Raw genomic sequence first — 54,071 nt, 5'->3', positions numbered from 1 at the left:
TAACAGTGCCATCAAGCTTAGAAAGCCTTCTGCCCCGTGACTTTGGACTAGAACTTGGTTTTGAATCTAGTAAATCAGCTCTTTCAAGAACACCCAGAGCATACTCCTTCTGAGTGAGAAACAATTCATTTGAGCTGCTTCTGTTAGTTCTATGCCTAAGAAGAAGTGAAGATGACCAAGTTCCTTCATAACTTAGAGTCTCGACCAACATCGTCATTTGTGAGACACTATCATTTGTGAGGATGACATCATCCACATAGAGCATCAAAATGAGCATGGAAGAATTTGTTTGTTGAACAAACATGGAATGGTCGTGACTCTCATGAGCACTCCTTTTCAAATTCAAAGTTTGAAGAAAAGAGCCAAATCTCTAAAACTAGGTCCTTGGAGCTTTCTCTAAACCATAGAGACTCTTATGTAAATTGCAGACATAAGAGGGACACGATGGATCAATTAAACCTTGGAGTTGAGTCATATACACATTCTCTCGTAAAACTCCATGAAGGAATGCATTGGACACATCTGGCTGTTGAATAGCCCATCCTTTTGAAACAACAACACTAAGAATAGTCCTTATAGTAGTAGCCTTGACTACAGGACTGAAGGTTTCTGAATAATCCAACCCGTCCGTTGGTGATATCCTTTTGCAACCAACCTTGCTTTATACCTCTCGATAGACCCATCTGATCTATGCTTAACTTTAAACACCCATGTGCATCCTAATAAGTTCATTGAACAGTGAAATTTTAACAAGGAGCCATGTACCATTCTTATTTAAAGCTTGAAATTCTTCCTCCATTGCTGTAATCCACTTTGGGTCAGTAGAAGCCTCTTTGAAAGTAGAAGGCTCTTTGTGATGGAAAAGATTTAGAAGAGACTGAGCTAAAGGGTGACTAATGGTGAAATGAGAGATATAATCTGGAATATACTTTGGTTTAGAAATGCCAGTTTTTAATCTTGTAGTCATTCTATGACTAGATTGGGGAGCAGGGACTAAGGTGTCTGATGAGCTAATTTGAGGTGATATCAAATTTGAAGAAGTCTCATCAGTAGCATTACGAAAATTGCAAGCAGTACCAGCCCTGATTTTTGGGGGCTCTAGGCAAACGTATCAACGTACCAGCCCTACATTAAAAGTTGAAAAGATGATTTAACAATCAACACTTCACTTGGGCTATTAGTCTTTTGTTTTTGTTTAACGAATTGATCAATATCTCTCGCTTGTGATTTAATCTCGATCTAATTTCTTCTTTTTTTTCTCGGAGCCGCGTAAATTGGAGCCGTAACAGTCTAATGCGGTAATAACACAAGTATATACTAAACAACGTAAATATTTCAATTTACTAGAACTAACAAGAATAATTTATAACATAAACAAAATACAAAAAAAACAAAGAAAAATTAAAGGAAGAAGAAGCTCACCTCTACGTAATTGTGTAATAAACACTTGTAGAGGATTAAATAGAAATGAGAGATTGAAGTTTGGAGAGAAATTAGAAAAAAAATATAAGAATATGTAATTAATTTAATTTTTGTTATTCTTTTGTTTAGGTGTATTTTAGGCTTTCACGAGTAGTTAATTAAGTTTAATCCCTTCAACAAAAAAAAAGGTTAATTAAGTTTAAAATGTTATGATTTTGTTTTTGTTTTTTAAATTTGGGTTAATTCCGTTTTGTCCCCCAATTGTTGACCAACAACTCACCGTTTTGGCCCCTAATTGTGTCCGACAATTCGTTTTTGCCCCAAAATTCACTTTTCGGGCGATGCTGACATCATCAAGTCAAATTCAATACTTTTTATACCTGAATTACCCTCTGACCAAATCAAAATTAAATCCCAAGTTGTCAAATCAACAACCCTAATTATTACTCATATTCCTTCTCCCAATGCACTTTCTTCTCCATTTCAAGATTTTTGTCTCCTTCATTCATCTCTATGCAATTTTTTTTTGTTAAAGAGATTCATGATCTCATTCCAAAATTACATTACCTTATTACCATTCTCATCTCCAATTCAAATTTCATATTAGTTTACCTTTAGGCAATATATCATTCTCTTACTTCCCTTTTTAATGAATATCCATCTCTTACTTCCCTTTTTTAATAAAGGAATACCCAACTCATCTCAATCCAAAATTACATTACCTGATTACCATCCATCTTTAGGCAAAATCTTCTTGTTTATGAAAAAAAATCAATTAATTGGATACATTTGGGATTTACTTGGGAAGAAATAAAAAACCCCCAATTTCAAGCTTATCAAATATGGAGTATTACAAAAGTCATATTCTCTCTCATTATCTTTCTCTCTCTAAGTTCTTCTCTTCCTCTTTCTTACTCCAACTAGAAATCTAACATAGAAAGTACATGATTTCTTCCATAGAAATGATGTGCACAAAGCTTCTTAAGATTATCCTTAGTTTCTTTCATAGTTTGAAAACTTTGCAGTAGTGAAGTTTACAACTTTTGGTTTGGATTTTCTATTGAGCTATGACTCTTCTCCTATCAAAGTAGGTTTTTTCGATTAAATTTTTAAGATGAAAACTGGATTTCGTTTTTCGGGTTTAGTCGTATTTGATTTGTGGGTAGTTAAAGGATTTAGAGAGAAAAACAAGAGAAGAGATGGTAGATTGGTAAAAGCAATAAAATACTTATTAATAGATTTGAAATTCCAAGATGACATCTTGGAGCAACATCAATCTGGATGAATTTTCAGATTTTAGGTTGTAAATCTAGCATTTTTCTTATAAAAAAGAGAGAAAATGTGAGGGTATTTGCGAAGGAAAGAGGAGGCACCATGATTGAGATGAAACCTCTGACTGAGTTTAGATAGAAATTCAAGAGAAATTGATGAGTTGGTTGGATCTGCAAGGATGAGATCTTGGATAGAAACAACTTTTAGGTAGTTTTTGTAGTTCTTCATTAGCTTTTCAAATGTGGGATCTCTGAGTCTGGATGAAATGGCTTGAGCTGAAGTTGTTCATAGAGATGAATGAAGGAGACAAAAATCTTGAAATGGAGAAGAAAGTGCATTGGGAGAAGGAATATGATAATAAATAGGGTTGTTGATTTGACAACTTGGGATTTAATTTTGATTTGGTCAGAGGAGTAATTCAGGTATAAAAAAGTATTGAATTTGACTTAATGATGTCAGCACTGCCCGAAAAGTGGATTTTGGGGGCAAAACGAACTGCCGGACACAATTTGGGGCCAAAACGGTGAGTTGGTCAACAATTGGGGGTCAAAACGGAATTAACCCTTTAAACTTCAATTGGAATTTGTTATTTGATGTCTTCATTTGTTCTTTTAGGGCCCCTTTTAAAAGAAAAATTATTAAAAAATAATGTAACTCACGCGAGTCGAACCGTAGACCTTAGGCTCTTGAATAAACTTCTTTACCAACTCTTTTGCCTAAACAAACTTTTTTTTTTTTGTTGAAATAGATTCATTAATTAAACCACATAGTTATTACAATATTTATTTACTAACATATAATGAACATTTTTCCACTTTCTACTTGCATTCTTCTTCCTCGACCATTTTGCCAGTTTGTCTGCACTTGAGTTTAGAGATCTCTGAATGTAGTTGAATTTCACCTCCTCAAATTCTTTGTTTTTTGCTTGGATTTTCTGCATGTGTATAAGAGATTGCCAGTGTAATGTATGACATTTATTATGAAGATGATTAATAAGATTAATGTTGTCATTTTCCACTATTATTTTCTTGTGGTGATTCTCTTTTGCCCATTCGAGTCCGAATAAAATTCCCATTGCCTCTCCTTCTTCGCTATTTTAGGCTCTTGTAGTTTTAGCCTGCGCTTCAATGAATTTTGATTATGCATTGTGAACAATAAAGCTTATACCAACATTAGAGGTTAAATTAGTATAAGATGCATCAACATTCACCTTAATAAAATTATGAGGCGGAGGTTGCCATTTTTCCGTGGAATTTTGTTTGCTTTTCTTCTGATTTTTGTTGATTTTAGGGAAGTTTTCAATCATTCTGATGATTTTGTTGAGATAATTGATTTCGTGTTGGAAACAGTGATCACATGTCACTTTCCATAGGATCCACAAAAATGGTTGAAAAGTGAATATTATCATTAGTATAACTCAGATTTGCCTTGTCTTCCCATGAGAATATCCAATCAGAGATGGACGTGATGTTATCAGAGATGATATTATAGTAAAACCAGATGTTTTTCGCCAAAACACAGTGTAGGAGAGCATGTTCAACAGATTCAGACATATTGCAATTAGGGCAGGTAGTAATATTGTTGATATACTTACCGATCTTTTCTCGAACCGGGAGAGCTTTGGAACATATTTTCCAGATGAACATCTTGATTCGTGGAACCGCCGATAGAGACCATATAAAATTCCAATTTTGACTGCTAGTGTTATGATTGCTATTATTAACACTGAGATGTTGATACATCGAAGCTACCGTGAAATTACCCGATTTGGTGAGTTTCCATTTTGGGTGGTCTTTACCTTCACTGTTAACTGGGATTGTTCTAATGAGGCTTTGGGTGTTAACATCAAAATTGGCCATAAGAGTTTCATTATTCCAGTTATTATTCTTGATAAGTTGTGCTACTTTGGTGAGGGTAGATTGATTGTTGTTTTGGATTGTACCATTGATTTCAGGGATCCAGTTGTCAGTCCATATGTTGATGTCTTTTCCCGATTGCACTTCCCAAGTAGTAAGATCTTCAATGAGGCGTAAGTGCTTTCAGATATTCTTCCAAATCCATGAGTGATGTGCTTTCGCTGGACCGGGGATGTCAGAATGCGGGTAATACTTAGCTTTCAGTACTTTCACCCATATGGCTTCTGGGTCTAATTTGAGTCGCCAAGCCATCTTGGAAAGCAGAGCAGTATTATCTATATCTGGTAAATGGAGACCTAAACCTCCAAATTTCCTAGGGGTGCATATTGATGACCAGGCTTTAGTGCATATACCTTTTGACTTACCCCACCAGAAATTCCGTTGGACGGCCTTGATGGTTTTGCAAATTCCTTTAGGAATCGCAAAGCATTGCATCTGGTATCGGGGTACGGCCGCTGCTATGGCTGAAATAACCACCGTGCGACCCGCTTGTGAAAGAAATGAGTGATTCCATTTGTTGAGCTTTTTCTGTATGTATTCGAGTAAATCTTTGAAGACCTTGGTTTTTTTTAGCTCCTATGAACAGTTGAGCTCCCAAGTATTTCTCTGAAGCAGAAGCATATTTCACTTTGAAAGCACGCATAATGAGCCGCTTGAACTTGGGGTATGAATTCTTGGAGTAGAATATGTTGGATTTCGCATAATTAATCATCTGGCCCGAGGTATCACAGAAGTCTTGCAGAATCTTTTTGAGAATGTGGATATTCTCAAAAGTGTTCTTACCAAAGATGATGCAATCGTCAGCGAAGAGGAGATGTGAGATCTCAAAGTTTGCATGATTCGTCCTAAAACTCGAAAAACTTTTAGGACTACTATTCATCATCAGCTTACGGTTGAGTCATTCCATAGCTAGAGTGAAGAGAAACGGGGACAGTGGATCTCCTTGTCTAATTCCCCTAGAAGGATAAAAACCGTACCTGGGCGACCATTAATAAGAACTGACATTAAGGAGGTGGATATACAAGCATTTATCATCTGGATCCAATGTTCGTCATATGCTAACTTCCTCATGATATCCAAAAGGAATTTCCATTCTATTCTATCGAAAGCTTTGGACATATCAAGTTTGAGACCAAAGTAACCGGTAGGTCCTTTCATCTTTTTGAAGGAGTGAATAATTTCGTCCCATAATAATATTATCTGTTATCTGTCTCCCGGGAACATAGGATGCTTGAAAAGGTGCAATAATATCGTTTAAAGTATGTTTGAATCTTTCAGCAAGCAGTTTGATAATGACTTTATAAGTGGTATTCGATAAGCTGATGGGTCGGAAGTCTGCTGGGGTTTGGGGAATAGGGGTTTTGGGGATGAGGCAGATATGTGTATGGTTTATATCTGGTGGCAGGTAGGTTGATTTGAAGAAGTTCTGAACCAATTCATAAATATCCTCACTGATAGTCTCCCAATTAGATTGGAAAAAATAAGGGGGATATCCGTCTGGACCTGGGGCCGCTTCTTTTTTAAGACTTTGAATCGCCCAGTTTATTTCTTCTTTATTAGGAATTTTGGTCAATTCTCTATTCTGGTTTTGATTTATAGTATGAGAAAACAAATTGAGAGTATCCATGTCTTCCCTAGGATTGATCGTAGTATTGATATCAAGGAGATGAGAAGTGAAAGTATCTTGAATATCTTTAATGTCTTCTTTCCATTCTCCATTTTATCTTTAATCGCGCTGATCGATTTTGTTCTGCTGCGTTGAATAGCTTAGGAATGAAAGTATTTGGTGTTTTTGTCTCCCAGGGTGATGAAATTGTTCCTCGATTTTTCTTTCCATATACTCTCTTGATTTTGATATAACTCCTCCAAAGCCATATTGAGTTTATGATTTTCCTCTTTAGAGTTGGCATTTTGCAGCTTTTTGATGATCTGATTAATATTATTGTCTATGTTGTCGAACACCTTCTTGATCCAAATAGTAAGTCTGTTGCTAAGCTTCTTTAAGTTATATTGTATATTATCCTATACCAGATTATTCTTAATCTTGTTCCAATTGTCCGCTATGAAATCAAAGCATTCCGGGTGTGTCATCCAAGTTCTGATGAATTTAAAAGGCTTGGGGTTACTTTGGTTTCTGTCTTTATTATCAAGTAGAATAGGCATGTGGTCTGACCCAACAGCTTCTAGATGGATGACTCCATATGATTTGAAATGGTGAAGCCAATTGAGATTAGCTAGGACTCTATCTAATCTCTCTTGGATCAGATTTTCTCCAAACTGCTTATTACTCCAAGTGTAAGGATTACCTTGGTAACCTACGTCCAAAAGACCTAGATCGCTGATAATCTCAGTGATTCTAGAATTGATGGAGTTGGATCCAATGGTCCCGCCTTGTTTCTCTGTTGGGTCAAGAATGCAGTTCAGGTCGCCTATCATAATCCAAGGAATATCTTTATCTTGGTTAATCTGTCTGAGAATCTTCCATGGGTGAAGCTTGTTCTTGTTATACGGAGACCCATAAAAACTCGTGATATTAATAGGATTATGATTAAGGTTAGTGTGCATCACTACTTGAATAATGTTATTATCCGAGTAAGTGATCTTTAAGTCTAGATGGTGCTTCTAGTAAAATGCAAAAACCTCCCGCTTTGTTATTGGGCTCCACAAAATGACTAGCGTAGATCTTGTTAATAGGAATAGTTTTCTTCATTTTGCTAGATCTGTTTTTGGTTTCCTATAAGAAGATGACATCTGGCTGATGTTTGCGGATCAGATTACACAAATGCTTCTTGGTGATAAAAGAAGACGCGCCCCTAACGTTCCAGCTTAAAATGGTAGGACTCTCCATAAAAAGATCTAAAGGCACCTCTGAAACTAAAGCTATAGGAAACTATATGGGCACTCCTCTAATATCTCCGAGAACAATAAAACTAAAGTAAGACTGAGCTAAAACTAAAAAGTAAGAAGTAAGATAGACCAATGTAAAACAAAAATTAAGATAGCACAGCAAACCAACCCTATCAGATAAAGTAGCCAAACCGAATAAGATGAGCTAATAAAACACGAAATATAAACTCAAAGATGCTTAAAATACTAAATAGCTTCTAACAAACAGATTAACAAAGTTCAACAAAAGCTAACAGGTTAATAAGACTATAACAGACTATCAACCAAGGTAGAGTACAATCAGATGAAGTAACTTGACTATCTTATATTAGTCAAGTTAACTACTATTACCGTTCAACAAAAGATCACTACCTGGTAACAACCAAAAGACTATTCAGACTGAAGATACTTAACTAAAACATAAAAACACCATTAACATAAACACACCATTAACATAAACAAAGACTGAATTAACTATAAAAGAGCTAGATTAAATCTGAGGATTGGACTGATCATCTCCACCTTCTTCCCTTGCTGTTTGATCATGGCCTGGAGACACCAAAAGAGAATCGGCAAACAAATGTCTCCTCCTCTCCTCCTGACTGTCTAAGGACTCAGTAGGAGGACAATACCATCTTGATGGAATGATCGAAGAAAGACTAATCAAATCAGAAGAGTTACTTGAAGTCCTATTAGATTTGCTGAAAGCACCAGAAGGACCAACACCTGAAGAGCTACCACCCTTAAACCATTCTCTCTGTTGTTTCTTGGCAAAGTTTTTATATTCCCCTTCTTCAATTTTCACGTCTATTAGAGCTTGACCTTCCTTTCTCTTGCCTCTGTATTGAAACAACTCATGTGGAGGAATAGGGGAATTAGATATAGCATGAGAATGAGCCACAGAGAGGGCCCAATTAGGAGGAGAATGAGGCTGGGGTTGAGAAGTATCCATTGGAGAGAACCTCTGTTGAGAGTTAGCTCGAATGCAAGGAGTAGGAGGATGTTCAATGATACGACACACATGACAAATCGCTTTAGGAAATCTAGCATAACTAAAGTTCACAGGCTTACCTTCATCTGTAAAGATAGAATTCAAAGTGGCTAGAAGAGGAGTGCGAACATCATACATAAATTGAATTCTTATGTATGAGTTCGTCCATGGTGAAGTTCTTGGGCTGCACTTGCATGATATATCCCATACACGAAAAGAAAATATCTAAATCATTTTGATTTTGTATAGAGGAAGGGAGACCTAAGAAGCTGCACCACATTGGTTCTTGCATGAGCTCGGGCAACTCACCAGAGAGGGGAAAGTCAACTTCCTGCATGACCACCAAAAGACCTCTAATGATCCAGGGACGTCCTTGATTTATCTCATTCATCACTATACTGCTTCTGGGTTGGATAGTAAAATAGTTGTGACCCATGTTGAGAGGATCTATCTTGCATTCCCTGTAAAGCTTTGATTGATAGGATAAATTGCGTCTGATAAATCTTATTCCATAATTGTAATGGCAGCAAAGTCTAGCCACAAACCCTTTAGAAATCTCCTGAAGCTCCTTATTCTCCGCTGGCTTAGGGTATGTTATGGTAAGGTTACCATAATCCGATAGATTGAGTTGTAGACCCATGCTAGTCGTGAGGTTGTCTATGTTGAACTCTGAAGAATGGGACGACATGAATACTGAGAGGGAGAAGATGAAAGGCTTATGCTTATAATGGTGGGAATTAAATTGGTTTATCTGAGTGGTTGAAGTATTCAAGGGAATATAAGGGTTGGATTCGAGATTACAGCCAAAAGGATACCTAGGGAACTCAAACAAGAGGAGAAATATACTCCAAAATATAATCATACCACTCGTCCTTCTCGGGAATCAGAGAGAGAAATTAAAATTGTTAGGTTCGGGAAGTTCAACTGATGAGAAGCAGCCAGGAGGATTAAGGCCCAAGGTACGTTGCATGCAAGGGTAGTTGAAGGTGAAGCAGTCCAATCCCCTCAGATTAATGTTGACACATGTTAATAGAGAGTAAATGCTAAATGAAAATTAGTAAAGGCAAACCTGATTTTGGATCCTGTTTTGATTACTCTTCCTCTTTCTAGCTGCTCCTTCCCTAGGCAGATCGATGCTTCTCCTTGCTTTACCCGTACACTTGTTGTGTTATCCTCCTAGTAAGATAAAGTCTAGGTGATGATCTGAGTTGTTACCTTCTAGATTCAATTAATGTAGCTCTGTTTATAGGTTATCATGATTTACTGTAGTTATATTTTCTGTTGGCTTTAGATATTGTTAGGTTGTAATGGTAAACCAGAAGATGAACTTAGGGTTTCGAATTAGGGAAAAGAAGAAAGAACGAAATCCCCCTGCTTACGTCATACGACTCCTTCTCTCTCCTCAAAAACCCCTTTTGCCTAAACAAACTTGATATAAATTTGAATAAACAAATATATATATAATAATACTATTCATATGTAAAGGTTAGATAAATTATGAGCCCCTTAAATTTGGGGCTCTAGGCGGTTGTCTGGGTCACCTAGGCCCAGGCCTGACCCTGATTGCAAGGAAGTGGCGAGTTTAGAACAATAGGTGTAGACTCATCAGTTGATGAAGAAGAACTCGATTCAACAAAAGGAAAAGTAGTTTCTTCAAACACAACATTTCTAGAGACATACACTTTGTTGGATATTAAATTTAAACACTTATAGCCCTTATGACAAGAACTATAGCCAATGACCACATTTTTATGATTTAGGACTAAGTTTGTCTTGTCTCACAGCTCCTAAATGAGGATAACACAAGCATCCAAAAGTTTAAAAGAGAATAATCAGGAGGTTTGTGAAAAAGTACCTCATAGGGAGATTTGCTCTGAAGTAGCCTGGTTGGAAGTGGATAAATTGTAAACACTGCTGCTGAGAAAGCTTCAAACTAGTAACATTTAGGAGAACTTAATTGAGATAACAAGGAGTTACCCATTTCAATGATTTGTCTGTTTCTTCTCTCAACTCTTCCATTCTGCTGTGGAGTATAAGGACATGAACTCCTAAAAAGAATGCCACATTGATCAAGGTAATTTTTGAACTCTCCTTTTGCTAACTCAAGAGCTCCACCACTTTGAAAATACTTAATAGTGGTGGAGAAAAGATTCTCATGAGAAGATTTGAAAACCTTAAAATACTTGAAGCTATCTGACTTAAATTTCAAAGGATAAATCCACAAAACCTGTTGAAGTCATCGAAGAACAAGATAAAGTACTTTTTTCCCGAAGAGCTCAGTTCAGGAGAAGGACCCCATATGTCACAATGAATCAAATATAGAGGTGACTCAGTGTAGCTTGCAGAGATAGGAAATGCCAAAATTTTACTTTTGGCCAAGGAATAGAAATCGCAAAGATTTTGCTTGGTTTATCTTGAATAAAGATAAGTTTAACTCTGGCTAATGGGTGTAAGATTGTGTATGATGTGTGACACAACCTTGTGTGCCAGAGTGAAAAAGGTGCAACGAATGAGACAGTATAACTTTGATGAGAATCATTATCCTCTATAACAAAGGTAATAAGATATAAATGATTAGCTACTGAACCTTCATTCAAAATGTCATCAGACCAAAGATCTCTGGTTTGATAACCTCATGGTGTAATTGTAACTAAGCATTGATTGTCATTTGTAAACTTTAATATGGATAACAAATTTTTCTCTTTAGTTTAGGAAGAAAAGAACATTGAACAAATCAAAGCTATAGGATGAGGTATTAAGTTTTGCGTTAGCTGTGCCAACAATTGGAAAAGATAGCCCATTGGCAACCATTACAGAATCTGAGCCTCTATATTCTTGTTGATTCAAAATGGTTGATGTATAATTGGTCATGTGACTGGTAGCTCTAGTATCAGCCAACCAAACTTTCTCAATTTTTATGTGATGAACCTCAGTAGTTGCAGCAGATACTTCAGTATCATAGGAACGAAGAACTACAACCATCTTTGCTTCTTCAAAAGCAAACTCTTCTGAATTATAGTCAAATTTTCTCTCGTAGAGATCTTCATCTGTAGGATAAATGTTCTTAATTTATCTTCTTTATTGTCATATGTACTTTCATAAAGATGTATTCCAGCAAAATTACGCTTATTTGATGTATATTGTTGATTATATCTTCTTGTTTGATTGTTATTTTATTTCTACTTTGTTGATTTATATTATTATCATTAGGAGCATATCTAAAACGACATTTAGAGGCAAAATGACCCTTCTACAAATTCCACAAGGAACAGTTGAAAAATCAAAGTCAATAGCTTTATCACCTGGTTGTGTTGACTTTTTCTTATTTGAAGAACTTCCTCTTTGATATTGATTATTTGATCGATATTGATCAGAAGGATAATAGTTTCTTTGTGGCTGATATGATTGAGCTTGTTTGTATATCATATTAGATTGATTTGAAGGTTTAGATTCACATAATAGGTTGTATTTTCATCTTCTTGAATTTGTGTATTCATCCATTGTTCATGATGACTCATTCTTGTTCTTAATTCAGCAAAAGAGATTGATGATTCCCTACTGTCAATAGCAATAACAAAAGGCCTATATTCTTTACCTAAACCTTTGAGAACAGTTGTACTCAATTCCTTATCAGATAATTTCTCATTAACAACAACTAAAGAATCAATAATACCTTAATTTTGCAAAGATACCGAGTAGTAGGAAAATCACCTCTTTTAACATTCTGGATCTGCTCAAGAAGAGAAGTTATCTTAGCTTTATATTCTTCAACATAGTTCATCTCAAGAAATCTCCAGATCTCTCTTGAAGTAGTGAGATCTAACACATCTGAAGAGATAGAACGATTGAATGTTGCCTTCATACATAATTTGACGAAATTATTTTTTTCGCCATTGAAGATATAGAGGATTAGGAACTTCAATGCTATCAACTATTATAGTTTTGATTGCTACAGATTCAGATCCATCCACGAAACAGAAGAGATCAGTACTGATTAGTATTGTCTCGAACTGATCTTTCAAATTAAGTAATTCGCACCATCAAGTTTTCAGATACGAAGCTCGCGATATTAGAAATTGAAGTATTTGTAGAGGAGAAATTAGAAGAAGAAACAGATTGGGAAGATTGCGACGCAATTAGAGATCAACGAAGATGAATGAAGATGAAGATAATGATTTCTAGAGAGAGAAAATGAGATATCGATGAAGAAATTTCAGAAGAAAAAATTCACCCACGGTCTGATACCATTTGATAAAACAAGGTCTGTGAGAAATCCAATTTATTTCATTAATCTCAACAACAAAATTTAGTTCTCAAATTACAATTGATTTAGCTTTTACAGCTTTTACATTCAGTTAGAGAGAGAGAGAAAAGACATTTGTTCTTTTGTAACTAACTTGTAACTAATAATTCTGTTACAAGTTAGTTACGCGTTACTGTTGGGTTATAGTGTCTCCTAGTGTTGGTAGCGGATTCTCAGACATCTAATGTCTAACACTTATCCCCAAGATCTTATGCATAATCTAAAATTAAACTAAGAAGTTAGAGATTACTTTAATCGCTATTTTTCCCTCGAACCTTTCCAATCGCTTTTGAGAAGACTAAGAGCTCCAATTGTAGCTCCTTTATTTAGGACACCGAGCAATCACCTTGATCTTCCACTTTGTTAGCTATAACTCCAATGGTGGTTAGATTAAAGAACACTTCTTCTTTGATTAGATAGATAGTTGGGAAATATCTCTTTTTCTTTCTCCACTTGATGTTGTAGAGCTAGAAAGCTTCTTGAGAATTTTATAAACCTTATTCAAGTCTCAAGAGGTATTATATAGAAGAGAAATGCTAGGTTTACAACTAAAAATCTTGAAAAAGTAATCCAAATCTAGTTGTCATCCTAAGTGTACTCTTTTACAAATTACTCCTATAATTTTTTTTTTTTTTTAAATCAACGAAGGAAACTAATTATAGAAGAATGCTATTAATGGTGTTTGACTTTTTGTCTTCTTAAGTTAATCAATAAGGAGTAGTTAATGAATCTATTTATGTTAACCTTAATGTCTACATTCACATTATCTTTTCATTGTAACAGTTTTATTGAATTGTTATTTCATAATACAGTATTACTTTTTCATGATCAATTTGATTAAATTATTCTCTTATAATCATTTTGAAGCATTAAGTTTAGTTGTGAACCTAGCATTTCTCATAATTTAATTGCTCATGCTTCTGATGTACGTGCACCGTTGCCAGGGGCGGAGGTGTTAGTGGGCTCACCCGGGCTGCAGCCCGGGTGTGACCCTAACATTTTCCACATAAACCCTAGTATTTAGTAACCCAACCCAACACTCCCTATAACCCAGCCCGGCTCTTAAAAAACATAATTCTCTTTAGCCTCCTTTACACTCTTTCTTCCTGGTTCCCTTACTCTTTTCATTGCTACTAGAAATCTTCTTTGTTCTTGGCTTGGGAGACTTGGAGTGTTGTTCAATCTAGAATAGGGAGCTACAAATGAAGTTATTATCCTTCTTCTATTCTCTTAGACCATCACTCAACAAGTAAGTCCATAATTTTTATAATCTTTTCAAATCCTATTTTGAAATTATAAAATTATGAAAGAGTGAAAGTGGAACTAGTTGATTAATGACTATAAACTTCTTCACTTCTTCTTTATAGTTCATAGAAGAAAAAACACACTACTTAGATGTGAAATTGTGGATTCCAAAATCCCTAATAGAGTACAAAACTAATACCTAAAATTGATTGGAAATGGTTGGAATAATGGTGTGTTGATTGTCTTATAAGTTATAAAGTATAACATTGAAACTAAAACCTAAATTGTTGGAATAATGGTGTTTGGATTCCAAAATCCCTAATTGAGTACTATAAAAACTAATACCCAAACTTCTTCACTTCTTCTTTATATTTAATAGAAGAAAAAACAGAGATGTGAAATTGTGGATTCCAAAATCCCTAATTGAGTACAAAACTAATACCTAAAATTGATTGGAACAATGGTGTGTTGATGGTCTTATAAGTTACAAATTATAACATTGAAACTAAAACCTAAGTTGTTGGAATAGTGGTGTGTGGATTCCAAAATCCCTAATTGAGCACTATAAAAACTAATACCTAAACTTCTTCACTTCTTCTTTAGAGTTCGTACTTCGTAGAATAAAACTAATACCTAAAATAGATGATTTTAACCGCTTAAAGAACCGAAGGCTACAACTTAGAATAGTTTTATACTGCTTTTTGGTATATATTGAAGTCGTGGTGTAGACGACTTTTTTTATTTTTATTTTTTTTATTTTTTGCTTTTTGGGTGTACGTATCTATCATATATGGATAGATATATGGTACTTATTTTGCCGATATACATATATATATATATATATATATATATATATATATATAATATAGTTATTCTAATATTATATAGATCATATTTTCGTTTGCGACCTTATTCAGTTAATTATAAACTCGAAAATTTAAATTTGAATGGCTATATGTACTTCAGATTTCAGCCCGTCCCTCAACCAATTCCTGGCTCCGCCTCTGACCGTTGCAAGTGATACATGCCCCATTACAAGGGTTTGATTAGATTATACATTTCAATAACAAAAGTTTAAGGGCTTTTATGCTTATTATAGACCTACTGTGTTAATGAATGCCCCTTTTACTGTTGTTACTTGTGAAGATTCAAAAACTAAATTAATGGAGGTTTCATGTGCAACTGATGAAAGAAGAAAAAAAGTCTTTGTCAGTGGTGGTAGTGGTGGAGGTGGGAGCAGAAAAGGGAAGAAGAGGAAAAAAAGACTTTTTTTTGTTTTCGGTAATGGATCGTCAACAAGTGTCTTCCGACTTGGAGAGAAAAAACATAAATAAGGGCAAAATACTTGAAAGAAAGGGTAAATAGGAAAGAATAAGTCGGATACTAAAGTTGGTTTAACAGAGCATAGGCAACATTTTTAGCCGGTGCCTTGTGTGTTGGAGCTCATTATTTGACAACCCTAGCTGGAGATAAAGCCTAACCAATACTTCTTTGTCTCTTTGTTTTCCTTATAGGTATATTTCCATTTCAAGATTTTTTTTCTTTTTATTAATAATTTCAAGAACTTTTTAGCTAATATTTGTTCTTTTTTTACAGCTACCACCGGATCATTTTCACCGTTTTCTCCGAGGATCAAGGCTCGATACGATTACGGAGTGTTGATATTTATATTGACTTTTAGTTTGGTTTCTGCTAATAATCTAAGACCACTTCTAAAACAATGACACAACCCAATGGTATAGAAACCATCCCTCTAGGGCAATTAAAACAATGACACAACCCAATGGTATAGTTGTAGATGAACAACTCAAAGATGCTGCTAATAATCTAAGACCACTTCTAAAAACAGCTACATTAACGGAGAATGTGAACATTTTAGACGTTGTACCAGCAGCTACTGTCACTTCTCTACTAGTGGAGATCGTCGGGTGCATAGAAATCATTGCGGAGTCGGTTAACGAGCTCGCGCGCTTAGCCAAGTTTGAAGTTGCAGATATCACCAAAACAATGGACGGGTTGAAACCCCAGCAACTACTTCATCGTGGAAGCGTAAGACCACTTCCAACGGAGAGTAATACTGTGGAAGGAGCCCACGTCGTTATCGTGGAATGTGGGTAGTGTACAATGCTCTAACATAATCTCCTCACATTCAATTTGCAGACAGTGAAACTGGCCAGCAGTTAAATGGGTAAGGGCATGTACCCCATCAGCGGAGTAAACGTAAATTGGTTATCGGCGGATCTGGTCTTACACAGTCCCACATCTCGTAACGGACGAAATGAAATGAGTTGTAAACCATGAAACTAGAATGAGCTATATAGTCAGACTGCACACACAAAGCTATGACACTAATTTTGTAACACAGTAAGTTGTACACGGATAGTTTGTATTATTAAATATAACCGAGTAACTGAATGGAAATTGTGGTGTTTTCCCTTCTTCACATTGAGCATAAGCGAAAATTAGTAGTATAACAATTGTTCATTACATATATTTATAATGGCATTTAAGGAACAGGGCCAAAACTTTCCTTTTCTTTTTACACCAAGACAGAGAGAGAGAGAGAGAGAGAGAGAGCTTATCATCAGATTTGTTTTCCTGTTCACTTGTTCATACTTCATCTAGGGTTTAACAATCATCAACTTGTACATGTGGGTAGAGATATAAAATTTTCGACGATTATATAGATATGAAAAGTAGTTAATATGATACTAATAATAAACAAACCACAACAGTAGTTCTTATAGCCTTTTGAATTCACCTCTACATATCTCGCTTCCTCAACACAACCTTCGAATAAATTTTCTTGCAATACGGACTTGTTTTCAAGGTCGTAATATGTTGTCGAATCGCTCCAACCAGTGCATTAAGAGTAAGTCCCTAGAATATGAAATGAATGATCAGTAAAAGAAATTATATCACAACAAAAAGACAATGTAAGAGCAAAGAAAGATTTACAAGTCGGGAAAACGTAGAATTAACTCGAGAAATGCGAAGTAATCTTGTCCGTGAACAAACCTTGCAAAATTTAAGACCAGATTGAATAACGTAATTTGCATATTGATCTTGCACAAATTGTTCGAACCGAGGATATGATAGTAATTCATGTACTATCTCTGATTGTTCATCTTCATTGAAATATCTGAGACAGTTCTCAACAACATGACTACTGCATTTCTGCAAAGAGAGACTTGTGTAGTTCCCCGTAAATAGAGAATGCAAGGTTGTGTTCGTAGGTGGACTTTGTTGTTCGATGACATATTGAATCACATAGTTTCTGAAACACAGGATCAAATGCTTAAGATCCAAAAAAGAAGTCAAACATGAAACAAATATCAAATTTGCTAGAACTAAAACAATTAGCCGAAGGCTTAGAATTTTGTGCAGTCCCGATATTTTAACGTTTTTGACAGAAAATAGATTAGAAGATGAGAAAAGAAAACAAGGGGGAAAATATGCCGTTAAAAGCTGTAGATGTGAAGATGGTCCAAGAATAGAAAAGGATTTATCAGGAAATTACCCGTATGCATCTTGTGCAAGAAATAGCCCATGAGTAGAAATTTCTGCCAATAATTTTTCTCGGCGGGCACCTGTTGAATGACCAATGCACTTTTGCAGGACACAGCATCCATGTTGATTAGTTGCTATATCGACACAGAATCTTGCAGCAGCGTCGAAAATAAACTGCCAAATGCAAAAAATGAGAAGGGGAAAAAGCAATGGGGCGTGGAAGCCTAGGAAGCTGTAGTTTCATGCAAGTAAAGCTTTCTGCGCACTTGCCCGAATCGTGTTAGGTCCATAACACACTACTCTAGTTAAGGTAATATCTGCATAATTTAACAATTATTGGCGAAAAAGTAAAACAAATTATATAAGAATGTAGAAACTTATACCTAGTCCAAGAAAATATAGAAGATAATCACTCTGAAATAGTATATAAATTAAACTTTAATTTCTACGTCATGCCTAATAGGTTTGCTACAAATTAATGAGTTATTGACAATCCGGCAAGAGTTTTACCGAGAAGCTATTTCGATTCTATTGAAGTATGGATCTTACGATATCCATATTATGCTCGGAGATTGTTCTCCATGCCGTACTTACTACCTTATAAACTCTAGAGGGTATCCTGAAGTCAAAAAGACTGAAAAGGGGGAAGGTTTCTCTACAAGGATAAGTAAGGAGTTGAGATTTTGTACTTGAAATTTCATTTGATGGTCGCTCCAATTGGGATTTATGTGTAGTGTGGCATTGGCTTGTATATATTATATACCAAAACAAAGAAAAGGAGTTCATGGAAGATTTCATAGTACGGTTCAAACACAAATTAGATTTGATTTTCGGTTTTGCATTGGCAGACTTTGAAACATGAACAAGGACTCCCGAGGCAATTTATTTACGTAATCAAGGACATGTATGAATACCAATTGACATCATGATTCAGCCTCTATCAAACTTAAATACCTTTCCACATTTGTTATGTATAGGCATCTTTTTCCAAATCGACCATTGTTTGTAATATGGAGATTGTTCTAATATATAGAGTTCAACTTTCCGATTGACATCGAACAACAGGTACAAAACAAATGTAACAAATAAGAACCTAACAAGTATTGATATTTTCAAAACCCAACAAAGTCCAACGGGACTAGGAAAATTCATTACCTTATTATCTTCATTACTAAGACACTGCAAACATCTTTGGAGAACATGATTCCCATTTGCATCTTTTATTAGATTAAAGAACCCAGGTTCAAGGGCCGAAACAACAAGTGAAATCTGCTCCCGGGTTTTGAGAGTACCAATTAATTTTTGCACCACACGTGTCCTGACCAGATAGAGTCCATTAAGAAATATAAATAGCAGAAAATAAAGCTACAAACAATGTGCAGTAAATTCAAGCTTACCCATGAACGTTTAAAGAGATCTTAACAAGCTGGTTTCGTGGACTCGTTATCATAATCAGAATTTGCATTCTCTGTTCTTCATTACAAAGGTCTAGTAACTTCTGTATAAGGTAATTCCCGGATGGGTTTGTCATAAGCTCAACTACATGATCAATGATCTCATGAAAAATCATTTGTATTTCTTGTGGGGTTCCCTTATCTAACTTCCGTTGTAAGAATCGACAACCATGTTGATCTTTCGCTAGAGAGTATATATTTCCTCCTAATCCTCTTAACAAATTGTAGTTGGATGGCATAATTAAACAACAGCACATCTTAGGAGTGTTATTACTCTTACCATACATAGGACATGTTTTCAAGTGAGAAAGACCATTAGACCCCTTCTCCTTCGCGTCATTCAAACCATTTCCATGGACGATCCAATTACCCATAAAGTCAAAAGCTTCAACACCTCTTGTACTTGTCACCGACGAAATAGATTGAGGAGTCCAATTGTTAGGGGTAGTTCCTATAGTTGGCGAGTTTCTCGAGTAAGGAGAAATCGGTATACTCGATACACCTCCAAAATAATCGTTACTAACGAAAGACTGCCTGGTAGGCGATAAATTTGTAGGAACATGAATAGTATCTATGGGATCAGAGTCTCCAATAAAAAGAGCATCATCTTGGAATTGAGAATTCATTAGGGTTTCACCAATTCTCAAATGCTCCAATCTTTGCTGCCATGGAGTACCAAATGAGCTACCCAAATAAGGAAACATATCGTTTGTGTAACGAGGGAAGACATAAGATGATCCTGAGAGATCAGAAATTTGACTTTTCTCTTGAAATCCTCCTAACAATGTTGGCTCATTAACATCATCCAATGTCATCAAACTTGCAGGAAAGAGATCACTAAACCCTTCCCTATCAGAAGGGTATCTAACATTACTCTCAAACAGACAATTATTATTATCACCATAACCATTGTTAATCCTTACCATCATAGAATCACTAAACTGAAAATTCCCAATGTTATCTGGGTCATCTTTAACACTCAACTTATATAGATGTTCAGACAAATCAGCAGGCAATTTTGATTCAGGCCTAAATTTTTTCAAGTAATGGGTATTTCTAACAGGGGTTTGGGGTTTGATTTCTTCTAACCCATGAAGGGAACTTGAAGAAGATGAACCTCTTGACTGTAAAGAAAGACCACTAACAGGGGAACCATTAAAATTTCCATTACTATCATCAACAATTTCATATTGTTGTTGAAGATGAAGATGTAGGGGATTTTCAAGATTTACAGAAGTTGCATGAGGAATCTCATTCAACAACAAATCAAACTCTTTGTTCTTCATATTATCTTTTCTGATTCCTTCAACAATAACCAATCCAAGCAAAAAAAAAAAACCAATCCAAGCAAAAAAAAAACAAAAACCCAGATCAGAAATCGGTTAAAAATGACTAAAAGATCAAAACCCAAGAGAGATTACCGATTGTTCTTGTGTTGAAATGAAGATTGAAATTGAATTCCATTACTTGTAAAGAAAAAGACGGTTTAGATTTTGATAGAGTTGGTAAAACATGCAAAGATTAAGAAAATGAGTTTTCATTTATAGCATATAAAACGTATTTATACGACTTTGGAAGAAGAAAAATGTAGAGAGAGAGAGAGAGAGAGAGCAGTCCACGCCATTAAAAACTTATAGAGAACATAGAGGGTCGTTTTGTACACTGTACTGAAGAGTAGAGAGAGAGAGAGAGAGAGAGAGAGAGAGAGAGAAAGTAAAGTAAAACATACTACTTCTCTGATTCTCCTATGTTGGGTGTTAATTCTGTACTTTCAGGATCATCATTGTATTTTACTACTGTCTTTTTCTATCGTCTAAAATGGATACGTTGACAAAAGTAAAGGGCTTATTGATTTACTTTTGAGAGCTGAAGGTTGAAAAGCATCCGAGTGTAGGGTACTAATAGTACCTCTGGAGTACTAGATTAAATTATTGTAAAGATGTTATTTCCCAAAACGAGCTTTTATATGGGGTAGTAAAACGTATATATAGGAGGATATTGAGAGACAAAATATCTTTTAGACTTCTCAAGATATTTCAAGAATTTCATTGCATTAAGTTAAAGCTGAGAATTCAGTCCGGTAGACCGGAACGCATCCTCCAACGCCGGCGTCTGATGGGTAAAAAGTTTGCATGTAGCACAACATGGGTATTGCTCGCCCGTCCCGCCTTTAGATAATGGGGTGGGCTAGGCTCGGTGTCCAAGAAACCCTCACAAGAACTTAAATCTGCATCCAACGACCGTCTGACCATTATGTAAGTTTTATAAGCCCTGCACACAATATTCCTGTGGAGCACCCGTGCGCGTGTCCTGTGTGAAAATCACGCGTGTGAAGACAACAATCATAAACCCGTAGACGTTGCGGTCAAAATTGAACCCATTTTAGTATGACCGTTTTATCTTAGGGTGTTTTGCCTATAGATTAGAAGCTTTACCCTCAATAATTTTTTGCCGGGCATATGTGCTGCTTCGTTCTACCAACTTCTTTTATCCCTCCGTAATCCTACGACAACCTTAGATCTTTACTATTCTAGCCTAACCTTCATCTTCTACTTTCCATTTTTTTCTTGAGAGGTACGTCTTTATCCCAATGCAAGTTATATTTGGAGTCTAATCTTCGACAAAAAACTCGATTTTGTGAGGTTTAAGTGTGTAACCTCTAATAGAGCTTACTTTGTTCGAATGATGGAATCATAGATCTCTCTTTCTAAATAAGCTTTCTTAGATATCCGTCCTACTTTTTTTTTTAATCTCTTTCAAGGTGTTCAAATATCAATTCCTATCAACAGTCCACCAAAGGGGGTGGTTTGATCCTAAAATGTCTTGATGATGGGTGATTAGAGTGCTCGTTCAATTCATGTTGTATTCCATATTGTATTCACGATGATGTATATGTCATGTAAATGTAACGACTCTCGGAGTTCAATGAGTAAAGAAAACTGAATCAGGTCTTAGAAGGTAAGGAAATCATAGCTGTTCCGAAATCATAATTGATATGAAAATCGATCTTAAAACATTACGTAAGATCTGAAAACTAAACGATCCCTCACTTTTCAATGAAATCATAACAAATCTGGGAAGTTGAACGGAAAATTGATTTTAAAACGATAAGAAAATCAATGACAAAAAAAATCCATATTATGCTGTTACTTCAAACTAGACATCACCATCACTGATTTCGTAAGAAGATGCCGACAGTTACTTCAAACTACACGGATCTGTCATTGAATGACCTTTAAAGTATTTGAAAAATGAAGAGAAAATGGAGAACAAAATAAAATGGAAGGGAGAAAGAATGACAGAATGAGCAGGAAGATAATGAGTTGGTGAAAGGAAAATGCTGTAGTTTTCTCTGTAGATCCTTCCCAAGTGCAAACATGGTCTTAGTATGATAAATAAATCCTAATATTATAGATTAATCTTAATCGTAGATCAGTTTAATTACATTTCATTTTCTATATGCTTTACAAGACGAAACGACGAAATTTAGAAATACAAATTTATAGGGGTTTAAGACATATGAATAAGAAGGTTTGTTCGGAAATGAAACACGGAGAGATCAGTATTTTTTACCTTCTTAAAATTTGGGGCCGAAAATGACTACTATCTTTCAGCTAGGGTTAAACCTTTGGGCTGTTATATGGGTTTAGTAGCAGAAAGCATGATAAAGGGTCCGTTCCTCACGCACGTAAAGTCCACAAGGCCACAAGCTTCACAAAGATCTTGCAATTCACGTTCTGATAAATAAATGTGGCTACTTGTAGCTTCCCCGATATACTGTATAAAGATAGACAATTGTTTAGTTAACCATCAAACAATGTTGTCCTTCATTTATTCCCTAGGCCGAAAGCAATCTGCTACAAGATATTGTTTTTGTTGTGAGCTCTCAAATACACACTAAAGGGGCCTTGGCCAGAGCAAGATTCAAGCCCGTTCTTATAGGTCAGGAGTCTGAACTCTGAATGGTTTCTAAGCCATCCTTCGTATTCACACAAGATGATGAGCGATGGCTTCAGCTTGACCTTCCGGAATGGTCGACAGAGTGCCCTCTTATAATATCTCTATTTTACTACTCCCACATCATCTTTAGAGATCTTAATTGAGTTTTGCATTGGAGAAAGTTTTAGGGAAAAATGCTAAAAAACTTATGTGGCACTCAGAATTTCTAGATTGTGTGTTGCATTGGAGATGCTCTTAGAATCAGGCTAGATAGAGTTTGTAATGTTCTTATGTGATAGCATTTTCAGGCGTATATCGGTTATGTTAAAGGATCTTCTACTCTTATTGAATTGACGTACCTGACGCAATATCCTCAAAATCGGAATTGCAGGATAAACTCCATCGAGAATGTATGTTGTAGCAACAAACACACCTCCAGGTTTTAGAACTCGACTTATTTCCGAGACCTACAAAACCATGAATATGCAATTTTTAGTGAAAATCTGTCTACAGCAATGACAAGCGAAAGGTTTGATCTCCGACATATCTGCAACTTGGTGAACGAATAAGATTCCCTATAGCAGTCCCGAGTATCTTACAACCTATATATATATATATATATAGAAAGAGAGAGAGAAAGAGGGAGCACATACAGCAGCAGAGGGTGAAGGCCAACAGTGCAATGCAGCACCAGCATGGACAGCATCGATTGAACTTGAAATAAAAGGAAGTCTAGATATGTCCGCTCTGACCAAGATTAAGTTCCTGTACGACAATTTCGTTATGTCATATGAGATATAAAACCAAGAACTTCAAAAAAGAATCAAAATATATAATTTCGTTACTCTTTAGGAAAGCTTTGGTCCTCCTTAATGAATTCATAGCACTGACGAAGCATGTTCTCTGAGAAATCAAGAGCGATAACACGAGAAAACAGTCCACTCTTAGCAAAAAGCCTCGAAAATAATCCACTTCCACAACTAGCATCAATGATGTTTCCACCTATAGTTGCCTTTAGGTACTCTTTCACCATTTCAAACTACGGGCGGCATAAACATATAGGATATCAAAAATCTAGATCGATTGAGAAGTACATATGCAAAAAAAATCAAACAAACTCCTGATTTTGGAAACATGTGAAGACTACAGGCCCTATAAGCCTTAAATTATACGGCATTACAAGCCATATATATATATTAACATTAGATTACCTCTTTCTCGGGTCCGGGAAAACCGCCCCAGATAAAACTTTGCCGCCATCCCCTCTCGTAGAGAAATGATACCAATGGAGTTCTGTTCAACCAAAAAAATAAGTGCCTTTAAAACATATACAGTCTAAAACTAATTTCCTTTGAATTCCAGGTTGTTGATTATGTTTCCGCTATTTGAAGAATTTCAGCAGAGAAGTGTACATATATGTATATGTATATGGACAGTACCCACTAGTTGGCGCCCCAGAAAAGGAACTCCAGGTTTGTCTAATGGATGGATGTAATTAAGGCGAAAATTAAACCTATTAGGCCGGTGTTACCCTGAGTTGTAGCCCGTATTAGCCTTATCATAGGCCCGCCGTGGATTCAGAGGCCAGATAGTTACTTTATCATCTAAACATGTATGTTCACTAGACAATTGAAACCCACCTAAATAGTTCGGTAGAAGCCGGCTTAAATTCAGTGTACTCAGTTGCACTACTAGCTACTGTCAACCCAAGATACGTCTCGTTGCTGAAGTAAGACTTCTTGCAAGTTTCACATTGAAAGCTGGACCCTTTTGTAATTTCTCTGCAACAAATTCAACCAGTAAATATCGAAAAAAATTAAGCACTTTCTATAGTGAAACACAAGATTAAGAACAAAACGATCTCATTGACATGAAAAAATCATTATATCTATGAGAAAGAAAATCATGGCGCATTAACATTCTTATAATCAAAGACTATGAAGATAAAAAAGCGTTGCTCGAATCAGTTTTCAATTGCAAGACCGGGGAAAAATGAACCTGCAAATTATGCTTAGCAAGAACCTAACTTACCCTGTAAATCCTGAAGCAGTGTTGCTTTTCAGTGAGTTATAACATATTGGACAAGCTAATATATCTTTGTTGTTGTTGCTCTCCACCTTCTCAGATGAAGTACTACCCTAGATATAAAAGTCATGTCAAGTTAAGTAAACACAAATGGAAAAGTACCCAAGTCAGATAATAGAAGGGATCGATAGAAAAATTAAATGAAAATTAAAATAGAAAGAGTAGAAGGGGGAAGATGTTACAGGTTCTTCTATTTCAATGGAGATTGTTGAAGATTGAGCTCGAATTTTATACTGAGAAAGATGTCTCACTGTTGACTTTAATGGTTTGGAAAAGCAAAATCGTCTGGAAATTTTACCAATTGAAGATGCTTGACTAACGAAGATTGGTGTGAAACTGATTACCATCGCCATGGAGATCTCTCTCTCTCTCCCGCTGCTGGCTTTTTGTAGGTTGTTGGGAAGAGAGAGTTGTTGGTTCTATTGGTTTAGAGACGTTGCAAGTCTACCAGTCACCAATTCGTGGAGTTCAATGTATGGCACTTTTTGGGGCTATGTTTTGAAAGGAATGAAAGTATATGAATGGGGAACTTCATCCCCACATTTAGGATCTTTTATTTTGGTCGGTGTTTTTTTTAGGGGCAATAAGTTTTGGGTGGTGAAGATGCATAAATTGTCTAGCCGTTGACTAACGTCAAGAAGTTAAGAACATACCTGAAGTGCAACGGGTCAACCTGGCTTAAGGTAACAGAACGGCTGAACCCTCAGTACTCCGCTACCTACACTCCTAACTGGGAGGTCAGTTAGAGGTATCAGTCTTGTTTCGCCTCCGGCACAAACAAGTCAGCTCTGGGGTTTTCAAAGAAATGAGGGGATCCGCGTAAGTTAGGCCGATGTCTCACACCCTAAATTGGGGAGGCAGAAGCGCGTCAACAACTTACCAACTCAATCCCGAAATCTCCTTAAAGATCTCTGTCGGCTACAGATCTTAAGTGTTTAAGCAAGCTTGGGGTTCAAGAGTCCCAAAGGAGGATGATAAGAACCTAAGTCCTTCTCTAGGCCATCCAAAGATAAACGTAATACTAATAGAAAACTTTATTATTAACTTCGATATTCATATTCATGTTCATTTCTACTATGAACTCAACCATATATATAGGCTACAACCAGACAAATTAAGCTCTAACTAGGATTCCTAATTAGACTTCAACTAGGACTCAATATTTAGAAATATAGAAACTCCTAAATTACTTAGAAACTCTAAAATATAGAAACTCCTAAATTACTTAGAAACTCTTAAATTACTTAGAAACGCTAAAATATAGGACCTCCTAATATTAAATAACTATAGAATATCTTCCAAAATATAGAAACTCCTAATATTAAATATAGAGAATATCTTTCTCTATCAGAGGAAACATCTCCCAAAAGATCTACCACCTCGGCAGGATAACTACAAAGGATCCTTGAACTTAAGAACTTCTATTTATCCTAGATACGAGATAACTATAAGGGAAACCCTAACTACGAACAATAGGAAACTTCCCTTAATGGTGGGTCACAACCGTCTCATTTAGACCGTCCAAACAAAGTCGGTCTACCTCAGCCTATAAAAGACCCCCCCCCCCCCCCCCCCCCCCCCCCCCCCCCCGTCGTCTTCTACAACAGACGATGGACTTTTCATACCTAAGACACGTTTTACACACGATCTCTTGATCAGAAAAATTCTCCACTTATACAGAGTTCCCATAACTCGCTCCCAGAAGGATCAATCAATATTCATTCTTTTATTGCAAAGAGCAACCTGATTGTCTTGAGCGTCGAAGCGGTTTTCGAACCCTTTGCAGGTTCCCCCCAAGAATCGAGGAGCAGGAGCGTGGAACCAGAGATGGAGCGAGGAGCAGGAACAGGAAGGAGGAATCATAATCAACTTACTAGAATATTCGATCATAACAGACGCTGTCATGCATCAAGTCCATGTTGCATGCTGATATAACGGAAGACCATTTTCTGACATCAGCATTTGGCGTTAGAAGGAGGGGCATCTCTCTAGCAATATCATCGATTCGGAAACCGAAAATCAAATGGTGTATTTATTTTGGTGAGAAAGAGAGACTTTAGACTTTCTTAATTTTATTTTTTGGATTAAAGTTTTGACCCTAAATTAGAGGGCTTTTAAATTGTAACCGAAAATCAAATGAAGCCTCGGGTTCGGACACTCAAGGGAAGAGTGGCCCGGGTCGTCTACAAAGGTCGTCGCCCGTCTTGAACGGGAGGTAACTTTTCTGACCACCCACGAATCCCCTGTAAGTGGGTACTTGTATGTTTTTGTGTGGCTGGTTGATTTGACGAACTATTTAGTTTAATCGTCTTTAGTAAGGGCACAAACCCCATTACAAGATAGGAGTCGGATTTCATCACCGATCTCTTGCCCATTTAGGAAACAACGTTGTGAATCCCAAACCTCACTTAAATTAAAATCTGGTTTAGACATTAGCCTCTAACGTATCGAGCTTATAGGATCTTTTGAAACAATTTAAGGACTTAATTTTTATTTGGGCATTCCTCAAAAGAAAAAGTCACTCAATTCTTTAAAAGGTCACCTCGAGAAGAGGAAACGTTACCGAAGGTAGGACGGCTATCACAACGTTCATCGTTGGTCGTCTCCAAGAATTGTTTGACCATAGTACTTTGACGGAGTAACCCTCATAACAATTATAGTTCAGGCTTTGTTACAATATAGGAGCTGTCTAGACTTTTAAGTGAAATTGACCAACCTGTCAGTCGTCTAGATTTTATTTAGGTTGCTTGGTTGGCTCAGCTTGATTGTGGTTGTTTTCCTTCTAGGATCTTCGTACTACTTCCTCGGTTTTCGTGTTAAAAAAAAAATTGATGAGGGATGGATAGATCGTGGTCCCAACATAATGGCAGAAGGGACGAGAGTTCTTCAAATCTACCATGGTGGTGTTTAGCAAATGGTCAGAATAGTGTTAGTCATCCTAGATACAATGTGCATAATGATGGTCATAGGGATTATTATCAACCTTAAGAAGGTTATGAACCACATTATAGATATCCTGATAGATCATCTTACATGCATTATAGTAGAGAGTCTTATGCTCCAAATGTGTCCCAACCTCAATGGGATAATATTGAAACTAATGACTGTTACATGCATTATAACGAAGAGTTTTATGCCTCACACGTGTCTTAACCTCAATGGGATAACGGTGAAACTGTTGATCCTTCATCTTTAGCATCACCTTCATTAGTCCAAGCTGTCAGTGATCTTCAAAAATACTTTCGAAGCTATTAGTGCGCAAAGGAGGAGTAAAGGAGAGTCCTATGCTCCACACGGGCTCAACCTCAATGGGATAACAGTGAAAAGGTTGACTCTCCATCTTTAGGATCATCTTCGTTGGCTTCAACTATGAGTATGTTAAGGAAGATTAATGAAGAGTCTTATGCTTTAAATGTGTCTCAACATCAATGGGATAATGTTGAAACTATTGACTCTCCATCTTTATCATCATCTTCATTGACCCAAATTGTTAGTGATCTTCAAAAGAGTACTTTCGAGTTTTGTGAGACTTTAGAAGAAAAGACTGACAATATCTGTAGAACTCTACAAGAAATAACAACTAGTATTATAGAAGAAGATCACCATGAGAATGTAAAGTACGGTCCACAGTGTCCTGTGTACTATGATGACGATGCTACAATTTTAGAGGAGTACAGTTCTCCCGATAACATCGTTATTGAGACTAAAGTCTCAGAAATGATGGAGTTCAATATTGAGATATCCTCTCATTGTACCGAACTTGAAATCCATTCAGACCATAATGAAGAGTTCACTAGAGTTGAGGATGATTTGCTAAATGAGAGCTTTGACTCGCCTGACTTAGGCGAAAATTTAGAAATCTTTAGGGACACCGATGATAACATGATAAAAGAAGTTATAGAAGGACTATCTAACTCGACTTCTAGGGACTCCCCCGTCTGATAGCAGGGTTTCTCCATTGAAGGAACCCGAAGTACCTGTTTTAGAGAACCCTAGTTTAAGTCCGGGTGTCATTGATAGTGTAACACCCTCACTTTATAGGGGTGCTATTAGCAAAAACGAGGGTGCCAATAGCAACACCCCTATAAAGCTTGAAAGCCCTTAACCCTTCCCGACCCTTTAATTTCTTTCCCTTTTTTTTTTATTTCTTTTCTTCTCAATAGCTGGGAATTGAAAGAAGTAATACAACCTAGAGGGAGAAAGTGATTTCTAGAGAGAAGAAGTGTGGGAAAGTGAGGGAGCTTCAAAGGGTTACTAAAGGATTTGGTTTCTTCTTCTTGGTGCTACAAAAATCAAGTAGGTTTCTTTTTCCCTAGGGTTTATATAGCCCTCTTTAATTTTAAACCTAGATTTGAATGGTTAGAACAATAACAACTTTAAACCATGAATTTGTGTTAGGTTATCATCAAATTAGTACTAATTAGTGATACCATAGATATATATTATGATTAGAAACTAATTACAACAACAACATAGTAACCCTAGATCATTATAGTTATATTAATGGAGTATACATATACCCGGACAGCAACCTAGGTTATTTAGGTTATATAAATATAGTATACATATACACCCGGACAGCAGCCTGGATACTAAGAATTGTTTGTGTTTATGTTATTTATGTTGATAATTGATTGTATGAGATGATGTGTATGATATTGGAGCATAAGTGCTACCAATAGTTGTGTGTGATATATTGCTTTAGGTTGTTAACCTAGAAAGCATAGGCTAGTTGGAACCAAGACTGGTTGGCTCGACATGTGAGTCGATTGCAAACACTAGTTATTTATATGATATTAGATAACTTGGTGGACCATGATCTTGAGTTCCGTTAATGGAATGAACTAAGACTGGTTGGCTCGACATGTGGATCGATTGCAAACACGGGTTTGTCAATGTGATATTGGACAACCTAGTGGACCAGGGGTTTGAGTTCAAATATGGATTGACGATTGTAATCCATAAGTAATCGGTGGTTGGCTCGCTTCCTGCTCATATGTGCTCGTGTTGCACGGATCCCCTTTTTGGGAGGTATCCATAGTGTATGAAGAGGTCTAAGTCGATGCAAACACAAGATCATTCTTGTGGACCACATACTTCTAGTTTGAGAAGTAATTACCAACTAGAGGTTGGCTCGCCTCCTGCTCATATGTAAAGTGCTCGTGTTGCACTGTGCTCGTGTTGCACGGATCCCCTCCTTGGGTGGTATCCTTTGTTTATTGAGGGGTTTAAGTCGATGCAAACACGAATGGTAAGTGACGCTATTTCGTGGACCTCAAAATTGGTTATGCCCCTCCAAAAGGGAAGTTGTATTGTATGAATCTCTTCAACCGTGTAACAGGTTGACTTCAATTGTGTTAGCACGAAAGGTGTAACATAATGGACTGTTATTATTGTTCTATTGTTCGATACTTGGTTTTGTGTTGAATTGGTCTATTTAGACCTTAGGTAATTAGAAATCTACTAGCTGGGTTCTGACCCAGCCTACTATTTTTCAGGTGATAGAGATCGGGGAGCGCCACCAGCTTGATTCCAGTTCGTCAGTTCAGAGCTTCTTTCTTAGTTTTCGCTTTCGAGATTAGGTAGTTATTTGGAGTTTCACTTTCTAGATAGTTATTTGTTTCATTCGTTATTGTCCGACCTACGTGTCGATGATTCAGAACCATTATTTGAGTTAAGACAGTTTAATGGATTTCTTTTAGATGATTTATTGATTCTTATGAGCTTCACATTTGATATTATTTGTCTCTTTTGATGGATATATCGACTATGTTTACTGTTCTGCGGAGAAATGCTTTGAATTTAGGTTTTCATGGCGGCCGACGTGGAAATCTAGATTTGGGGTGTTACAAAGTGGTATCAGAGCTCTAGGTTCATAAATCCTAGGATCAGTGTGCAGGGTTCAACCCCTCTAGGCGCATAGTACGTAGTAATTTTTGTACGGAACTCTTGACTGTCTAAGTTTTGACTTGGTTTCTCTTTTGGATTTGATTAGAGTTATGGTTAGCGAAGGGGCTACTGGTCGTGGCAGAGGTCGTCGCAGTGCTCGCACCCGAGGGGGTGGTAGAGGTCGAGGTCGAGGTGTCCTACCTGAGGAAAGGGGTTCTACAGCACCAGAGGGTACACATGGACAGTCAGGGGGTCATGAGACTACAAATCCTAATCTGAACGGAGGAGAGACAGTGACAATTGATGCAGCCGCATTGCAAAATTTGATTAACATCGCAGCAGAGGCTCAAACAAGGGAACAAGCTCGGACGCAGAATCCGACACTAGAGACGGGAGGTCCTGTTGTGAATGTGAGGCCACCGACTGAGATGACCTGGTTGAAGTACTACCATGAGTTTATGAAAATGAAACCGCCAACATTTGATGGGACTGGAGGACCGGTAGAGGCATATGAATGGTGTAAGGAGATAGAGAGGATGTTCGTGGCGTTTGATTGCTCTGAGGAATATAAGCAGCGGATGGCAGTGTTCCAGTTGAAGAAGAATGCAGCTACTTGGTGGGACACTCAGTCTAGGCTAGTGGATCCGTTGAGGTTCACCTGGGAAGAATTTAAGAAGGTCTTCATGGAAAACTTTATTCCTTTCTCGGCACAACAAACACTTAAGAGGGAATTTCAGGAGTTGAAGCAAGGGGAGAATCAATCAGTTTTGGAGTATGAGAATGAGTTTCACAGACTCTCCCTCTTCGCTACTCAACTAATTCCCACAGAGGAGGAAAAGATTGAGAGGTTTGTCAATGGGTTGCGTGACAACATTGCTAGGTACATTGCAGGGCAACCTAGTTTCGACACCTATCAGAAGGTGGTTTCTTGTGCTAAGGTTCACGATGCTCGGATACAGGAGGCAAAGAAGCAGAGAGGAATCAAAGTGCAAAGCAAGGGTGAACAAAAGGGGAACAGTAGCAGTTATGGGAAGGTTGGTTGGAATCAGCGCAACAACTATAATGGTCAACGGGATGGTAAGAGGCCTCGGATCGAGGGAGGCAACAGGGATATGACAGTGGTGACTACAGGTAGGCAACCGCCAGTGGCTAATGTTGATGGTGTGGAACAGAGACCATTTAGAGGAGTTTGTTTTAATTGTCAGGAAGTAGGGCACAGGTCTTTTGATTGTCCGAGGAGGACTAGAGCTCAGACAGGAAATCAGGCGCGTCATCATGAGCGTAACCCGCAGGGCAGACCACAGGGACGTGGACAACAACCACAGTTGAATGCCATCCTTCCTAGAGATGACCGCGCACCTACTGATGTGGTGGAAGGTACATTCCTTATTCATACTAGAATGGGTAAAATTTTATTTGATCCTGGTGCCATGGGCACATTTATCTCTGTTTCTTTTGTTCGTAAGTTACCCATAGAGTTAGATAGATGTGGGAGATCTTTTTCGGTGTCTTCTGCTTGGGGTGGTTTGATTGTGATAGACCACATCTGTAAGGGGTGTATCATTAGATTGGGTGAGCGAGACTTCGCTGCAGACCTTTTTGTGCTTGAGTTGGTGCGGTATGATGTGATTTTAGGCATGGATTGGCTTGCCTCATACCATGCACTTGTGGACTGTTATGCCAAGACAGTCACATTTTCTCTTCCAGGGGAAGAAGTGTTTACAGTGTCAGCGTTGACTTGTCAGATGAGAGAGGTTCACCTGAGTCACGTAGAGCTAGAAGAGCATCCGGTAATGAGTGAGGGGCTTGATAGTATTGATGTGGTTAGTGAGTACCACGATGTGTTCAGAGATGTACCAGGGTTGCCACCACGCAGAGAGGTTGACTTCTGCATTCAGTTGGAACCGGGTACTAAACCTATAGCCCGAACTCCTTATCGAATGGCTCCGATAGAACTGCGAGAGCTTAAGGACCAGATTCAGAAATTACTAGATCAGGGGTTCATACGTCAGAGTAGTTCTCCTTGGGGTGCACCCGTTCTTTTTGTTAAAAAGAAAGATGGGTCAATGAGGTTGTGTATTGATTATAGAGAGCTCAATAAAGTTACTGTGAAGAATAAATATCCTTTACCAAGGATTGACGATCTGTTCGATCAACTGAGAGGGACCAAGTGGTTCTCTAAGATTGACTTGAGGTCAGGGTACCATCAGTTACGAGTCCGAGAGGAGGACATTCCTAAGACGGCATTTGTGACACGTTATGGTTCGTATGAGTTTCTTGTTATGTCTTTCGGTTTGACTAACGCTCCTGCAGTGTTTATGGACCTCATGAATCGGGTGTTCAGGGACTTCTTGGATAAATTTGTCATTGTCTTTATCGATGACATTCTTATCTACTCCAAGACTAAGGAGGATCATGAAGATCACTTGAGATTGGTGTTAGAGAGACTGATGGAACATCAGTTATATGCAAAGTTCGAGAAATGTGATTTTTGGCAAGAGGAAGTAAAATTCCTAGGCCATGTTATTTCGAAGGACGGAGTATTGGTTGACCCTTCTAAGGTTGAAGCTGTGCTTAATTGGAAGCAGCCTACCTCGGTTACTGAGATTCGCAGTTTTCTGGGATTGGCTGGGTATTATCGTCGGTTCATCAAGGGGTTCTCAAGTATTGCAGGACCTTTGACGAATCTTACAAAGAAGGGAGTGACATTCTCGTGGGATACAAAGTGTGATAAGGCTTTCAAAGAACTTAAGACGAAGTTGACTACGGCACCGGTGTTGGTCATTCCAGAGAGTGGCACCAGATTTGTGATTTATACAGATGCTTCTATTCAGGGTTTAGGGTGTGTATTGATGCAAAAAGATAAAGTGGTTGCGTATGCTTCTAGGCAGTTGAGGCCACATGAGCAAAACTATCCAACTCATGACTTAGAGTTGGCAGCTATAGTGTTTGCTTTGAAGATTTGGAGGCACTATCTGTATGGTGAGAAGTTCGATCTCTTTACTGATCATAAGAGCCTCAAGTATCTCTTCTCACAAAAGGAGTTGAACATGCGTCAGCGCAGGTGGTTGGAGTTGATGAAGGATTATAACTTCACGTTGCAATACCACCCGGGTAAGGCAAATGTGGTAGCCGATGCACTAAGCCGACAACCGAGGGGTATCGTGGCAACATTGATGATGAACCAGTGGAAGATGTTGGAGGATGTAGCAACATACGACATTGACGTGGTTGGGTCAGGAATTGACTCGTTATTTCTGGGTAGTATGGTTGTTAGACCATCTTTGTTGAATCGTATTGTGGATGCCCAAATTGATGATGAGTGGTGCCAGAAACAGGTTTCGTTAATGCAAGAGACTGAGACTGAGTTCAGTACCGGGCAGGACGGCGTATTGAGATTTCGAGGGAGACTATATGTACCGGCAGATCCGGTCTTGAGACGGGATATATTAGATGAAGCACACCGAAGTAAGTACACAGTTCACCCCGGGGGTAACAAGATGTACAAAGACTTGAAGAGGCAGTACTGGTGGTCAGGGATGAAGAAAGATGTTGCGGAGTATGTGAGGAAGTGTAATGTGTGTCAGATGGTGAAAGCGGAAAATCGACATCCATCCGGACTCTTGGAACCGTTGCCCATTCCGGAGTGGAAATGGGAGAATATATCAATGGACTTCGTCACGGGTTTACCGCGATCTAGTAGAGGCTTTGACGCTATTTGGGTGATAGTTGACAGGTTGACGAAGTCGGCTCACTTCCTACCAGTGAAGACGACAGATAGTGGGGACCGACTGACACAGTTTTACATTAAGGAGATTGTCAGGTTACACGGAGTTCCGGTGTCTATTGTTTCAGACAGAGACTCGTCCTTTACTTCACGGTTTTGGAAGAGTTTCCAAACTTCTATGGGGACATCTTTACATTTCAGTACAGCTTTTCACCCTCAGACTGATGGGCAGACAGAGCGAGTTAACAGAGTACTTGAAGATATGTTGAGATGCTCAATACTAGATCTTGGAGGGAGTTGGCAAGATCATTTGCCTTTGGTAGAATTCGCATATAATAATAGTTACCAATCTAGTATTGGCATGGCACCTTTTGAGGCATTATATGGGAGACCTTGTCGGTCACCATTGTGTTGGACAGAGGCAGGTGACGCTAAACTAGAAGGACCAGAGGTGATTCGGGACACTTCTGAGAAAATTGTTTTAATTCGAAGTAGGCTCCAAGCAGCTCAAAGTCGTCAAAAGAGTTATGCCGACAACCGACGAAGGGCTTTGGAGTTTATTGTTGGAGATGAGGTTTTGTTGAAGGTGTCACCTATGAAAGGTATTTTGCGATTTGGTAAGAAAGGAAAGTTGGCTCCTAGATATATTGGACCTTTCAGAATAGTTGAGAAGGTGGGAAAAGTAGCCTATCGTCTTGAATTGCCTGCAAGCTTCACAGGAGTCCACAATGTCTTTCATATTTCGATGCTTCGAAAACATGTGAGAGATGGAGATCAACATTCAGTGATAGATTACCATGATTTGGAGCTCCAGCCAAATGTGTCATATGAGGAGGAACCAGTTCGTATCATTGATCGTAGAGAGCATGTTCTTCGCCGAAAGACGATTCCCATGGTCAAGGTTCAGTGGCATCACCACAATGACAAGGAAGTCACTTGGGAGCGTGAGGATGATATGCAACTCCGTTATCCTCATCTTTTCCTCTGATTAGGTACGTTCAATTTCGAGGACGAAATTTCCTTTTAGGAGGGGAGATTGTAACACCCTCACTTTATAGGGGTGCTATTAGCAAAAACGAGGGTGCCAATAGCAACACCCCTATAAAGCTTGAAAGCCCTTAACCCTTCCCGACCCTTTAATTTCTTTCCCTTTTTTTTATTTCTTTTCTTCTCAATAGCTGGGAATTGAAAGAAGTAATACAACCTAGAGAGAGAAAGTGATTTCTAGAGAGAAGAAGTGTGGGAAAGTGAGGGAGCTTCAAAGGGTTACTAAAGGATTTGGTTTCTTCTTCTTGGTGCTACAAAAATCAAGTAGGTTTCTTTTTCCCTAGGGTTTATATAGCCCTCTTTAATTTTAAACCTAGATTTGAATGGTTAGAACAATAACAACTTTAAACCATGAATTTGTGTTAGGTTATCATCAAATTAGTACTAATTAGTGATACCATAGATATATATTATGATTAGAAACTAATTACAACAACAACATAGTAACCCTAGATCATTATAGTTATATTAATGGAGTATACATATACCCGGACAGCAACCTAGGTTATTTAGGTTATATAAATATAGTATACATATACACCCGGACAGCAGTCTGGATACTAAGAATTGTTTGTGTTTATGTTATTTATGTTGATAATTGATTGTATGAGATGATGTGTATGATATTGGAGCATAAGTGCTACCAATAGTTGTGTGTGATATATTGCTTTAGGTTGTTAACCTAGAAAGCATAGGCTAGTTGGAACCAAGACTGGTTGGCTCGACATGTGAGTCGATTGCAAACACTAGTTATTTATATGATATTAGATAACTTGGTGGACCATGATCTTGAGTTCCGTTAATGGAATGAACTAAGACTGGTTGGCTCGACATGTGGATCGATTGCAAACACGGGTTTGTCAATGTGATATTGGACAACCTAGTGGACCAGGGGTTTGAGTTCAAATATGGATTGACGATTGTAATCCATAAGTAATCGGTGGTTGGCTCGCTTCCTGCTCATATGTGCTCGTGTTGCACGGATCCCCTTTTTGGGAGGTATCCATAGTGTATGAAGAGGTCTAAGTCGATGCAAACACAAGATCATTCTTGTGGACCACATACTTCTAGTTTGAGAAGTAATTACCAACTAGAGGTTGGCTCGCCTCCTGCTCATATGTAAAGTGCTCGTGTTGCACTGTGCTCGTGTTGCACGGATCCCCTCCTTGGGTGGTATCCTTTGTTTATTGAGGGGTTTAAGTCGATGCAAACACGAATGGTAAGTGACGCTATTTCGTGGACCTCAAAATTGGTTATGCCCCTCCAAAAGGGAAGTTGTATTGTATGAATCTCTTCAACCGTGTAACAGGTTGACTTCAATTGTGTTAGCACGAAAGGTGTAACATAATGGACTGTTATTATTGTTCTATTGTTCGATACTTGGTTTTGTGTTGAATTGGTCTATTTAGACCTTAGGTAATTAGAAATCTACTAGCTGGGTTCTGACCCAGCCTACTATTTTTCAGGTGATAGAGATCGGGGAGCGCCACCAGCTTGATTCCAGTTCGTCAGTTCAGAGCTTCTTTCTTAGTTTTCGCTTTCGAGATTAGGTAGTTATTTGGAGTTTCACTTTCTAGATAGTTATTTGTTTCATTCGTTATTGTCCGACCTACGTGTCGATGATTCAGAACCATTATTTGAGTTAAGACAGTTTAATGGATTTCTTTTAGATGATTTATTGATTCTTATGAGCTTCACATTTGATATTATTTGTCTCTTTTGATGGATATATCGACTATGTTTACTGTTCTGCGGAGAAATGCTTTGAATTTAGGTTTTCATGGCGGCCGACGTGGAAATCTAGATTTGGGGTGTTACAGATAGTCATCTAGATTGCTTTGTATTTTGCCCCTCGAAACCATGTGTAGATTTTGAAACACTCACTCCATCTGTCGATCATCCATATGAAGACCCATTCTATCCGGTTTGTACACTCTCTGGTGCAGTACCAAACTTAACTCCCTTAGTGTCATCTAAGTTTCGGGATTGCCCTTCTTATCTGATAGTCTCACATGCACTATCAACAATTCACAAAAATGTGAGACTATCATTCACTGAAAACTTTGTGTTTTGGGTGGACCCACAAATATATCAAATATTGGTTTACAGTTAATCAAATATCTGTAATCCAGTAGGTTAATTCTATCTATTTTTTCGAGTCATTTGTTTCGTCTGGCTGAAGACGTTAAACTTAGCGTTTTCTGGGAGGCAACCCACGGCTAGGACGTTGGAATCAGGTGATATCTTTCCCTTCACCCTGTTATTTTTGCATAGTCTTCAGAACATTGAGGACAATGTTCGGTTTAAGTTTGGGGATAGGGGATTGAATTTTTTGCTAAGTCCTTATTTCAAAAATTCAAAAGGGTTTAAAATTTTTCAAAATTTCTAAATTTTTGGACTGAAAAAGTGAGTCTAGTTGTTTTTGTTTGTTAATGGTCATAGAGTCTAGTTGGTTGTACTGTGCTTTTACTAAAGGTTGTTTCACGAATTTCGAGTCTTAAGGTTGTCTGTGCACTAGCCATGTGAGTGTTAGATAGGTAAAGAGTTGACTTTTCTGAGAGAACTTAATCGATCATTAGTGGAGACTTAACCTATGTGATATTCTGAGTCTTTCTTGTTGTTTTGAGTGATCTCATCTGAGTAGAATGAAGAGCTACTAAACCTCGCAATATTGAAAGAAGAACTCATTTGATCTCCTGAGTTCAAATTCTACAACGACAAGTGATGATGCATAAAATGTCCAGACGTTGACTAACGTCTGAAGAGTCAAAGATCAGACCAGAAGTCTTTCGGAACAGCTTGGCTTGAGGCAGCAGGATAGCTAAAACCCCTGATGGTCCACCGCACATTCCCACAACAGGGAGGTCGGCCAGAAGAAACCAGCTCTGCACAAAACGCCCTTGGCATGGATAGATCAGTCCTGAGATCTCTAAAGGAATAAGGGGGGTCTCCACAGGTTCGGCCCATATCTTACGCCCAAAACTGGGAAGATATCAGCGCTGCGCGACCTAATGACTTAATCCCGGACTTTCCAGAAAGAACTCAATCGGTTACACGTCTTGAAGTGTTTAAGCCCGGTTGGACTCCACGTATCTAAAGGAGGAAACTTCTCCTTTAGAGTCTATCACTCCGGCAAGATATCAACGAAGTATCCTTGAACTTAAGAACTTTCACTTACCAGAGATCCGAGATAGACTCGAAGAGAAACCCTAGATACGCAAAAGAGGTAACTTCTATATTGATTTAACGGCAACCGCCTCACCACCGCCACTGATCATAGTCGGCCTAACATCGCCTATAAAAGGCCTAACAAACTAATGAAGATAACTCCCCCACTAAGAACCAATGAAAACCCACCAACACCTTGATCTTCCTCTTTTCCTTCTCGGCCTCCACTCGCTAGAACATCCAACCTCCCACTTTCTCTCACTAACTCACGGTTCTGCTAAAAGAAAATAAAGAAGATAAGGTGGGGGCAGTAGGGTTTTCGAGGGGATATGTGATTTTTCTATAGGCACCACGATTTATTATAATAGGGGCACTACACTGTCTTAATCAAGACAAGACAGAGATAAAGTGAACTCAAATCATAACCAGAGGAACAACAAAAAATTAGTTAAATTGATAGCTCCTTTTTGTAGTTCGACTGAGGTGGATAGAGTAGTTGGTGAGAGCGTGTGACCCTCGATTTGTAAGTGCCTCAACTATTTAGTGTTCAATAAGCGTGGGGTTCGACATTTTCGTATTTCAAATTTTCAATTGACAAACAATTCATTGGAGCAGTCATAAAGTAGTCGGTTCGAGTTTTTTGTTATTGTAGGTTAAGAAGTTCTAATTTGTGTTTCTTTTTTCTTCATTGGGATCAGTTATCCATTTAGGGTTTTGAGAATGATGAGATAGCAAGTTTTAACCGACAGATGATGAAATTTGTGTTTTGTAAAACATATATATATATATATATATAGGGTTTTAATCCCGTGAACAATCTAGTAACCATTAACTAAATGTCAAAGAACATAACAAGATTCGAATACGGCTTTTGTGAAATAAAAGATAATAAGATAACAACATTCACCAATACAAGTTGATTATACAGAACCCCGCTATAGAGTTTCCACTAGAAAAGTAAATATTGGAAGACAACAAATGCCAAATTTGAGGTTAGCCAAATAAAGTTCTTGAGGCATTGCTTTCTTTACTTACGCAGGCATGAGTTCTAGTCCATTAAATCGTTTATGAGCTGTTAATGTCATTACTTAGAATCTAACTCGTGTTTCACTCAAACATGAATTTTACAAATTTTTGAGGCATGAAGCTGCTCCTATTATTGAACAAGTAGTTTTGTATCTTTTTTTTTAATAATATGTTTGATAATTCCTCCACTTGGAACAGAGAGGTTTGGTGAAATAGAGTCAGAACGACTGTTGAACACATGTTTATAATATAATTAGATACAGTTTCTTCCAACATCTTAAATCGACCTTATAACGTGTTAATTTCTTAGCTAGTGTATGAAATTTTTTGAAATTTAATTCGTTATAAACAAAACCAAATAATATCAACTATTATTAGGTATAGTTTTTATATGATCATATGTCATGAAAAACCAAACGCCAAACTACTTGAGAAGGCCATTTTTATGAGATAGGGAATGCTTTGGACATGAGAGGGAACTACTGCATATATTATGTGTTTATATTTTAGTTTTTTTTTTCGTTTAGAAATAAAATTCGACCACGAGAAAGAATTTCTGAGCATAAGGGTTTTGACAATTTCGTGAAGTATAAACTTTTAGCATTTTATATCTATACTAGGTATAACCCGTGCCTCTGGCACGGCTGAACTTGTTCATTTGTTCATGATTATATACATTATGTAGTTTGCAAGTACAAATAAAAGTCTAACACACTCATATGTTGCATTTGTTCATCTCAATACTACTCCACATCTTATGAATAACATAATTAATCATATAATGTAAAGAATAAAAAAGACAGTTTGAATACTTCCATTAAAAAAATCTAATACAAACACCTTAATAATTAACAATAGAGAGAATGAAAATGTTAAAAGATACAAATAGACCAATAAATTCCTCCAACTCCTTTGGACTGGCTTTGGATCTGACTATGAGGTTGTCCAGTATAACAAATAATAACTCATGAGATAAATCATGAATCTATGGAAAATGAGAGCAAAGAAGAATATAAGTTACTAAAGGGAAAGAACAAAAAAACATGTCAGCAAATAACTCTATTTCAATTGAAACTGGTCAAGTCAAGTTCTAACTCCGGTTGATTTCAACTATTCAGTACCGTACCACTGTGCAATTGAGACCATTAGCCACATCTCATGTTCTAGTCGAAATGGTCTCTGCACGAGAAAATATTGATATTTGAAAATAAATTAGTATCACTAGTTACTCGAATTGAAAGCATACAATATTACCTTTAGAATTGTAAGCTCTTCATGGATTTTTCTGTTTATTTAAAAAAAAAAACTGATTCTCCTTTCTTAGCTTATTTCAGACACAAATGTCGTAATTGGATATAAAGAATTAACCATCTTCATGAACAATGGACAACTCCCCGTTGACAATCATAATTGTAATTTAGAAAATGATTTTTATTAACTATATTCTCGTCACGGCTATCATTGTAATTTAAGCCTACACAAAGAATATGACCACTTAATTTGACCGAGTTACGTTAATTTTCTAGAACAAAAAAAGTATTCTGCAAAGATGGTTATAAAAGTTTTAAGTTATTTGTAGCTACATTTGAACTGGGCAAAGTTATATGCTGTTTAAATGCTTTAACTAAATAAGAGAACTTTGCATTTGACTCTTCCTGCAAAAACATGCAATCAAATCTTTCCGTAAACGTGTGTATATATATATGGGTATATTATAGAGTGTGTGAGACAGGGATAAGAAATTCTTGCTTTTATTTGATGATCAACAAAAGTTGAAAATATGTTAGGTTATCTATAGAAATCATAGAATTACATCTTCATCGAACAACATATACTTCTTAGTAAACAAACAATTCAACACAATCAAAGAACGGTTAAATTGTTCCATAAAATTTAATTACTATTCATTATTACCTTGACATCATTTATGCATTTGACTCTTCCTGCGAAAAACATAGCATCTCTCTTAAACATTGTATTGAACAAATGATATATATAGACAATATTGAGAAGTAAATAGAGAGAACACTCTCAAGAAAGTAAAAAAGATTCAGAAGTTTACCTCAAAAAAATTTGTTTACTTGGGCAAACAGCTACATTAAAAGTAGTTCATTCCAAGAATAATGACATAAGTTAACAGTAAACATCAAATTAACCTGAATTAAAAGTACTGTATTAGACAAAAAGAAAAACCAAGAAACACCCACAATGCAAACTATTGTATTTAAATAGACATAGTTAGGAGATGATGAAGACAATATTCGTCATGGTTAGAGAGGTAAAGAGGAAAAAAATGAAGCGCAATAATCCTTAAAAAAAAGTAAAGAGCTGGATGAGGAAGAAGATACCCATGTTTCACCCATTTAAAGAGAGAACCCTCATATTGTATTTTTGTGTGACTTTCACCCATTATAAGAGATGGATGAGGAAGAAGACACCCATGTTTCCCAATTGAAATTAGGTATGGGAGATTTTGGAAACTTAAAAGAGAGGGAAATTTAAAGGGACAACTATAAGAGGAGTCAGAGTGACTTCTGTTTCTCAAAGATTAATTTGAGAAGTTGAAGCATTCCAATTGACGATGTTGGAAGGTTCCACTAATTAGTAAAGAATGCTGACTGATGGCAGGAACCACTCTTTCTCTCTACACTATTTTTACAAGTAATGGTTTACTAACGGTTGTGAGAATGAGGCGTTTTTTTTTTTAACATGAGCCGTTTTTATTTGGTCCTAACTTTGACAATTAAGATGAGTTTTGTTTCAATCCATTATATTACGAACTTAATGGTTCAATAATGACTAAGAATGAGGGGAAAGAAACCTTTTTATTTGGCCCTAACTTTGACAACTAATTTGTTTCAAATTGTCATATTAAGTTTTTTGGTTTAAGATGGACATGGATCCCAACAAAAAAAAAAAATATGGACATGGAGGGTCCAGATTTAGGAGGGTCAACAAATAATTTTCTTTTCTTTTTCAACAAAAAAAAAAACAACTAATTTTCTTTACTAAGGTATGTAATAGATTAAAGGGTGAGGATGCTAGAGAAAATTAAATAAACGGTTGGATTGTCTATCTATTATATAAAATCTATTACATTTTATATAATAGATTTGATCTTGGTCATTGAATCATGAAATAAATAGCTAATAAAGAGAAAAAAATGAAGATGTAACTCCTCTCGTCATTATTGTGTAAATAGAATGAGCTTTAAATTTGTACCATTCCTTGTAAAACTTAACAATAAATCGGGTGGTCAAGATTTATCAAGAATTTTTATCCCTATATTTTGTCATGGTGATTTGTGCTCATCTGAGATGGACGGCTAGATTTATCTTTGGTTTGTCTTTGTTTTCTCTTTGAGTTTGTCCTAGTCATCACTCTTCATTCTGTTTTATATAATAGATGTATGTACAATTTTCTAAATATAATTTCTTGTCAATTAGTTTAAAAAATGTTGATCCATGTTTACTCTAACTGATGTTCTCGGGTCATCAAACCTGAACATAAAAAAGGAGATGCTAGAGTTACTTAGAGGATGATTTAGAGGATGATTTAGAGGATGACATAATGACGTGGAATTCACTAAAAGACAAAGTTTTTTCAAAATTTGACTACGGTGGGAACCACTTTTGTTTCCAAATGAGGAAATTTGTCATCCTCTAAGTACCAAATTCTAAGTCACTCTATCATTTCCCTTTTGATAAAATATTTACTTAATTTTTGACATGCTAACTCACTTTCACTAAAGCGTAAATGACTACGATCTGGACCGTTCTTTTATCACATATCCAAGATTAAGCTATAATTTTTATAAATAAATATGTTTTTATGGTGAAGAAAACGTAAAAATGTTACAAAATGTTATTATAGCATTTTTGTGAAAATCAAAATATGCTTTGTAAATATTAGGGGCCTTAGAAATCTCACTCTTTCTCTCCCTCAACTCTCTCAACTCTCTTCTCTACCCTCTAGGGTTCTCATCACCAGAATACAAATCGGAGAATCCATTCCTGGAGCTCAGTGTAATAATTACTAGCAATGGACAGAAATTCGCCTGTGAGGAAACTTCACACCAACACATCAGATCTACTCGTATGGCCGGAAAATTCTTCAGCAGCTGATTCCTCAGCTTCAGCTCCACGTTCTTCAACTCGTCCCCATCAGGTAGGTTTTCTCTCACCTGAGAAATGCTGATCTTCTTTAGTTGTTTTTTTTAATGCAAGTGTTTTTCTTTCTTAAATTGGAAAATTTTTAGCCATCGGATCGAATCAGTAAAGTACTTTTCGGAGGTCAGGTTACTGAAGAGGAAGCTCAGAGCTTAATGGCAAGGTGAGATCTGCTTAATTTCTTTGATAATTTCCTCAAAATGGTAACATTTATCCGAAAATTATATGTGATTTGTAGTCGATCTGGTGATTAATTTGCAATTAGATCTGTTTTTGTTGTACAAATAATTTTTCTTTCCATGTTTGTAAAAGACTAACCTGCTTCATAACTTGATGATCATTTTTCGGAAGATCCTGTTCTTTGACCTTTCTTTCCTTGATACATTCCTAGATTTTGAAGCACAATTTGTTGACAACCTAATTGCATTTAGACATGTAGTTATAATCATTAATTCAGAATGTAGATTGTAGAGTTCTCGGAATATTTTCCAACACTTTGGGTTTACCCATCTAAAGAAAAGAAAAAAATGAAGAAGAAATCAACGATAGTTCATTGGTAGTACGTACGTGTATAGGACGGTGAAGTATCCGCCTATCGGTAAGATAAGAACAAGTAGTATCACATATACTTCATTTTCTTGAAACATTTGATTTGCTAGTCTGATATCTTTCGTTCTATATAGATGGGGTTGCATGTGATTCTCTTTTACAAGAGTTATACACTTTGAGAGCTAATGTTCAGGGCAAGAAGTAGAGAAATAATCTAATTTTCTTTCCCAGTAAATCAGAATATTGGACTAATGTTCATAAACAGGGAGGCATTAGGTGTAAATTCAATAGCTTAAATCATGACAATAACACCTCATCTTAACTCTCTAAGTAATTGCTGTAGGCTAACTAGAAAATGATAAGTGAAAAACAACAGAAGCAGATTTGGATATTGCTAGTGTTCACCTAAACCCTTAACTAATTCAGGGGTCACTGTATTGCTACTGTTTTTGGAAAAAAAATTGGATATTGAAGCAATTTTTTTTTCTTATCAGAAAAAGTAAAAGCAACATGTTGAGCTGCAATCGCAGAACCTTACTAGCATTTCCTCTGTTTGGTTCCATTTAATGTTGAACTTCTTCACTTCCAACTTTTGTTCAAGCTGACAAGGAAAAATTTGTAAAAACTCGTTTTTCAGGGTTCATATTCTGTAGTGATACTCGTGGAAGATACTGAATCTGAACACTAAAAGTATTCATAGGAAGTGCATTCTATATGATTCCAGTTTCGGCACTGATTCAGGGACCTCCTCGTACACTCCCTCTAATAAGACGAGGGGCATTTTAGTATTTTCAGTGTGAAAAGACTAAAAAAACCCTTGTCTTATTCGCTAGCTAAGCAAGGGAGTGTACGAGGAGGGTCATATATCATTTTCCTTCCAGTTTGCAGTGTCCTATATATTACTATGGTTAACCTCATCTTGGAAAATTTTTATACATATTTCAGGAAGCCATGTTCAGGGCATAAAATGAAGGAGATGACTGGTAGTGCCATCTTTGCAGATGGCGAGAATGGTTCCAACCAGGCTTCTAACAAGACAGGATTACGTGTCTACCAGGTATTTTCTCCTCTCTGAGAATCTGGAACATGAGTAATGTGGTAAAAAATCTGCTAACATTTATTGTTGGCTATTTCAGCAAGTGGTTAGTGGAATCAGTCAGATCTCATTTAGTGCTGAAGAGAGTGTTTCTCCAAAGAAGCCAATCTCACTTCCTGAGGTGGCAAAGCAGCGAGAGCTGAGTGGGAATCTAAAATCTGAGTCAGATGCTAAGAAGAAGCAATTATCAGATGCCAAGTGCAAGGAGCTTAGCGGAAATGACATCTTTGGCCCTCCTCCTGAGATTCTTCCTCGTCCATTAGCTACACGTACCTATGACAGCAAAGACATGGGGGAGCCGGCACCACGAAATGTGCGCACATCTGTGAAAGTCTCCAATGTGAGTGAGAATCATTTAAGATTTTTATTGCCTTCATCCTTTTTTTGCTTACAACTAATCGTTTTTGTCATTCTTGAGGCCATAGTAATATAGAACGAAGTCAAATGGTTATGACTGGAGGTGTTAAAAACTGTGTTATTCACAATCTGAGTAGTGCGATTCAAATCGTTCTAAATGAGAACCCAAATCAATTTACGATGAATGATTAGATTCTGCAGGAATCCCACAATTCGTATTTTCTATTACCGCCAATATGGATCAATTCCAATAGTTGTATATGGAAGGAGAAGAATATGTACCGACAGGTGGTTTTAGGGCTATAAGAGAAGATCGAATGATCAGGAAAGTAGAGAGAATATTAAGTTCTCCCAGCTCTTACCTCTTTAAATGATTTTACTCATGTATTTTGACTCGTGTGTGTTATCATTTTTCGACGTATTTTTGTTCAGTTGAAGCTTGATATGAACGAGTTTTAACTAAGTTTATTTGTTTCCTTGGAAACTAAAAGCCTGCCGGAGGACAGAGTAACATTCTGTTTAACGACGAGGAAACACCAGTGAAGTCGTCAAAGAAGATACACAACCAAAAGTTCCAAGAGCTTAGTGGAAACAACATTTTCAAAGGAGATACTGCACCAGGATCTACCGAGAAACCACTTAGCTCGGCAAAACTGAGGGAAATGAACGGCAGTGACATTTTCTCTGATGGGACAGCAGCTTCTAGAGACTTCCTTGGTGGTGTTCGCAAACCTCCTGGTGGTGAAAGCAGCATTTCCTTGGTTTAATTTCAAAATTCCGGCAAGGATGGTGACGTCTGAGCTCAGACATCATAATTTAACGAGGTTATCTGTAGGGGAATTTCATAGGGAACGACAGAACGTTCCTTTGTCCTGTTGTACTACTTGAAGATCTACAACTATTACCTCGTGCTGAAATATCACAAGCTGAGTGCTAGCTCAAACAGTATTTATATATTAGTGTTTAAACATGAACCAGGATACCTAGGGAAGGACTATTAAGCTAACTAGTTAATTATCTTCATGTATTCTGTTAGTGAGTGTGACTTTTGCTTGTTTTACCTGTATTAGGGTTCATTTATCACCAATGGCTAATATTTGTAGCTTACATGTTTCACTGCCTCAACAAATGTTCAGGGATAAACTCATGATTTTCCTTATGGGTTTAACACAAGATTTAATGAATATCTACTAACCACAAAGACAAATGAAGATACACAAGTAAAATAAAATAATTTTTGTACAGTTTTAGGTTTTCTCCTTTGGATTCTCCCTGAGTTGTCTTGATTCTTCTATGATCTCCTTTTCAACTTGACCTTTCGCCTCACTCCCTTTATGTCACCGTGTCACTAAATAAACAACATAAAAGGGATCAACTCTTTTAAGTTTTTTTTTTATGAAGAAACTCTTTTAAGTTGAGTGACCAAAATGTGATGTTTTCACATCAACATCTCCAGACTTAGACTTACTAGTCTTTTACTAAACAATAAAATAAAGAAAAAATCATCTCGCTTTGGGAGGGATCTTAATTATGAGTAACAAACCGTTAAACCTTTAGGTTACTCCTACAGGAATAGTGTTGTCTCAGAACGTTACAATAGATGATGTTGGCAGACATTGATTCTCAAAAGACAAAAGGGTCCAAACATCCAAAACATATAAGACAATGTTTAAATGGTAAAAGATATAAGAATGTTAGCATAAAACGTATCAAAGTATCAGTAAGTTCATGTCAATGCTAAAGTTTTCTTGGCTTTTAGTTTTATCCTCCAATGTCAGTGTCATACAATAATGAGCAACATCTATGTCTCAAAACTACAAAGTTTTGATTTTTAGGTCAATACATTTCGCCTCCATTTTGACATTAGGGACATACACTTCCAATGATGAAATCACTCTATGGTGGGGTTGCTCTTTTGTGCGAGTATCAATACGAATACGGAACGTACACACACAAAAGGGGTAACGACTAAATTTTGGAATGAATAACCTCCTAGAGGAATTAGCTGCTAAATGGAGTGGGGAATTTCACTCACCCTTCTTACTCATTTCCCCCCCTCCAAGCATGCATCCTAAAGTTTAGGGATACAAGCATGCATCCTAAAGTTTTTTGGTTCAAATACTCATTCATGAACTCATACACAAACACATACGTACAATTACGACACCTAAAACATAAAGGAGCTTACACATGCCCACAACCATCAAACATAAACACTTTACTACTCTTTTTCATTGTTTTTCTGTTGTTTATTCTATTTTTTTCATTACTATAAATGGAAAATTTATCAGGCGTCACAAACTACAGGAGCAAGGTTAGTTCGCTATCCCAATTTCACTCCCAATAGCTACGGAAGTTGTGCACACGAGATTAAATGAGCTCTTTTGAAAGTTACGAGGTAAAATAGTGCTTCATTCTACTCGAAATTGGTGCGAAAGATTACACTCTATGGATATTTAAGGCTTTGAAGTCACATGGCTTATGTCTCCACTAGTGACTACTCTACGTCTCTTAAAGATGTTTCTTCTTCACTAAAATGCTACTCACATGGTAATGACAACATATGTTGTATGATTAATTGTTCATGCAGAGATCATTAACAATCATAAGACTTCTCAATTAAATACATATGCATCCACATTCTTAAAACTATCACTAGAGTCACATGCAAATCTGCTCAAAATGTTCAAACTTTTTAAACATTCACTATTTGTACCCTCTTATCTATTGAAACTTATGGTTATTCAATGGTCATCGTCATACCCAAAATCTCCAAACAAAAAAACAAACATTTTCCTCAAAGTTCGAAGCATTTTACTTACTATCAAAAAAAAAACAACACAAGAGGCATGCTAAATATCAAAGAGAATAGAGGAAGAATATCACTTTGACTCCTTTTGCATTTGAAACCAAAGACAAGAAGTCTATTTCCCAACCATCCCCAAATTTAGGTCATTTGAGAACGGAAAAATAAGTAATTTTTTAACTTAATTAAATAGATAAGTAAAAAAGTTAGTCTGGTAACGCGAAAACTCCCACCCTCAGGTTAAAATTTGACTTTATAGGTTCATATTTTTTGCTTTTTGACTTTAAAGCTAATTTACTTCAGTTAAATGTAAGCATGAATTTTACTTGGGATCTAATTTTTTTCTTTCTTCCACCACAACAAAACCTTCACCACCAAACATCCACCACAACGACCATCACCACCATACCTCCATCACAACCACCACCATCACCACCACCACCACTACTCCTTAACTACCATCACGCTTCAACCACCATGCCACCACCACACTTCGACCACAATGCCACCCCACCTCAACCGCAACATTCAATCACCATTCCTCAACCACCACCCCTCAATGAACATCATATTTCCAACACCATTACTACTTATATCACCACGCCAACCACTACCATTGTACCTCCACCGCTGACACAAAACTTTCATCACCATGACCAGAATTTCACAACCACGTCCACCACCACCACCACCACCACCACCACCACCACCACCACCACCACCACTCCAAACATCAACATACTCATAATTAGCTAAAATTAAATACCTCCATGAGAAGAAAAAGATTTAGAATTAGAAATGTTTACAAACTAACTTAAAAACCTTTTGAGTAATAAGTAACTATTTTGCCAATTGTACTTTTGATAATTTCTATACTTTATTAAAGCAAAACGACTTCTACTATAAGTATAATAACTTCTACTTTTACAGCCAAATGACACCTAAACTAAACATTGTCCTAAATATTCTAAATATATACATCATCAATGGGAACCAAGAGTAGCGCTCAAAATAAAAGATAGGAAATGAAAGATATTATCGTGCTACATTGTCCCATGCAATGTGAAGGTGAACTTTGATACGTGACATTTGAGGTCTACCAAAAGGAAAGTTTTAGCCAGTAAGAACCATCACACAACAATTTAATGGCCTAGGTGTGTAAGTGAGACTGCCTAAATGAAAAGGTAATCCATAAACTTTGACGAAGAAAATGTAACAAATTATGATAAAATGTTGGAAAGGACAAGTGATTCATCAAAAAGATCAACTTATGTATGAGATATTGGTGAGTTGTTGAACTAAAACGTAAGGGTTTTTCTATGGGGCCTTCGTTAGGTTAGGGCTTCGACAATCTTTCCAAACATCTCTTTCATCCTGATATCTTCTGTTTCCTTAAAGAAATCTATGGTCTCACTTAAGAGAGTGTCCACATCTAGTCCATTCTCACTAGCTACCAAAGTCTCCAATCTCAAACTAGTCATGTCATGTCCTTCATGTATTTTTTTCTACTAAACTTTTTGACCGGTAGGTGAACTTCGATATATGATATTTTTCAGGATGGAAGAGTTGATGAGTGTCACATCTCAAAATTTGCGTCCCTAATGGTCTTCATCCAAGTTTGTGCCCTTTTCAATATTTGAAAATAATATAGCAAGGAAAATCCTAGGTAGATTGAAGAGGGACTCCCAAATCAACGGTTGGGGTTGATTTGGGAACTTCCTCTTTGTTCATGTCCTAAATCAATAGGAAGTTCCCGACAGTTAATTTGGTATTCTCTCCCATATCTTCTTGGATTTTCCTTGCTCAATCATTAATATTCAACATTAGTGTAGATCTGGAGTGCTGTGGTCCCAAGTTTTATCCTTTCCCCTTGCGACTGACTGAAATTTGGAGTACTAAACTCAACTTGTATCATGTTTATCTAGGATGGGAAGCTATGTTGTGACTGAATTTTTCCTCCTTGTGACTTACAACACTTAAGTCAGGGTTTCTGAAAGAAATCAATGAAGAACAATGATAATGGCAAAACTTTGGGTGGTTCTACTACCAAACCCTTCACATATATTTATATTGAGTTAGTTTACAAAAGAGAGAATTAGTTTACATATATAATAGGGGAAAATATAGAAGTAATAAATACGAACAGGGGAAGATAATATATCACATAATCTTGAGACTTGAAGATCAAGTTAACCCGGCTCCACCGATTCCGTGGGGTCATCAGGTTCACTGTTATTACCCTCCCTCAAATTGAGCGGAGTGGTTGAACGTAGATTCAATTTGGGATACAACTCCAAGAAACGCCAAGAGGAGAGACTCTTCGTTAAGATATTTGCAAGTTGAGATTGAGAATGAACAAACTTAATAAGAAGTGACCCATTTGCCACCTTTTCTCTGACAAAGTTGTAATCTAACGCAATATGCTTAGAGCGCCCATGGAAGACAGGATTAACAGTTATAAGGATTGTGCTCTTGTTGTCAAAAAATATCTTGATAGGTTCAGATAGATAAATATCAAGTTCCTTCAACACAAACGCTACCCAAGTAAGATCCGCCGCTGTAGTAGCAACAACTCTATATTCAGCCCCAGTGCTGGAACGAGATACCGTAGGTTGCTTCTTCTCACTCCACGCAATTAAATTAGAACCCAAAAATATAGAATAACCCGTTGTAGAACACCTAGTGTCTGGACAACCAGCCCAACCTGCATCAGAGTAGGCTAGAAGAGACGTGTTCACCGAATCTTTATGAATTTGAAGCCTCAAATGAATCGTCCCCTTAATATACCACAAAATTCGCATAACAGCCTGAAAATGTTCTTGAATAGGAGAGTGCTTAAATCTACAAGCTACATTGGCAAGCTACATTGACAGAATATACAAGATCCGGACGAGTTAGTGTTAACTACTGCAATGACCCCACAATTTTTTGGTATAGCGTAGGGTCTCCAAATTGAACACCATCTGCCGAGAGGTGTTGACCAGGTACCATAGGGGTTGGTGATGGCTTGACCCCCTCCATGTTTAGATATTGAAGAACATCGGATGCATACTTAGACTGTGTAAGAAGAATATCTCATTTCTAGTTACCTCAATACCAAGAAAATAATGAAGATGCCCCATATTCTTCATATCAAATTTAGAGCCCAGTGAGGAAATAATATAGTTAATAACCAAAGAGTTCTGACTAGTTAAATGATATCATCAACATATAGTAAGAGATAAACATATCCCTTGTCAGTAGATAAGATAAAGAAAGAAGTATCGGATTTGCTAGCAGTAAGACCAATGCTAAAGAGGAACTTACTGAACCGGTCATACCAAGCACGAGGGGTCGGTTTAAGGTCATATAGCGCTTTCTGTAAACGACAAACAAAAGAAGGCTGGTTAGGATCGACAAAACCAGACGGCTGAGCCATATAAACCTCCTCTTGAAGGTCCCCATAAAGAAACGCATTCTTGACATCTAACTGAAACATAACCCAATCATGTGAGACTGCCAAAGAAAGTATAACACGAATCGTGGTTGGTTTAACTACTTGACTAAAGGTTTCATCAAAATCGAGACCTGCCTTTTGATTGAAACCTTGAGCCACTAAACGTGCCTTATACCTGTCAATAGAACCATCAGATTTTAACTTTGCTCGGTATATCCACTTACAACCCACCACATTCATATTACTAGTGCGAGGTATCAACCTCCAAGTTTCTTGCTTTCTAAGGGCAGCCATTTCTTCTTCCATGACCCGTTGCCAATGAGGAGACATACTTGCGACCTTAAACCACCGAGGATCATGAATCACAATAGTGCATCATAAAAGAATGAACCTTGCTCGCCAAATGTATTAGGGTCACGTCAAGGCAATGGATACCGAGGCCCAACCCTTACGGACTGATAAGTGAAGTCGGTAATAGGAGAGGTCTCATCATATAGTTGCGGAAGCATTTTAAACCGTTGGCGAGGATTAGGCGGAGTGGACTCCTGTGTTGACATTTCTTCTGACAGTGACGACATTGACATGGATCGGGAGCCCGAGGTCGACTCGATAGGAGACGAGGCCGATAAAAGACGTAAAGTGCCTGGAGTGGTTGGGGATGAAGGGTCAAGTGGATGGTTAGGTGAACCTGGACACGAGGAGGTTGCAAACATCGGGGAAGTGGTCTCAGGGTCAGGTGGTAGTTGGTGATGAAGAAGAGGTACCGGGGGACTAGTAGGCTGAACTGCGGTATCCAATAGGACGGGTAAGGTCTGAGAGCTCGAACCTAATGAGGAAGGATTCGTGGAAGGACCAGGCAGGCCAGTAGGGCCACAAGGTACCGATGAATCATCAAGAAACTGTAAGATATCATTAGAGGCGGATGAAATATTACCTTCACGAAATGGAAAGATAGATTCATCGAAAACCACATGACGTGAGATATAGATGCGACCAGATGAGCGATCCAGACGCTTGAATCCCTTATGGTGTGGACTGTATCCTATAAACACACATGGTAAACAACGAGGAGAGAGTTAATTAGGGGCATAAGGTCGAAGATAAGGAAAACATAAGCAACCAAAACTACGTAACATAAAATAGGTAGACTGCGGTTTATGAGATAGACTGCGGTTTGAAAGACTTCAACCCAAAAGGAAGATGGCATACCTTTGTGACAAAGAAGACTTAACCCTGTTTCCATTATATGACGATGTTTTTCAACTCGAGCGTTATGTGCTGGAGTATAAGGACACGATAGTCGTCGAGAAATACCATATGTGTTTAAAAGACCCAAAAATTGAGAGCTCTGAAATTCAGTTCCACCATATAACTGAAGGAATTTGATAATGGTACTAAATTGATTTTCGACAAACGACTTAAAGGTGGTACAGACAGAGTAAAAAATCTGATTTGAGACGAAGAGGATGGAACCAACAAAAACGACTATAATCATCCACAAAAATAACATAATACTTAAATCCATTAGAATGCAAAATAGGGATGGACCCCATACATCTATATGAATAAGTTCTAAGGGAGCGGAAGCTCTTTTATTATTTAAAGGAAAAGCAAGTTTGTGACTTTTACTCATGTTAAATGGAGTACAAGTCACTAACGAATTACTAAAAGAGAACTGAATTAAACTCTGTTTTTGTAGAGATTCTAAAACCCTAGACAAAACATGGTCTAATCTTAAGTGCCAAATATCCTAGGGTGCTTTAAGAGAAATGGTAGTG

The 54,071-nt window shown here is 37.2% G+C and overlaps 3 protein-coding genes and 1 long non-coding RNA gene across 4 annotated transcripts; 2 read left to right on the top strand and 2 right to left on the bottom strand.

Annotated features, from left to right (window-relative positions):
* The first annotated feature begins 15,426 nt into the window (after window positions 1-15,426).
* LOC147530797 (uncharacterized) lies at window positions 15,427-16,478 on the top strand. The gene is made up of 2 exons (XR_015227982.1): window positions 15,427-15,549; window positions 15,632-16,478. It is a non-coding gene; the product is annotated as an uncharacterized LOC147530797 (long non-coding RNA).
* Window positions 16,479-16,480: 2 nt separating this feature from the next.
* LOC147530796 (uncharacterized) lies at window positions 16,481-21,237 on the bottom strand. Its single transcript, XM_086649425.1, has 5 exons — window positions 18,943-21,237; window positions 18,701-18,863; window positions 17,556-17,719; window positions 17,054-17,312; window positions 16,481-16,915 (listed from the first exon to the last, which is right to left on the bottom strand). The coding sequence occupies exons 1-5, from the start codon at window positions 20,283-20,285 to the stop codon at window positions 16,799-16,801; spliced, it is 2,046 nt and encodes a 681-aa protein (XP_086505551.1). The 5' UTR covers window positions 20,286-21,237; the 3' UTR covers window positions 16,481-16,798.
* A 1,160-nt stretch (window positions 21,238-22,397) lies between these two features.
* LOC147530795 (S-adenosyl-L-methionine-dependent methyltransferases superfamily protein) lies at window positions 22,398-25,540 on the bottom strand. Its single transcript, XM_086649150.1, has 8 exons — window positions 25,206-25,540; window positions 24,970-25,076; window positions 24,579-24,719; window positions 24,150-24,231; window positions 23,784-23,977; window positions 23,592-23,703; window positions 23,298-23,405; window positions 22,398-22,776 (listed from the first exon to the last, which is right to left on the bottom strand). The coding sequence occupies exons 1-8, from the start codon at window positions 25,374-25,376 to the stop codon at window positions 22,636-22,638; spliced, it is 1,056 nt and encodes a 351-aa protein (XP_086505276.1). The 5' UTR covers window positions 25,377-25,540; the 3' UTR covers window positions 22,398-22,635.
* Window positions 25,541-40,418: 14,878 nt separating this feature from the next.
* On the top strand, window positions 40,419-47,158 carry LOC147530794 (uncharacterized). Its single transcript, XM_086645597.1, has 6 exons — window positions 40,419-40,500; window positions 43,286-44,047; window positions 44,139-44,212; window positions 45,544-45,655; window positions 45,735-46,034; window positions 46,543-47,158. Exons 2-6 carry the CDS (start codon window positions 43,922-43,924, stop codon window positions 46,816-46,818), a joined length of 888 nt encoding a protein of 295 aa, XP_086501723.1. The 5' UTR covers window positions 40,419-40,500; window positions 43,286-43,921; the 3' UTR covers window positions 46,819-47,158.
* Window positions 47,159-54,071: the final 6,913 nt, after the last annotated feature.

This window comes from Eschscholzia californica, unplaced genomic scaffold, assembly GCF_041429995.1.
Source record: "Eschscholzia californica isolate CP2 unplaced genomic scaffold, dmEscCali1.0.p SCAF_6, whole genome shotgun sequence".
Taxonomy (NCBI): Eukaryota; Viridiplantae; Streptophyta; class Magnoliopsida; order Ranunculales; family Papaveraceae; genus Eschscholzia; species Eschscholzia californica.
This window is presented reverse-complemented; position numbering and strand designations above follow the sequence as displayed.

What these genes read in the sequence shown, in the direction of transcription:
- LOC147530796 (XM_086649425.1), bottom strand. Translation starts at nt 20,285, where the DNA reads ATGAAGAACAAAGAGTTTGATTTGTTGTTGAATGAGATTCCTCATGCA. An exon ending in ATCTCTTTAAACGTTCATGG is followed by an intron (nt 18,864 to 18,942) that starts GTAAGCTTGAAT and finishes CTATCTGGTCAG; the next exon opens with GACACGTGTGGTGCAAAAAT. An exon ending in TTAGTAATGAAGATAATAAG is followed by an intron (nt 17,720 to 18,700) that starts GTAATGAATTTT and finishes TGCATTTGGCAG; the next exon opens with TTTATTTTCGACGCTGCTGC.
- LOC147530795 (XM_086649150.1), bottom strand. Translation starts at nt 25,376, where the DNA reads ATGGCGATGGTAATCAGTTTCACACCAATCTTCGTTAGTCAAGCATCT. An exon ending in CCATTGAAATAGAAGAACCT is followed by an intron (nt 25,077 to 25,205) that starts GTAACATCTTCC and finishes TTTTATATCTAG; the next exon opens with GGTAGTACTTCATCTGAGAA. An exon ending in GACCAAAGCTTTCCTAAAGA is followed by an intron (nt 23,704 to 23,783) that starts GTAACGAAATTA and finishes ATTGTCGTACAG; the next exon opens with GAACTTAATCTTGGTCAGAG.
- LOC147530794 (XM_086645597.1), top strand. Translation starts at nt 43,922, where the DNA reads ATGGACAGAAATTCGCCTGTGAGGAAACTTCACACCAACACATCAGAT. An exon ending in CTTCAACTCGTCCCCATCAG is followed by an intron (nt 44,048 to 44,138) that starts GTAGGTTTTCTC and finishes GAAAATTTTTAG; the next exon opens with CCATCGGATCGAATCAGTAA. An exon ending in GCTCAGAGCTTAATGGCAAG is followed by an intron (nt 44,213 to 45,543) that starts GTGAGATCTGCT and finishes TACATATTTCAG; the next exon opens with GAAGCCATGTTCAGGGCATA.